We start from the raw sequence: 61,542 nt of genomic DNA, 5'->3' as shown, positions 1-61,542 counted from the left end.
CACGGATTTCTCGAGATTTAACTTCCCAGTGCTTTCGCCCTAAAAGTTATTCGGCCTTCTATGTTCTTGTAACACGCAAAAATAAGGGAAACAGAGGATAAGTTTTGGCCCATGTATTAACCAGGAGCCACAATCACGTGAAATTAAGTATGACGCGAATAGTGTTCGAAAAGCTGGGGATGAATAACACCGGGAAGGTTTAGCGGCCAAGAACAAGCTTGTATTTTAACGCGCTCCCCTCCCCCCCTCCCCCCTCACCCCCATGTTTCATGTATACCTAACCTACATTCATACTGTCCTACAGGACAGAGGGAAATATTCAGGTTGGACGCTGACGCTGAGCTATTCGCAAAACACATGGCATCGCAGAACAATTATATCCTGGATTGGTTCGACCTCTGGTACAACCACACGGAGAACCTAAAACACAGGACAAATAGAGGGTAAGGAAGTTCTGTTGCATGGCTCCTGTGCACGTTCAGGCTACTTTCTGCCGAGGGAAACACATGTGAGTGCATTTGAACAGGCAAGACGTATATTGAGCAATCCCTGCTAAGCGCGCAATGTCAACTGCGCCGACCGCTCCACCGTTCCGATCCGAGGTCCAACCGGGCCGCCGCCCAGGTCGCGGAGGACATCGCACTCTCCACCACCCCTCCCCCCTAGACCCAGTTTTAAATAAAGTGTAACTCTTCCTCCTCCTTCTCCGATCCGAGCCATTCTGACGCCATATAACTATGAGATATGGCCCATCAAGCATTAGGATCAAGTTTTTGACACTGAGACGTGCTTGTGAATGGAAGTGTTGCCATAAATCTCGTTTTTGTTAGGTCAAATCATGTTCCGGACCGATCACCTCACAGTGCGCACATCGCCACCACAGTGCTCTGGTCCCTGTTTGATAACAACTCTCGCGATTATACCAAGATGATGGTTAGCCTGAACGAAGTACGCCAGAATTTGCGAGAGCACGCATTAACGCTCTTGGACCCTATTTTAAGCGCCCTTTCCCCTCGGTCTCCGACGAGCTGACACGGCTCCCTTTTGTGGTCTCTGGCTACATCTACGAATGCTGAGTCCTGCTTGAACGACTACATCCGAGTGAAACAAATAGTTCTTCGAACCTCCGCGCACATTCTAACGCAACCAATGTAAGAAATGTTTAGTTGTATGAAGTTCTTGAGGAGAAACTTTAAGGTCTGAGAACTATACTTGTCACGACACGGATGTATATTTTTGGGATTTCTCCTGTCATTTTAGCGGGAAGCCTCGACTGCATCCCACAACTCAGTTAGGGATGGCGAGCTGCGTGATTCATGTTGGATCCAGCTTGCCGCTGAAATCATGTATACGTATACGCTTCTACTGATTAACACACTAAATTTGTGTCGCAGTCCTAACTTGCGCCAGACCAAATAACGTGTCGCTTGTACACCGATCAAAAGATTGTACGACGACTTGATTCGGGAAAAGCCCAGTCTTAATTTGGAAGCTGTTCAATGCCTCCCTCAATTTTCAGTGCTAGTGAGGGAGAAGCGAAGCTAGGCTTAACGCGGTCAGGTCATAAATACCGTTTCGGAGAATGCAACGATGCACGAGTAGTCGAGGTACCCACGTTTTTCCGAGGTATTAAAATGTAAAGAATTCGAGATGCGCTGCAAGAGAGTGGAAATAAATGGTATTAATTTCATTTAAATGTGCCGACATTTACATGTTCAAAAACATGTTCTTGCGCACTAGCTGGCTCTGGCTGAGCGCAGTTTCTCAGAGGCGAGCTATTTTTACAGCGTGAGCTGTTAACAGGAGGTAAATGCATGATGTGATTACCCGGCGCCAAATTGAAATCGGTGTCCGTATATCCACCAGTCGAGTGTACTGGACTCGCAAGACGCGTTTGACCCTAAGTGACTTTTTCCTTAGACATTAAACTATCTCACCTAGGGCTAGAGAGAAATAGCGTAGAAAGGCCAGAGATTATCTTTAATCTCAACGTTCTATTCGCCAATTAGTATTCGTTCTATTCGCAATTAGCCACCACCATGTTTCACTATAAGCAGGATTTCGATCTGAGGCTTAGAGAGGCCAACAAGACAAAATACAAGCATCTCGCATTAGAATACTTCCTATAACCAACAACAAAAATGCTAATTTTATCGCACACTTCAAAAAGGTAACCTAGAGAGAGTGAGAGTGAGAAACATTTTATTAAGCCGGTGAAGTGGGAGTGGTTCCTTATTCCAGGAAGCCATGCGATGAGCCGGCAGCCTTCGCTCTGGAGGCCAAAAGTGTCTGGACGTCCAGATCGCTGCTGGTCACCAGGTTCTCCCACAGCTCAGGGGTGGGAAGGGGGGATGGAAGAGGGGGGAGGTTGGGGTTGTGCTTGCACTCTAATATGATGTGGGGAAGAGTACCGGGTTGTAAGCAGAACTTGCATGCGGCTGGGAATTGCGTTGGAAGCATACGGTGGAGGCGGGCTGGGTGAGGGAAGGTATTGCTCTGCAGTCGGCGAAGTAGGGATTCTTCTTCTTTTGAGAGTTTAGGGTGCTGTCGTTTGAACCGGTAATATTGAGTGATATCTTGAAAAGTCAGTAGAGGGACGGATGGTGCGGTATCCTGAGTAGCCTGAAGGAACAGGGCGCAGGCTAGCTGGTGAGAAAAGTTATTGCCCGTCAGTGAGGAATGGCCAGGAGTCCAAACGAGGGTGACTTTCGGGCAGGGTTGTTGCTGAGACCGTAGTTTCAAAATTGAGCGGGCCACCCTTCCGGCTAGAAAGCTTCTGCAGGCTGCTTGAGAATCTGTGATTATTACGGGGTTCTTCGTGTGAATGAGGGCTAATGCGATGGCGAACTCTTCGGCAATCGATGTTGACGACGTCTCGATTGTTGCTGAAGCTACGAGGGCGGTCTTGGTGGTGACTACGGCTACTTGATGCTGTCCGTTGGGGTACGTGCTAGCGTCCGTGTAAGAGACATCTGCACGCTTTTCATAGATGGTCTCGTGCACTTGACTTCGCGCTTTTCGGCGGCCGGGTTGTAGGTCCGGGTGGACATTTTTTAGCAGGGGCGAACCCGGATAACACTTCTCCAGTTATGAGGGAGGGGCTGAGAGGCAGTGGATTGGCATGGGACGTGAAGACTTTTCAGGAGGGCTAAGCCCGCAGGTGTTTGGGTGAGACGGAGACGTTGACTAGATAAATGGCCTTCAATAAGTTCTGACACCGTGTTGTGGAGGCCCAGTTGTAAAAGACGGGCCGTGGAGGTGTTCATAGGAAGATTTAGCACATCGCGGATAACAGTTGAACCAGTGGCGACTCACAAGCCCTTCTGGCGAAATCTCTATGACGTCGCAGGATCTTGTTAGTGCAATTGGCGCCCGGGAACAAACGTAACTGTCATTGTACTAGTGCCTGTAGTTCCATTTGATAGCGTAACTCGAATGCCAACGAGAAGTTAACACACTGATAGCTACATTTTAGTGTTCCCTTTACTGCGTCACTTCTGAAGTCGTGTAGCAAAAAACTTTGGAAGTGTTTAATATATTTCTTGCGTTTTTTCGGTTCAAAAGTTTTTCGTGGCGGGACGTAGCTGACTCAGTCACCAAAGGTTACTTCTTTCAAATTAAACACCGTTGAATTTCGTCACCATGGCCGGCATCGATGCCACACCTGGTACTGAGCCGCATCACAGTGCCATGTGACAGAGATGCGGTGGTGTTCCTCTGTAACAACTGCTGCTAAAATAGTGGCCGCTGTAAAAGTGCACGCGTTCCGGAGAGGCACTCAGTAACGACTGCCGCAAAAAAAGTAAGCATTGAATGCGTTTAGCTACTCCCACGCATTTTAAAGGCATGAAGTAGGTCTATAGAGGTCGCGTTTTGCAAGGCTGTCGAACAAACTAGTTCATCTCGAGTTTGTCAGTGAACGAAGGTATTGTGTACACACGCGTGTACTAGAGCTTCGCTTAGATAAAAAACTGTGGTTGATACCCCAGTCATAGGGATCAGTCACACACGAAAGTGAAATGTGCAGCAAAATCTGCAGCTGAGCATGATTTGCGGGTCGGCGGTTGTCATGTGGTTGTGCTTGGCGAGCGACGTCCAGCTGGCGGGTCACTTCGGCAAATGCGTACTGGCATCATTTCCGTGAGGGATATGACGTCAGTGAAATCTTGGTGCATCCCGGCATAAAACACTTTCGTGTTAAAATATAAAACCCGAAGACGAACAACCCAAAGTATAACGTACTCTTGAGTACTAAAGCTTGCTTCCCCGCAAGAAGACCCTGTGTGCAGGGGTGCACCCTTCACAGGCCGCTTGCTCCGTTGTACAGGCGTCACTTCCGTGACGGATATGACGTCAGCGAAATCTTCGTGTATCCGAAAATAAAACGTGTTAAAAAATGGCCGCGTATCTGCTCACTTCGCTGCAAATGTCGTCGAAAGACGACAGTCTTACACCACCCCTGCCACGTAAATGCCTTTTTTACGCTTCTTATGGCCTCTCCTCTGGAAGCAGCTGCTTTGGGAAGCATTTGAGCGTTTGTGCACGACCGCAAGGGTCGACTACAGGAAATTTTTGTCCCAGTAGTTTTAACCGATGTGCAGAAACCAATCGAGACCCCACGGTGAGTGCTCGCAATAATGAACTGCGAGTGCCGCGTCAAGGTAGACGTCACCCAAATTCAGCTAAGCACCCCCGTAATTCATTTTTTTTCGCCGTGGGCCCTGGGGTGTCCGCGGATAACGAAACAACCGGTCCTCTGACGTCGCTCTTATGACTCCAGGTTCAGATACTGTTTTTTTATTGTTCGGGTTGGACCCGGACACAACATGGTCGCCTACTGCCTGGAACGAGCACTGCCGAGCCGTCGCTGCCTTATTCGTAATAACTTTTATCAGCAACTCAGATGCCTGCAGCCACCCCCCCCCCCCCCCGCACCAAGTCAATATGCTAACGATACGCGCTTTTATGCGGCCAGCAGTGTGGCAGAAGGGAGGCAATCGCCGAAGCCTTTGCACAAAAGCCGGCCCTCGCAATCAAAATCTCGGTTTCTAAAACGGCCGTTTGAAAGTTCACCGCCGGCATTATATCGCGTCAGGCACTCAAAATTCTCAATCAAAATTAGCCCGCTTCTTCGGCAGAACAACTCTAGCCCACACGGGCTTAGAAGTAGCGAGGCAGAAAATGGGTTAAAACTTAACAGGAGAGCTCACCGCCCGACGTGGACTATAGACCAGACTCCTCCCACGCAACCCTAGCAACTCGAGACAGTCTCCTGACATACCAGGAGACCACAGCGCGTTACTGCCTTTCCCGCCACCAGCTACCACCAGCCGACCCACGCGCTATCCAATACCGCGGAAAGGCTATGGCGAGTGGTACAAACCAACCCTCCCCTTTCCCCCCTCCCCCTGAAGATGTGGAATGCACTTAATCTACCCCACAGTATATTCATCCCCGAATTTCCGCACGACCGAGGGGGAAGAATCCCGAATGCCCAGTGCCACAAATACCAGACGGCGAGCACTGGGTCAAGGCGCTGGGCAGCTCAGATACGACGAGCCACCGCAGCGCCACGGCGAGAGCAGCCAAGGTCACCGGTCACATCATGCCACCGGTCAAGAAGACACGCAAAAGACCTATTTGTTGTACCATTAAAGTTCATTTCTTTCTGTCTTTCATTGTGCTGCGAACGCGCTTGATTGGTTGAAAAGCCCCGTAAACACTTACGCGGTAACGCTTCCATCTGGTATTCTCTCCAAAAAAATTAATCGGTATTTTTTGTATTTTGACAGATCCTAACAAGCCGCGATATCGAGAAACTGTGTTAGCAGTTAACCCAGAAAAAAATAAAGGCAGGAGGCACCTTTGATAACTTTCGCGTTCTTGGTGTTGTGTGACACTCTGCTCCCGCCCATCGCCTTTCCCCTTTCCCTGAATCCCATCCCTCTACTAACCGGTTGAATTTCCTCTCCCCCTCCCGTCCGTCTCTTTCGAGAAGAAAAAGAAAGAAACTTCAATGAAAGGACTTTAAGGCAGAGAGGTCGTCCCGAGGAAGTGCTCTTAGCCAGCTACTCTGCGTTGGGAGGGGGAGAGAGGCCGAGATATGTGAGGTGACTATACATCGAGCGTTGCAGTGCAACATTGTAAATCGGCATTCATGGTGTGCACTGGACCATTACGTAATAATTAGACGTTCCGATGGGTCGACAACAGGATCATTGCTGAGTATGCACAATCGTCATCCGGACGTCATTGCATTTACCTACAATTGCTCCATGTGAACTAGGCAGCCACGTTTGAAATTGAAATCCTACGCTATACAACCTCGCACCGGAACAAACCGACCCCCTCACCCTAATGGGGTTAACCACGAAAGCTTCGCCTCTGTGCGGGACCAAACATTTCGCTAGCGCACCCTCCCACCCCCGGTTCACATAACTTCCTAATTCGGAACCCCTCAAAGACATACCCTGCCCGTAACAGAACAGTGCATAGAACTCAATCAGCCTAGTGTATTCTGTTTGTTTGCGTGTATGTCTGAGTAATTGTTCATTGCTTGTTTGCTCGCGTGTTTAATCAGTCCCCTTGTTCATTGTTTGTTTGCTTCAATGCTTGATTAGTGTACCTGTTCATTTTTGCTTTTCCTTCTTCTTCTCATTTGGCTCCTCGCATTTCGCCACTATGACCTATCCCTTTCACTCTCCATCACTTTCTCTATATCCCCCCTACTCGCTCCCCCTACTCTCCTCTTCCTTACTCGGCCGGTTGAGGTGTCGGCGTAACGCCAGACAGTTACCAGCCACTGTCTTCCCATCCCCCCACCCCCAACAATCAGTCTTCTTCTTCTTCGCTTTACCGTTCCCGATAACGTGAGCGAACGGCTTAGCCCTCTGTGTAAAGGATGCGACATTCATCAACCGGATTACTAAACCTGCAGGTACCAACTATCGGTCGTGCTGGACAACATGGAGTTGGGCGAGCCTGTTGTAAAAATGGACACAATGAAGGTCGCGACACTGTACGAGAACTCGTTCGAAAATAATCACAGACAGCCGTCGACGATGGAGATTTCGGAAACGAAGCAGGTCACCAAAAGCAGCGTCCTGGAGACTTTCCACGGGTTCGAGAGCAATTCGACCACTACCATCGAGGGCGGCATCCCAGGATTTCTCAAGGTGACGGACCGTTCGGAAATTTCATTCAGTCGGGTATACCCAGCCGAAAAGAGAATCCCCCACAGCTGATATTTATTTAGAGTGAAGTTTTTTTTAGCTTACACGGGGCGATTTAAATGCGATTTCGGAGCAGCCGTTAAAATTCCAACTTCCAGTTAAAGACCGGTGCAACCTGCCGTCATGCGCATGTTCTGTGCATCAAATGTGTTCATGGTTTTCTTCGAATACCAACATGTATTCACTTTGCCACCAGCGGTAGTCGTTGGCAAAGTATATTTATGTCCTGTTTCTATAGACACTGTTATTACGGGTGAAGTGCTTTCTGCTGTAATGTGCTGACGTTGTGATTACCATGAACCTACTAGCCCAGCAGCAAGTTTTCTTAAACTTATCGCAACCTGCAACGACACATGTCTGTTTGTGAATAGGAACAAGACCTTGGGCCCATTTATAAGACCGTACCGAAGTGTTTCTTAAGGTCAATTTTAAAACATTTTCCCAAAACTCTCTATGAACTTAAACTTTGTGTTTAGGTTCGTAGAGAGTTTTAGTTAGTTTTGATTTGAATAGCGCCGGGTGGTTTAGTAACCAATCGGATTGATTGATTGACTGATTGATTGATTGATTGATTGATTGATTGATTGATTGATTGATTGATTGATTGATTGATTGATTGATTGATTGATTGATTGATTGATTGATTGATTGATTGATTGATCGTAGGGTTTTAACGCGCCGACGCAATGCAGGCGATGAGGCGCGCCGTAGTGGAGGGCTCCGGATTAATTTTGACCACCTGGAGATCTTTAACGTGCGCCGAAATCGTGTACACACGGGCGTTTTTGCTTTTCGCCTCCATAAGAAAAGCGGTCGCCGCAATCGGGAGTCGAACCAGCGACCTCGTGCTCAGCAGAGTAACGCCTTAGCCACTGAGCCACCGCGGCGGGTAGGAACCAATCGGATACTTTACTGTTATTAGCTAGTTATTTGTTACTAGTTATTAGCTGTTATTATTAGTTGCTGCGTCCTGATACATGTCTTAATTATTTCTCTTTTCTGTCCCTCGAACATGGCAATTTGATTTGCCCTTTTCTCATTGCAACGCACATGTAACTACCATCTGTGTTAAATATTTTCAGGTAAGCGCCGGTTGGGGCATTGAAGTCATCATCCATAGGGTCAAAACCGAAGTCAGCAGCACAACACAGCAGGTTTCGCTTTCTCTGAACGTCACCATACCGGAAAAAAGTAGAGTCAAGGTTCGGTGGATCGTCACGACTGTGGAAACGGTACGTCACGGCGAACTGCGGGGAAACCCATTCAAGTGCCGCCGCACTACAGTGCCTTAAGCTGCGTGCACACTAGCGTCGAACTTTGCGTGCCGCCCTGCCGACGGCCGCCAGCTGCGTCGGGCCGCAGCCTTCCCCCGCAGCGCAGCGCGACGCCGCTGGCGGCCATCGGCAGGGCGGCACGCAAAGTTCGACGCTAGTGTGCACGTATCTTTATGCATGCGCGCGTAAACGATCGATACATAGGGCAGCTAATACCTGGATGGATGAATCTTGAATGAATTAATTAACAAGATGAACAATTTTCACGATTAATACACCACTCAGACCTCCAGCTTGTACGCCTCATTATTTGGGTGTGCATTTCCAGTAGATTAGTTCTTTTTTTTAAGATCAGTAGAGTCCAAATTAAAAATAAAAGGTTCAGGTTTCATGTTTCCCAACCTAGTAATCACGAGCAAAAGCAAAGATTATGCGCACAGTGTTTCGCGAAGGTTTGCCTCTGCTTGTGATTTCGCAGCCTGGCGTCTAGCTGTATCTCCTGGATGATTAAATTCATCGTTTCGCTTGAGGCGTACGGAATGAACAGACGGCCCAGCCTGCGCACCATCGATGGCGAGACTGAAGAACCAAGCGCCAGACAAGTTGCGCTTTCGTATGCGTGCATCCTGTGTTTCTGTAGTAATCGTTTCTGGAAATTCAGTCGGCGCAGTATCAGACGCAAACACTCGCCTAGTCACGTGGTTCTGCTGCGCTAAACCACACCCGCAGACGGCCCAGCGGCTGCTGGGCGACAAGACCCAGGAGTAACCGTTTCACCCTCCGCTAGTCACGTGGGATGCAGCGGGGAAGCTCCGAGAAAGCGAAAGGATAGGAAAGGCGCAGCTTGCATGCCGGCGGCTGAGGGTCGATGCGACACGATGAATGACCTTGAAAGATGTAGTCTAGTGGAGCTTTCTTTCTAAAAATGTTTGCGTGTCTTTCTTTGGGATGACCCCCGTCAACATTCAAGAGAAATAAAATAAACTCTGAACTACCTCTTTCACGGGCGCTAAAAGAGCGTCGCTGTTCATTCCCCTTTACAACCTGCAACAGCTCATGATATTTTTGTATAAGCAAAGTATTATTACTCTGAGCATTAAAAGATGCCTCTCAAGCCGGTAATGCGCGCCATCTAGTGTTTCATACAATGTCGCTTCTCCATTGAAACGCTGCAATGATTTCCAAAATCAAATGACCTGGAAATTCAATATGATATGTCGCAAAGATTAGGGTTCCGTTCATTTTTGAGAGAAAAAGAACAGTGCTACTACCAGTTATGTATTTATGTGTAGCTTCAAATATCCGTCGTGTTTTCTTTTTGCTAAAAAACGTCCGTTAAAGATCTCCGGGTGGTCAAAAATAATCCGGAGCCCTCCACTACGGCGCGCCTCATCGCCTGCGTTGTGTCGGCGCGTTAAACCCTACAATCAATCAAATCAATCTGAAAAAATGTCGACAGAATGAAGTGTGCTACCTGATTTACTAGTTTGGAAATTATTTTGCCTATACAATCGTCTCGTTTATGGGTCCTTTTTAAGTTTTGGTCGGGCGGCTGGAACGAGGGACGTACATAAGTACATACATACATCCATACACACACACACATACATATATACATACATACATACATACATACATACATACATACATACATACATACATACACATACATATATACATACATACATACATACATACATACATACATACATACATACATACATACATACATACATACATACATACATACATACATACATACATACATACATACATACTGTGGGAACGCGACCTTAGCGCGTTCCCTTTGGTTCGGCTTCGCCACACCGCTTGCTCCTCGCGGGAACTTGCTCGGCAAGACGTCGGCGAGGGGGATCTACCTCCTCGCCGTAGGAGTGTCTGTAAGCCGGCGAGCGCGTGCGGGATGCGAGCTGTGGGAGAGTTGGAGCTCGGGAAGCGAGGCGTCAGGACGCGCCTGGTGATCTCCTTCCTTCGAGGATCGGGCAAAAAGGAGGGCGACAATGGCTGCCATCGGCGTCCCAGCGAGGCAAACGCGAGCGCGCTGAGGCGGCGCCCCGGCGATGACTGTTGTCGCGGTGAGTCGAACCTCTCGATTCCCTTAAATTGCCCGGGCGAGGAACTAGATCCTCGCCGTCAACCAGCTAGCCTGCATGCTCTTTGAATGTTTATTATTCGGTAATAAATGTCAATGAGCGAAAACACTTGTCGTTTCCTTTGTTCCGTCGAGCCACGGCCCGCCGCGGCTGGCGCGGCACAGCGCGCAGCCGCGGGGTGGGGGCAGATAGCTTGCTAGCTGGGCGAAACGAGAAGACGAAGACGGATTAGTCTCTCTCGTCGCCGGTTTTGCTATTGCAGGGAAAAGTAAACCAATTTACTTTAACCCCATTCAACCCCACAATACATACATACATACATACATACATACATACATACATACATACATACATACATACATACATACATACATACATACATACATACATACATACATACCTAAATTTTCGCGTTTAAGTAGCCCAAGTAGCGTTTAAAAAAGAACACTGTCAGGCCACGCTCTCCTCAATAACTTGAGGAGCTCTTTGAGGAAGCTTGTGCGTAGCTTTGAGCGTTTAAGATGAATAGCGTACCATCACAGCCTGTGTTCTTGCCAATTCTTTAGAAGAACTATTAAGCACGATTTTTTATCACAACGCAGCACATTCCCTGGACCGTCAAGGCGACTGTGCGTGGGAAGTTCGTCGTTCAATTTAAGGGGACTCACAACGGCCGCCATCAGCGCATCTATTCAGTCACGGACTTGGCGAAGTACTTGGACGAGTTGAAAGTAACCGGCGAAGATGAGGTTCAGTATACCGCCTCTGGAGTCTTGAAAGACTTGAAGGCGGAAAAACTCGACGTGAGGGTGCAAGAAGAAAGCATCGGCCGAAAAAAACCTACAAAACCGAAACGTCGTCCATAAGCGCGGGCTTCTCGCATGAATGTTAATAAAGAGTGAAGATCAACCCTGTGTCTTCTCCTGATTCCCAGCAAACAAGACTGGCATCAGTTCCTAGCGTCTTTTGGGACCCAAGTTTTGCAGCCGACAGTGAGTTCACTGATGTGTCATTCCTTTCTTCCAATTAGTGCCAAATTAAACTGCCTGGAATTGTTCATAGTGTTAAAACTTCCCGAACACTAAAACTTCGAGTTAAGGAATGTCAGAAGACCCTAACGCAACATTTTTTTCATTCGAAGCTCCACTGAATTACAAAGAAGCCCAACTAACTTGTTATCTAAAAACAAGACGAAACGCATGTCTTGAATTGCGGTACATAGCGGACATGTTTACACCTTTTAAATCTAAAGCCTTAGATCTGTGAATTTCATGGAACGCGTGAACTTTTCCTATCCTGTGAGAGCTACCTCACGGCCTCACAGAATAAAAAATCTGTCGCCTGGTCCAAGCTCTCCTTATCACCAAAATCACCAACGCCACACGATACCTAAACGCCGGACCACAAGAACGCGCAAAAATAGAAGCCCGTATTCGTGGAGTCTACAAAACGGCTCTTGGCCTTCCAATTTACACCTCCACGGACAACAAACTGCTCAACTTGGGGCTACACAACGTTCTCGGAGAGCTCATGGAGGCTCACAGAATCTTCTAACTTCAAAGCCTCACTTTCACGGCAACCATGCCGTTCTCCCCCCGTTCGGCTACCCTACGCCTCCAACTCAAGAGCGTCCACAACGTCTCCCAACTACCCTCCGCACCGCCTCCATGTTTCCCCCATACCCCGCCATATGAATCCCACCTTCAACCAAGGCCGTCGGGAATCATGCAACCGCTGTCTCGTGAAGAAGCTAGCGTGATTTTGGGATCACGCGCAAAGAACGAGCACGAGCGGGCACTCCGAGTACGCTACCAAGAACCTCAAGTTCCTCCAGGTGATCTGCCAGTGCGTGTCAAAGCAGCACTGTAGCTCGTCCCAGAAATATAACGCCGTGTTGCACTAAAAAAAATGCTCGGGCGTCTCTCGCCTTCCACACAGCAGGCAGTTGGCCCCTCCCGGCAGAACGAAACTCCGCTCCACCTGCCTTGCCTTAGTAGGAAGCAACCCTGTGTGCTCCCTACTAAGAAAAAAAATACTTCGAGCCAGTCGGGATAGGGAGCTTCCGTACACGTTACAGGGCGTCACTGTTACAGGGCGTCACGTCACAGGGCGCCAAGACAAGGCAGGCGGTCCGTCGGTGCTGAAGATCTGTTCCACCAGGTACCAGTACAGCTTCCTTGGTTTCACTGTGCACAGGTACTCGCAGGAGAAAAGTCCCTGCAAGAAGGCCACCACCCCCGCCACTTCTCTGTATAAGCGCGTAACACGGGCACCATGCGCAAGCTCTGCTGTTGTTGCGAGTCAAGGGGCGAGGTGTGGGCCTATATTTTAGACTGTCGCTTCCAGGAAACCATCACGATGATCACGGATGATCACGCTGCACAATCAGTTTACACTGCACGTTAACAATACCATAGGTCTGCGGCTTCCCCGCTCCATAGAATGTTGGTGCGGCGCATGGGCTCATACAAGGATCTCCAGAGGAATACAGCGAACAACCGGTGAAGCTTGGCCACTGAGTTTGCGTCAATGGTAGAGACTCGGGGCGCGTACAAGATGGCTGGATATACCACGGCGTTGCAGACATGTGCCCTCGAGAAGAGGGCAATGTGTCGAGCTCTCCAGGGTCCCAATTTCCTTCCGGCAGCTGCCAGGTTTATCTGCCACCAGGCTGTGTCGTTGTCTAGTTTACCTCAGAAGCGGGTGATGGCTTCCCTCCATCGATTTTCGCAGAGTTGTAGTTTGGTGAGCCATTCGCCTAGCCATGCTCCCTCTGACTTCGAAAGATTGAGCTGGGCCCCCGAGAACCGACAAAATGATTCAGCTATAGTGCAACGACATCTTTTGCCTTCTTTTTTTTTTTTCGAGGTTCAGTTTTCAGTTTTATTCAGTTTTCCCAGAAGCATCTGGACGACTTCCTGGCTAAAAGCTGCTCGAGCAGCTTGACAAAGGCGCAGGAAGCCGTTACAAGGCATGGAGGACGGACCACGTAACACAGATGTAATCATAAGTAACAAAAAAAACAAAACAAAAATAAAACACGATTTCAATATAACAAATCAGTTCTACAAATTTCATCAAAGATAATCAAAATTTGATGAAGGAAGCACAGATTAGAGAAACAGGCCACAACCAGAATGAATAGTTTACATTATCAATAGGAGATTCAAGCACACTGTAAATAAAAATTAAAAATAATACGCTAGAAATATGTAGGAAAAAACATGATTCAGAAAACAGTGCATAATCGATTCCAAACACACAGTAAACATACAATAGGGCAGAAATACAGAAGTAAAAACCAGTTAGGTTCAGTTACAATAGGCCAGGAATACAGAAGTAAAAACAAGCTAGGTTCAGTTACGATTGCAGGATGTATGTTCGAAGTTGTTTTCTACTGTACCCAGAAGTATGTACCCAGAAGTATGCTCGATAAGCGCACAAACGCAACATCCTCCGCATAAACCCAAGGCCTTTAGCTCTTCGTCGCCGAGAACTAAGCCTTTGATTGGCTCTGACGCCATTGACGCCCTGCAAAGAGGTTCTTATACAATGCGAAGAGAATCAGGGACATGGGGCAGCCCTGCCTGACCGACCTTCCAACGCCGATGGGGTCCCCCCCTCCCTGTTCATGATGATGCTGTTAGTGATTTCGGTGTGGCAGATCATTATCCACTCCACCATTTCGTCACCTATCCTACATTGACGGAGGAGAATGAACAAAAAAGCGTGGTCTGGTTGGTCGAAGGATTCCGGGCGCACAGCATTTCCTTGGTGCTCGTAGCGCGGCCGTCGGCTTTCGACTTGGCCGCAGATTGTAGTGCGTGCTAACGCGGTCCACTTTGTGAGAGATGTGAAAGCTTGAGAACGAAACGATCCGGGCCTGCCAGTAATGGAGAACTTTCAGCGGCAAGTTAGGAAATAAATGTGAGGTGCAGCATCCGGGTCTCCGACGAGGGGGAGATGCAGCCAGCTCTGCTCTTTCTCCAGCCTTGCACCACTAGTGCAAGCTGCTCCATTTTTTTTTTATTATTTAGCTAACTGCTTGAACTTTGCGAGAGAAAAAACCTGACTTTTGTTTTAACAGGGTGACCTTCTCGTACGTCGCCTTAAAACTCGTTTCAATCCGCTCAGCTTGCTCACTTGCGGCCATAGCGGCGGTGTCATTGCTGCCATCGACTTATTGCAAATAAAACATGCCCGGCCTAAAGAAATATTTGAGAAGAGCAAGATAGTATGGCTGACCCTGCTTCTAAAAGGATGAAGCTCGCTTAAGTTTCGACAACAGCATCTGCTCGACAGTGAAACAATACCCAATATAGTCGATCGTTGACACTCGTCATAGCGATGTGCGCTATTTGTCGACACGTGGAAAGAAAGGCTCATTTGTGAGGTCAATCGGGACACTGTTTCTTCATGCGACCGTACACGTGGCGCTCCAATCGCAGATGGTGCTTTAAGTTTACCCTATTTCGCCAGCGTAGTTTTGTAGACTTGCATTACTTTTAATCACATAGATGAAAACACTCGTGTGTCCTCGAACCGCTCGGATTCTATGTCGCAAGATCGGTCTTTTTGTCTTATGTCTTTGTCTTACAGGATTGAAGTTCCTTTGCCTTCTCAATGTATAATGTTTCAACCTAACAGCAGACATGATTTATATCAGTACCTTTATTTTATACAACTCTAATTAGCAAGCGAACTATCTATCTGTACACTAACTGAAGTGGCGCTGCGCCTGATACAACTTTTCAGTCCCCTAGCCCACATAACGATATGAATATCTGAGTAATCGGCGTTAACATGGGGTCCGATGCCAGAACAGGTTAAGTTCATTCGTTTATCATCCGTCTACAAATATCGCCTTCACACTCGGCCACTCTGGAAGTGTCTCCCCGTAGCAGCCAGCCATAGAAGACAATCAGTGGTGTTCTGTTTATTCCTTATATGAAAAAACGACACCAACTCAGAGTATTTAAAGTCACTAACACGACTACAAAAGGATGAATCACAATACGACTCAAAAATGCTCAGGAGGCGAAAGGTGCGTATGAAAACACCTGAAGTTTGTTTCCTCTGGCGGAACATTCATTATTCAGCTACCCTTTCTTTTCTTTTTTCACGCACGTGAAAGCAAGGAAAAATAAAAAAAGAATGAAATCCGCGAGGGCCAAATAACCTCGCTTTCCTGTTCGGCGAAGCGCTGGGGCAACGCAAGTTATCGCAATGGAAGCAAAAAGCGCGAAAAGGCGTTACGCAGGCATCGCGGCCAAGGTGTGTGCGCAACCTACTGAGGCTTGCACGTGAAAATAAGAAAGGCACTGCTTGAAATGTAAATGTACGAAGCATCAGAGCATCTATGAGCGATTTGACTCGTGGCTAAAGTGCTAGGTTTCCCTTATAGGCGTTACATTTTTATGTTAACTATTGTAAAAAGCTAGGATAATAATGAAAGCTGTTCGAGGGAAACGATTCCGAACAGCACCGATAACAAGTGTCGGACACAGGATGCCTTCTCACGATGTGCTGGATATGATCGCCGAAGTGGCGGCTGGCGTGACAACATCGGTTAGTGGCGACAATGGTATAATGTCGACTCGACAAGTGGCCAGGCTTGTGGTTCTGTTCCTCCTGGGAGCCATGTCAACAGCACCGGTAAGTCCTCATTCGCATTTTTTTTCTTTACAAGGAGCAGTGGAAGGTGGGGCTAGAGCGTGTAACATGGGCCACGGGAAAAAATGTCACACACGGTACCGACTCTCGCGAAGTATATTGTGAGTAATCTGCTACTGATTTGAGCTCGTCAGTTGTACAGGCCACATCGTTAATAATTCTTTTTCTTTCTCCTGCTATCCTAGTGTTCACGCTGGAGTTAGTATTTTCAATGTATAGTTCCCCTGGTGCTATGTATAAGGGCCGCGAGGCTGTTTGTCAAGCTGCATGTCTTTCATGCAGCCTTTGCCCACGGTCTCCTCCATCAGTTAATGTAAATTGTTTATTATTATTATTATTATTATTATTATTATTATTATTATTATTATTACTTTTAAGGGCAAATGAGAACTAAAAAAATATCAAGGAAGGTTGCACTCTCGCACAAGACTTTAATGGTAAAGCTGTTGTTGGTGAGCATTGCCGGACACACAGTTAAGGTTCGGTATCATTGTTTGTTTGCATAGTTGCGGTGCTAGTAATCGTTGTAATATGCATCGAAGAGGTTTTCGTCTTCTTCACGGCACCGAGTGGAGGATGCTAAGTCATCCTAAGCATTGTTGACTTCTACCAGCTCAACTGGCGAAGCTAGCTTTGTCGCGCAAGGCTTGAAGCCTAGCGAAGGTGCAGGATTTCTTTCTATGTAAGCACTGAAGGACACATCACCAAGCATTTGTACAAGTTTGAAATTGTTTTTCGACATGCTCCGTTGTTGCTTTGCACTGTGCTAGTAGTAGTCATTGTCAGATGCATCATGTCGTCGAGTTCCGCATGCCAAGCATTACATCGGCGGTAGCGCTTGACGACAGCGCTGGAGTATTTTTTTTTTGTTTTGTTTGTTAAAGCCACTGCGCGTGCCGGGAACGCTCGGCGTTCACCGCGAGACACGCGCTCTCAAGTGCTCCGCATTATTTCCCAGGTATTTTTTTTCTGCAACACCGAACTTACGCGGCTTGTACAACTGCTCCGCTGTTAGAAAATGTTGCTCTCCGCGCTGATGCGGAATCGCTTTCACGCAAAAGGCTGACATAATTTTTACGGAGGAATCTAATTACTGACATCCCATGAATTTTATTTTTACGCCTGCACTGCGTGTGGGCGCACATGTGCGAACGCGCAAGCATGCACGCAGATAATGTTTGGAGCTGTGGCGGTCTCTATTAAAGTATAGTTCATGCCTGAAGCACCCTGTGTAGTGCACGCACACGCACAAGAAATCGCGCGCGCACACACCCACACACACACACACAAGCAAACGCACAAAGAAAGCATGTACTACATAGAACCTCTGGTTTTTGTTCCAGGTGGACGCAACACAAGGTAAGTATGCTCGGCGGCCTGGAACGAATCGGAAGGCAGCGAAGGGCAAGTCGAAGTGTTCGCTAATACCTAAAGAGGCCATGAAGACAAAATACAGTTTCGTTCAGCTTGAAAGGACTACCCCTAAGTAACTTACTCAGCTCTATTCAAGCCACGAAAGACAATTTTTTAGATGCGACGCTGAGAGCACATCTCTTGTCGGCGGCCCTGTCCTTCCTGCGTGCGTCCGTCGTCGTCGTCGGCGTCCGCACTCTCCTCCGCTCACCCCCTCTCCTCTCCGATAGCGAACACTCTCTCGCGAGGGGCATTCGATTGGATTGGATTGGCTTGGCTTGGCTTGGATTAAAGTGGATTGTGTTGGATTGTGTTGCGTCATAGCCGCGGCAGACGCACTGGCGCCGGCGCGTGCCCAGGTGAGAGCGAACACTCTCTCTCAACATCTGCGAATGTGCGGCCTGCAGCGCGCTTTCACTCCGCCGGTGGGCGGCGCTGCGCGCGGTGCTGCGCATGTGCAGTACTCTCTCTCTCCGCGGTCTCCTCTCCTTCGGGCGCGCTGCGCATATAACCGGTGTGCCGCTCTCCGGCGGCCTTTCGGTCGATGGTTGCTCTCCGCTTGCGCTTGAACCCCCCTCAGCGTCGCATCACACCAGGGTTCCCGCGAGGGGAGGTGGGCGTAATTTTTTTATACCGAGAAACGTAAGACATAAATAAGAACTTCCAAGTTTTTGCGCAGCCCGACATCAGCTAAGAGTGACGAAATTGGAAAACACTGAAAATGCGGTTATCAGTGTATCAGCTGCACGTTAGCATTCAGGTGATAAATTTTGTCGGCGGCTGCCAATAGCGCGAAAAAAAAAAACTGTGGCTGATTCCTCGGTCATAGGCATCGGTAAAGCACGAAAGTGAAATGTGCAGCGAAATCTGCAGCTGAGCATGATTTGCGGCTTGGCGACGGTCTTGTGGGTATGCTTGGCGAGTGACGTCCTGCTGGCGGGTCGCTTCGGCAAAGGTGTCTGGCGTCATTTCCGTGACGGATATGACGTCACTAAAATCTTGGGGTATCCCGGCAGAAAACACTTTCGTGTTAAAATGTAAAACCCGAAAACGAACAACCCAAGTATAACGTCTCTTTAGTATTAAAGGTTGCTTCCTCTCAAGAAGACCCTTTACAGGCATCTTGCTTCGTTGTTCTGGCGTCATTTCCGTGACGGATACGACATCCCTGAAATCTTGGTGTATCCAGGAATAAAACACTTTCGTGCTAAAAAATCTTGTGATGTCACGTGGATCAGGAAAGAAAGTGTCTGGCGAGTCGCCACTGCTTCAGCTGTTTTCTTAATATAGAGATGTTTTTCTAAAGTTTTCGATAACATTCGCATCGTCGTTATCGGGAGAAAGCAGTCTTGTTCAATGAACCCAACCTGTATTTTGTGTTTACGCCGCTTTAAAGGGGCCCTAAATAGGTCGTGATTTCAAGCGCGCTATCGCTAGATGAGCGTTCTTTTCTTTCCTTGTTTACATGTGAAGTCTTGCCACCATTCAACGGAGCTTTGACATAGCTTTTTTGCCTCTGACGTAGCCTCGATGACGCAGCTGGCGCTGCAGACTACAGCGCTGCTATTGGCGGGTTCCGTCAAATGCTGCAGCCAATCAGCGTTTTCGGCTCTTGGGGGAAGTCTCAGGTTTACGGCGGCTCGGGGAGCATTTACGAAAGTAACACTCCGGCGCGGCGTATCTATGTAGGGAGGAATGTCGATTAAATGGGAATGTCAAACGAATGTCAAATGAGAAACAGCACCGCATTTGTCCAATACCATCACTACCAAGTTTGTAACGAAGTACCAGTTTAAAAGGACAAAGAAATCCCTAGTCACTCCAGGAAAAAAATCTGCAGAAAAGGTACGCCGCGGACATACATGTGCAATGGAAGAAAAATGAAAGCCCCGACGGCGCACCTAAACGAAAAACATAAAGCGATAAAGCGAGGAACTCAGACATGATGAACGCCGAAGGCACGGCTCCGGTTTTTCAGGTAACTCGTTTCGTACAGGGCGTTGAGTCAGTAGGGACTATTCGGCACACTGTTCTTTCTGGACAGAGACGCCCGTTTCGGTATTAGAAAATAATAATGCGCAGATTAGTTCATTTGCTTATTGATAATTGCTAATGGCTGAGCTCACAAGAAAGCTGTGCCCTATTGCAGGCAGGCATGAAATGTTCAGACTGGACAAAGAAGCGGAATTATTTGCCAGGGAAATGGCGGCAAAAGCTGGCTACGTACTCAACTGGGTCGACCTCTGGTTCAACAAGACTGAGAACCGAAAGCGAAGGACTAACAGGGAGTACGAAATATTCTTTTTTTCCCTCCGTGTCGCTGTCCCAGCCGTCAGCACATAGAAAAGAAGCCGTAGGAGGATCATTCATTTTGCCTGTATCGTGTAAATGTTAGCCATACAGGAAACTGGTGTCTTGCAATATTGTCATGGGTCAATATTGTCAAAATTCGAAATCTTGTTCAAGATTGAACAAGAACTTGTTCAAAAGTTCAAAAATTAGTAAAAACGTAAACGTTTCATGACTTGTGGATGACGAATACCACGAAACACTCTAACAGTAACTAACAACATGACCGCACTCTAACAGTAACTGTCAAGATGACCGCACTCTACAGGGTACAGCTTAGTTGATCGTGGTCAAAAATTCAAAATCTTGTTCAATCTTGTACAAAAGTTCAAAAATTTGTAAGAACGTCAACGTTTCATGACTTGTGGGATGACGAAAAGCAAGAATACACTAACAGTAACTTTCAAGATGGCTGCACTCTACAGCACCACGAAGCAAGTCCTGCCATTCTCACATAACGAAGCGAAAACACCGCATTTTGGTGCGTTTCTTTGTTTTGTAGCTTCCGGTTGCAGTTGTTGCACGCTGTACATTAACGGACCCACATACTGCAACGACGAAGCCGCGGCTTCACAACATTTGCACGATTCTATTACACGCACCCTTTTTTGCTAAAATCAGCCTTCAAATTTATGTGCGCGTTACAATCGAAGCCTAAATCAGCTTGAAAGCGGCCACCAGCATTGCAATGGACACGAATTCCTCCCAAAATCCAATTCTAAATCTGTCCAGTATAATCAGCGTGAAGTAATTTTTTCGAAATTTCCTTCGTAAGTTTACCTGAGCGTTACAATCGGGGGCGCGTTAGAATCGTGAAAACACGGATTATGTATAGACGGTATTCGTTGAAAAGTTTAGCGGTCAATTTCTCCGCTTGGCAACACTGAACACGGCCACAGACATGGCCGATGCGCCACGGACATGGACAAGTGCCGCCATCCCGCGGAGCCCGACGTAACGAGTGACGGCGCACTCACACGGTTGCACGGAGGAGAAGAGGGGTGCCTGATCTGCGGGCCGTGCGCACAACGTCGCCTAGCGACAGACGCTTGGCCACAGATATGGCGGCGCACTCGCATGATTGCCTGCATGCATTCCACGCCATTGAATACCGGCCATACATATTCCTTGTCTTGAGTCTTCCTCCTGTCGTGTCGTGTCTTCTGTCGTATCGTGTCGTGTCTTCCTTCTAAGTCTTGAGATGTGCCATAATAACGAGAACGGAAGCGTTCATCGTCACTGTTGTCCTTGTTTAAATGAGTTTCAAGGTTGCTGAGCCAGTTGAGGCATAGCTTGAAAGTTAACAGCGTGAACAAGGCCCCTGAATGTGCCTTGATTTTTTTTTGTTCCTCAGTTCACCTCGTTGTGCACTCCTTTTAAAGCAAAGCTCTTTCGTGGCGTGTGAGACAACGAAATCCCAACGCGGCGGAGGCAGCGGGGGGGAGGGATGGGGGGGACGGAGGGTTTTAATCACGGAGGACACTGTAGATGGCGCGGCGAATTTACCCAGCATTCCCCGCGCAGAAGTGCCCGGTAACAAGGTGAAGTGAGACCATCTCCGAAGCCTGGATTTCGCAGTGACCATGTTCGCAGATTTATTTGCAGTTCACGTCGACGATGGCGCAATCTGAAAAACCGAGAAAAAGCGCTGCGGCACTTGGGTCTCTAAGAAATGCCTGAAAATTGTTCAAAAAGTTGAACACGGGGGTGTACATGTTACGCGTAACATAAATAATGACAGACGCACGGCGCATGAATAATTACCCCGCGTGAAAAATTGGCATTTCCATTTGGAATGTGGTCGTTTTATGGATTGATGCTAGAAAAGAGCGCGAACACATAGCTTAAAGGGGACATGCAGACAAAATATGTCCGTTTTATTCGAAATATTTCGTGTTTTATAGTGCCCCCAGCGCTTGCCCGGATGCAAACGATGTTTTATTCACTGTGAAATTAATCAATTTGATTTAATTTTTTCATTTTTACGCTAAATCGTGTGTTTTCATGGTCTGCAATGACATCACAGGAACTGACAGCCGAATGCGAAGCGTTGTTTACCTTTAGTGAACCTAGATGGCGCCACCCCGCCGCGGCAAGCCGTTTTATGCCTTTGGTTTGTTTTTGACCGTGTTTAAACCTGGCTTGTTCTTGTTCAGGGAGAAAATAATCGTTTCGTGAAACATTGCGCTCGCTCGACAAATATGGTCACGTAAGACACCGTTGCCTGCGTCAATCGGCCAGTGTCGCCTGAGACAACCCCAAAGCACCGCAGTGATGTGCAGCTAAACCAAGCATAGTGCGCTCAATACCAACAGCAGTACGCATCGGTACTTCTGTGTTTACGTGCGATTTCATAACTTCCACTGCTTGTCCCACCATACTTGCGGCTTTAAAAAGAATGTGGCCTAAATTTAAGCGCAAATAGCTCGTTCTGCAAGCGTGTAAGCTCTGCGTAATTTGCGTTTGTTTTTGCCGCCCTCCGTCAATCGCAGAGCTGGCTGGTATGACATCATAAGTTCTGTTGCGGGAAGTGGGTCGCATGGCCATTCCCATTTTTCCTAATTATGTAGCTTATTTGAGCGAAGTGTACGTTAAAAGTGGGTTGAGTATCATTCTAACGAGGCAATCTTTCTAATGAACCTAACTTGTGGTTTGTCTGCATGGCTCCTTTAAGAGGCGCAAATATTCACGAGTATAGTGTGTCACACACAGCCAAGTAACAAGCAACCAAGTTCAAATGTTTCGATCAACTAAACACGCAGGTACCAGCTCATAGTCGAGATCGGTAATATGGAGTTCGGCCAACTGATAACCAAGCCCGGAAGTACGAAAGTCCAGAGACTGTACGAGACAACACTGGAGGGTAAGACGAAACACAACACGACGCTGGAGGTGAGCGAGTACAAGCAGGTGGTTAAGAGCAGCTCCCTCGAGACCTTCAAAGGGTTCGAGAGCAACTCGACGTGCACCATCGAGGGCGGCATACCTGGCTTTGTCAAGGTAAGCTCGTGTCTGTGCTTCCGGCCCGAAGGTACTATATTCTGGGTACCAAGGCGTTGGACTGGGCTAGTTGGTACATGTTTGAATGGAATAAAAACCAGCGGTAAACAGACGTCACTGCTAATCACTCAGCGATCTAACTTCGCAGGTACGAATGGTTCTCAGAACCGTGTGGTGGGCTTCATCTACAGCTCACAGAAACCTTATACAGTAAAAGCTCGTTAACTGCTTCCGACAACGCAGTGTTCAGTTGATTAATCCTACCGCCACTAATATGTCTACTTTTATAGCACCCTGAACTAACAACGAAACAAACAAATATTCGCTCCAGTTGAAAAATGAACCCGAGAACCTACAATAGCACACTAGCAATAGGTCGGTCAATCGGCCCGGCACTTAGATTGCAGATGGAGATTACACAGATGGAGATTACAGATGGAGATTACACGGGCATTGCCCGTGTGTGGTGCACTGCTCGTGTGTATGTAGAGAGGCATTCAAAAACTTCACCCTCGCGCAAATGGAATACTAGAGTTTACTGTGTCGTCTCGTCAAACCTGCGCAGATCAGCGCCGGCTGGGGACTAGAAGTCATCCTGCACAAGGTGAAAACAGAAGTGGACGTCACCAAAGAAGATGTTTCACTCGCCGTGAACATCACAGTGCCGCCGAAAAGAAGGGTCACCGTCACGTGGTTGGCCACCACTGTAGAAACGGTAAGCTGCGACGCGCATCAACACTCCCCACATTTCCAGTGTAGTAGACCCTGACTAGCAGACGTTGAATTTTAGCGGGCAGCCCGCATGAGACAAAAGGTCCCCTTCTCAGAGGCGGCTGGGTGTGTGACATATCGAAATCTTCACTATGCCACGCCAGTGAGGCGAGCAAATTTCACAGCCGCGGCAACATGGCTGCGCTTCACAGCTGCGCATTGCGGCGAGCTATAGGTACAAGGGTGCACGTCGAAGCACTGTTCGCGCAGTGACTTTACTGTGGCTTCCCAGCATGGAGGAGAGAAAGCGTAGCAGAGGGCAGCCACCTGGGCATTGGGAGGAGTGTGGAGGTAGTAACGTGGCTGCTTCACGCTCTCCCGAACGTCGCTGGCAGCCGCGTCGTAGCAACAGCGGCAAAAGCGGGCCCACCGAGGCTCTACGTTACGGCGGAGCCCAATGGTCGCCGGGCGTAGATCGGAGTAGACGACAGTGGAGCGAGCACAGACAGCGGAGGAGGCAAGTGTGCGCAAAATAGAAGCAAAACACAGAAGCCGCCTAACCTGGCGTTACCGGCTTCTCTCCAAAGCTTTTCTTTCATCCGTGCTTCTGAGCGAATCCTGCCTTTTCATGACGTCGACGCCGCAAGCGCTTGTGTTGTAACCATGTAACCGCGGCTTGGGCCGTTATGAAGGCGTCGGTGGCGGTGATGCCATCCCACAAGAAAACGGTTTGGAAATTGCTGCAATGCCGAGTTTATGCAAAAGCCGTCAATTGCCGCCGACGAATACGATTCAAAAGTGCCCACCCCGCATATTGGTAGTGATCTGGCCCATTATTTCCTTCAGGACTCGAGGCGGTTCGACCCGACGGTTTTAGCAGTACACTACACATACACTTCGCTTCCATCAAAAAAGAGAGGGGGGGGGGGGGGTAAAGGGGGAATGTGCGCGCGTTTACCATTATGGGTCCTGCCGGTGATCAGTGATGACATAAGGAGGGAAAATTTGGCGCCTTACTAAAGAACTTGAAAGCAAACTTGGGTCGGCTAAAAGGTCCGTTGAACGAAGAACGGTAACAGTAACTTTAAGGGAGAGGAAACGAGCTGCCCGGATGAGACACTGCAGGTATACAAGCCCGGTCAGAAAAAGAGTGCGAACAGCGCTCCTTGAGCGGTAACGCTGCGCTATCTAGGCAGGCTGACGGTAAGAAAAGGGGCGTTTTGCGGAGTGCGGCAGCCTTAGTCGACATACTAACTTTCGTTTGAGGTAGCTGCCCAGATAACGTCACGAAACATTCAATGCAGCGGGAGGATTGAAATTTTAGCTTAAATTATTTTATTTCTCCGTGAATGAAGCATCGTTCGCTGCCGGATAAGTGCTGAGGGTAGTATAAACCACCAACTCCTTTGAATAAAACAAACTTTTTTAGTGTCTTCATGTCTTCCGCTTCAAGACTCTACACAACGGGGGAGACTCGAATTTGAGAAGAAACAAGAAATGGAAGGCTGCAGCTTTAAGCATACCGATGGCTCAAAGAATTGCTTGCCGTATTAGGTTAACAATTAGTACAAATAACCATTTCAGCGATAAGTACCCTGACGGCGTACGCCCGCGCATGGTATGCTCATATGTACAGCCCGTGCACGCTGCGGGTATACATAAGTTAAACCAGCTTCTCAGTTCGATGATCCGGATTGTCCTACGCTATCGTTATCTAGGTCGATTGTTTTTATTACCCATGTTTAAGTGACGGCATAATTAACAACTTTACGTGTACGCGGGGACCGAAAGAGCACGTGATCGATGCAGGTTGGAATCGCGTGCTCTGATACAACGATGTAAAACACGCGGCAGCGTAATTATGTTGGAATAAGCGCCTTGCACAAACGTGCACCGCGGTCGCTCAAGCGATAGTCGCGTGCTTGGTGTGTATTAGTGTTTATAGGCCCATAGCAGTGCCACGCAACCTTTCGGCTTATACGATTGATCAATGCACGCTCCGCTCACTTGCTTCCCGTCATCTCGAAGCTGTCCAGCCTTGTGCTTGTTAACCCTCACTTCGTCCAAACGGTACTTTAAAGACGGTAGTCTTTCTTGGGCTACTTAAACACAGAAATTTTGGTCTGTCTGTCAAGCCACCTGACCTAAGTGAAGTATATTCTCCGCAATAGTCTTATACACTCACAGCCAAATCTAAACGTGTAAGTCAGGTGTCACTGTTCATACTTGTCAACATTGTTGAGCAAGAACAGGACATTACGCAAATATAAGACAGAAAATAAATACCGGTGATATTTTCAGTGTTCCTTCACTTACAAATTCATGGATGATAGGTTCTTGCGATAGCAAATGAAATAGTGCATCAACGGTAGAAAACCGTCGCCTGCTGTTGCCAGCGCTTCCTCCTGGCGGCATTTCAGAAATGAGTCGGCAACAGCAACGAAGGGTTCCACTAGATCGGTTACACGTTCCGCTTGGAAGGCACGTGGAGCAGGGCATCGTGGATGTATAAACGTTGTAGTAGGGTGTCTCAATTTACGCGCATCTCCTCCGTACGGCAACGCTGGCATCGAGACACCCTACTTGGAGCAGTGGAACGCGGTAAATTTAAATTAACTTGAGCAAACCTCTAGCGTGCTATCTTGGGTGGAACGAGACGGCAAAGGAACAACATGAGAGGTGAGCGGGAAAGAGAAGGGAGTCCTTTACTTGGCAGGGGCGCCAGTCGACTATCGTCTTTGGGCGTCATTTGCAACGAGAGGAACAGATACGCGGCCTTTTTTTTTTTTTTTTTTTCAAAACGTTGTTTGCTGCTAGATATAAATTACACCGCGTGTACATCTTGAGGCCACTGATTTGTTACTTTTTTGTTACTTTGTCACGTGATGCAGCAATTACCCTGGACGGTGAAGGTGAAGATTCGGGGCCACTTCGTCGCCGACTTTAAAGGAGTATACAACGGCGGCCATCAGCGCGTCTATTCCGTCGCCGATATGGCCCCGCATTTCGAAGAGCTGACTCAGACGGGTGAACACGAAGTCACGTACACGGCCAGGGGAATACTGAGGGATGTCAAAGCAACAAAACTGGAAGTGAGAGTGAAAGAGGAAAGAATTAAAGGAGGTAGAGGGGGCAAGAACTAGCAGGGGCCCTTTAATAAAAGCGAGCTTGAATGACGTCATTAAAGTGCTTGTTTCACCTCAACTTCTGTACCTTGGTATTCATTTTGGTACCCTGGAGTGATTGCGAAGCGAGATCTGGTTGTTGTCGCATTTGATGACCTCTCTTCTTGATAAGGACGAGGGAAAAGCAACGCAGGTACAGTTGTAAGCACATTCGGGTGTCATGTATAAGCAGGTAACAGGAGGCGACTTTAATGATAATAACCTTCAGATATCAACGCCCGGTGGTCGATAAATGACAAAAGTTATTTTACCGAATACTAAATTATAATCCTCGCTGCTTTCCTCAACCCTCAATGAATGAAGTGAGTAATTCACGAGGCGCTGAACCGGATGTATGTGTTCTTCCGGAACCTATCCAGTGCTTCGCATCTAAAGCCGACAGTTCCTCATTTGAGCTCTTAACACAGGCTGGGAGTGGATAGCGTTATTGCACGTAGCTTTGCCGCATGAAGACACAGCAGCTGCAAAAGTGAGGAATTCGCTTTGAAATTTTGTACTTATTACATTTTTTTTTTCGAAATCAGTCAGATTGCGCGGGTGTCGGCAGATGAAGCTCATCAAAATCTCCTGAAGAAAACAGACTCTGGCCACGTGGTTAAGATCACTTGCAAACAGGAGAACTCGCAGGTAATCAGTCTTCATGTGCGCCGAGTGTGCAGGTACTGAGGGCCCGCTGGGCGACCATGGACAAAGCGGAAGCCAAGAGGCCAGGTGGCGGCATGCAGGACACGCCAACTAACAACCGCCGGAAGCAGCCGACAAAAGACGGCCGACTTGACAACTAATTTACTACTTACATAAGAGTTTCGTACTAACATATGCTGGAAGAAAATCCGGCGCTACAATCGCGTGCCTGTTGCCACCACAGCCACATAGGGCCTGTTCGATTTTCCACTTCTGGCTGTCCGGGGCTGCCCGCGGGCTGCCAGAGGCGAGAGCCGGTCATTCGTTTTTCTCGGGCAGCCCAAAACGTCACTTACGGCGGCGCCAGAACGTCTTCGATTTTTCTGGGTCGGCAACTTCTGGCTCCCCGCAAGCTGCCAGAGCCGCACGGGCGTTCGTGGTCTGGCGGCGAGCGGGCACCGATCTGGCAGATAGCAGACGACGCTGCTAGCAGAGGACAAAAGGAGAGCGGCTCGGCGAGTTTCAAAATAATATTGCGAATATTTTTCCTTCTTTCGGATTTGGTGGTTTGGAGTTTATTTATTTAATCTGAAAAATCACTTTTACGCACATTTCAGTCCATTTTTCTCATTGCAACACCCGTTTTTGTGAACGAGAAGTGAAATGACATATGCATGATTCGCGCCTAAACGGTCAAAGTCAAAGTCAACGTCAAAAAGCCAACTTGGGCTTGACGGGGCCTGTGTCCCTTATACAGTTCAAACATCCGTTGCAATGAACATTCATGTATAGCAGACATACAATTTGGCAGATTAATGCAAAGAAGATAAAAGGGAACTTTTTTTTACAACAGCAGTTTTATGGTACAATTTGCCATAATTGTACCAAACGGAAAGGCACAAGTACGTTCGGAGAAAAAACAATTTTCTGGCACACTTAGTCATAATACATACATTGAACTAAAAATCATATTGAGTTCGAGATAAAAAACAATTAAAAGCAATTCAAAAGCAATTTCCTGGCATGCTTAGACCTATCGAATCTATTAAACCAAACCAAACAGGCATAGGTACATTCCAATAAAACAGCCAGTGACAGGGTAACGCTAAGTCGAACAAAATTTCTCAATGTCTCTAGCAATAACACTAATCATCATCACAATGGACAGGACTATATAATAAATATGAGGTTTTCAAGCTCAAAAGGAATTTAATGTGGTCGGTAGGGTGTATTTCAGCATTTGTCGACCGTAGTTAGTGCGTGTGTAGGGAATACTCCATGTGTGCGTGCAGCGAGTATCGTAGGCACGAGGACGGTTTGTTAATCCAGCGAGCTGCGTTAAGTATAGGTCGTTGTTTTTGATATATAGTTTGTGTCGCGCGAGCAATACCAAATGGTACAAGTCATGTACATGAATCATCTTTAATTTTTGAAAAATGGGGCCTGTGTGCTCGTCATATGCTACATTTTCAATTGCCCTAGCGGCCTTTTTATGAAGTCTATGGACCTTATCCAGATTTGTACCGGTTGTGGTACCCCATACAAGAAAACAATACCGTAATGTTGAGCAGAAAAGATAATTATATAGTAGTAATTTTATATTTTGGGGTATTAAGAAACGTAAGCGGCACAACACGCCAACACTACGAGAGAGTTTTGAATAGATGGCGTCAACATGAGCATTCCAGAACATACGTTCGTGAAAGACAACCCCAAGATTTTTTACCGTTTTAACCAGCTCCACATTACATGCCCCAATTGTTAAACGAATTGTTTTGTTTCAGGGTCGAAATAAAACTGCTTTCGTTTTAGAAATGTTTATGCTTAAGGAATTACTTATACGGTCATTTGCGGTTCGTCTTCTGGCAGACATGGAAGGCCTATTTGAGCTCGTGGGCGAGGACGGCGTCGCAATTCTAGATGAAGGCATGTCTGTGTTTATTACTTCATGTAAGGGGTTCTAAGTGAGTACATTGGCTATCCGGGTGTTATGAATGAAAGTTTTCGTTTATTCCTCCGGAAAGCAAAAAAAAAAAAAAGAAAAGCTCTCCCGCAGCACTCTGGCGTCGTGGGCGCTGCCAGGAAAGCCAGCGAACACGGCGATGAGCACCATGTCCGCATTGTAGACCCCCTGGTGTACGATGGAGTGAAATTTCTTGCGATTGTAGTAGCTTCCTTCGGACTCCGAGAGTCTAGAAATGCAGCACCCATAAATCGCGCCGATCATGTCCGGCAGTCCTGCGCTTCCTCGACGAACGAGAGTGTGGCACGCCTGGTTGTTTAGCTCCAATACTGTTCAGTCGGGCCAGAATATTTCCCGTCCGCTGATAGAAATGTACAAATTCAATGACTCGGTAGACTGCTGCGTGAACAGATGACTCACTCACGCCTAATTCGCGATCATGTACATGGTACACTGTGTACCTATTTACGACAGGGCAATCACAACTGTCTTCTGGGCAGACATTTCGGGGCGTCCTCGCAGGCCTTCGGGGTAGTATTCGGAGTGTTGAAATTCGGCGGACAGGGCTGCCACTGTACGCCGCGACAGGCGAAACTGTCTCCTGAACTCGAACTCCAGGTAGGTCGGGTAGGCGGTGCCGTTCTTCCCGCTAGACCATCGCGAGGACGACGCACACATTGAAAACATCGGCTTCGAAATCGTACTCTTCATCTTCAAGATGACCGGGGTCCGCAAACAACGCGTCGGGGAGAGAAGCGAGCGCACTTCTTGCGTCGTCCGACATTTTGCCGCTGAAACTGTAGCAGACGACCGAAAAAAAAGTTGCTCCGCAGCAGCGCTTGTCGCAGATGAGATTTCTCGGTCCCGGCTTCCGGTGTATCCCGAGGCGCTTGAACAACGTAATCACGACGGAACTTCGTGCCCAAGAGCAAGCTTCTGGCAGCCCGCGGGCTGCCAGAACGCTCGTAAATCTAACAGGCCCGCTAATATATACTAGAGCGAAAACTGGCGCCACTGTCTAGGGTAGCCGCGGTTTAGTGAGCGTCCCGTCATGTAACGGGCAGGCACGTTCCCCTTGTCCTTGACATGGTTCAAGAACAGGCTGAAAAGTTGGTTCTGGCTTCAAAAAAGCAACAATATTACTGTAAAAGATAATTCAAATTTGTCTTGTTATTGTAAATTTGAAGCTCCAAAAATTTATTTATCACGGATTATTGAGAATCTTCATGCACGATGAACAAGAAAAAAATGTTTCCCCCTTTTTTTTTTTTTGTTGATTTTGGCTTCGAGACAAAAAAGAAGCCATATGGCTAGCTAAGCCAAGCAGGCGAGGAACGTCGCAGCTGCAATGGCACCGCCCACGGCAGCCCGCGATTGCAGCGCCAGATTATTCTCCAGTATTTACTAGTATGAAACTTTATGACCACAGCAGCTGGAAGCGTTCTTCGTCTCCTACTTGGCCTGGCTGCCAATCTGCCTTCTGGTGGCCACTGACGACAAGGGCGACAAAAGGGGAAAGAATTTTTCTCCTTCTTCGGGTTGCACGGAGCTATTTGAAAGATGCTGGCGGAGTAGTAAGAAATTTCACAAAGTCGTTTATTAACAATAATAAGATTTTCGCTGCCACTGGCAGCTATTAACCCCGTTGACGTGCCATGCCAAGGGCGCGTGGAACGCGGCACGCTCGCTGAAACGCGGCTCGCCAAGACACCGGCTGCAGATTCCCCTTTAGGATACGCATTACAGATGACCCAAGTTCGAATACCACCCCCGGGGAACATTCGACAAATTTTCTTTCAAACTCAATTAGTTTCAGATTTTATAGGAGCTTCCCTGACAAATGTGGCGACATTTCCAACATTCCTTCAGCTGTTTTTCATATTTTCAGTAGTCGGACAGACAGCTTTGTGTACCATGGAAGCTAGATTTCCAACCGACATATTTATAGTTAACTAGTGCTCTCCCATTCCTACAGCCAAACTGTATATAGCTACGCTCGCAAATTTTTTCGCGTCCGTGCGCGTACACCGTCGCATCGACAAACAAGAATTAAAAGCTCTATTCGTACGTTCGTTCCGAGAGGGGGGGGGGGGGGGGGGGTCAGAAAGAGTACGGGCGGGTGCCATCTCATAATTTGCGCCTTCACTGTGCTCTATTTGCGGGAAAAAACGAGCTCTCGCTCGACAAACTTCGCATTTACACCGCAACCTGCGCGTTCGAGCAGCGTCTGTATGTAGCACCTGGCGCAATTGTAGATGCGGTCTACGGGCCAGGCTTATCGACCGACGCGATCGGTCCTAGCGGCTTCCTGCCGCCGCACGCACATTCTCGCCATAGTCATGCAAATATTGATGGACTCAGGTGAGAAGGCTTAGTTGAAGGCGAGAAGGCCCTTTATTCGGGGAGCAGCGTCCCAAACCCGAGAAGAGCGCCTCTGAACTATGAAGCGCCGCGCGTAAACGATGACGCGACGGCTATGAACGGGTGAGGTAGGAAAACGAAGGACATGAACTGATGGTAAATAAATACAGGGAAAACCATATGCATAACGCCTAAAGTTATTCGCTGGCACATACAATATATCACTTCGTCATTTTAGAACAATTTCATCACAGCCTCGCTGGTCGGCCTTTTCACATAGTGGAAAAGCCTATGAATTAAAAAAAAAATTCAGCTGATCTCTCGCACGTATACCTTCAGCGATCGACAATTATCTGTCTTCTCCTGCACCTTAATTCCTTGCGTTTACGCCCTTAGGCTCCCTTACCGCTCGTCTTAAGCTACTGTTGCAACCTCGCGAACCAAGTAAGCCGTTCCAGCGTTGTTTTCATGCCTAACGATGATAACGTACAATTTAGCAGAGAACCTCTCCATTATTTTTATTATCTCACAGATAATGCTTGTCAGTTTTGCCTCTAAGAGCATACATTCTGGCTTTCTTTTTTTTTAAGTCGTTCGCTTTAACCGAAAGTTGTAGGAAAGAATGTTAGTAATCGTTCTTTTGCTGCCCAATAAGGACAACTCCGGCAGTTCAATTTTCTCCTCATTTCTTGACACTCTCACATTCATGGGTTCCTCAATCTTCAATTTTTGAGATAGCATATCAATTTATTTTTTAGTTCTTCTCTCTCCTGCAACTACTGGTACTTCTGTTATTGTCATAGCTAGGGTGTCATTCTTACTGTTTATTCCCAGGAAGAGGAGGGGAAACGCCTTCCTTAGAAGGGAAGGTTGAAGACACATTTAGAGAGAGGGGTGGCGGGGCGGGAATGGGGTTGTTTGAAGACAAAAAACGTGATATCTGTCCCCATGAAGTATGCCTGCGCATCCCCTCACTACAGGCTCAAGCACCAGTGGTTGTCAACTCGCACCGTACACTCATCTCACCGCGCTACACACCTCTACCACCAAATCGGAAGAAACTGCCGTAAACCACTCTGCTGCCACCAGCTCCGAATGCAGTACCATCTTTAAAACTCACAGAAAGCCTGCCGCAACCCTCAGCGTGGGCGCACCTCACTTCCCGCCTTACGGATACTTATACCGCTCAAACTTCTCCTCCACATTTTGCGTCGGGCTCCAGGCCAGTCATTCCCCGAGGGGAACGAGGCCTGCCTGTGCCGGCCCACGCAAGGCATTCCCCTCGAGGTCAGCACGAACGCACAGTATCTCCCACCTCCCGCGGCCCCACCACACTATCATGACATCCTAAGCGACTACAACAGCCTTTACCTCACCCTGCCTCCACCTCACCTCCGACTCCTTCATCTGGCGTCGCTTACAAACAAAAAGCTACTGCTACGCACTCATCCGCCACTCACTCCCTACCCTACACTCCCAAAACCGGCACCTCTTCCCTTCTTCTAAATTCGCCTCTTACATGGTGTCCACCTGCAACCTATCTTGTCTACCTCCCCTATCCTCAACTTCCCTTCTAAGCCGTTAGAGGGCCTGCTGACCAGGTCTGACCTATGGTGCCTCGATACCAGCGCCGCCGGACAGGGTGGGGACACCCTTTGGACGGTCCCGTGCCGCCGCTATTGGGTCAAAGTGCTCAACGCGCTGTTGTTTTTGTTTCCCACAAGACCCAGCAACGCGAAACAGATAAGATGTTTGAAACTTCGCGAGTGACAAGAGTTGCGGCGATAAGTTTAGCGCGGTTTTGATACAATGACCTGCTGCGGCGGCGAGCGAGTGACCCAAAATGGCGGCGCCAGCGCACACGTGTCTCCACCCTGTACGGCGTACGCGTGAATCAAGGCACCCTACACTGACCACGCTGCCAGGACTGCGCCAAAGCCCCAAGCTACCTGCTGTACTGAAGCAACCAATCGCACCGAGTGGCGGCCTAACCACCCCCACTTCCTCTACTAAACACCTTTTCTCCCTTCCGTTCTGTCTCTGCCTGTCTGTATACTCTCTTGTCTAAGCTAAGCCCTTGCAACAAGAAGCGACGGCGGTTCAGTGCACCGAACAGATGACACAGACATGACAAGACGCAAAATGACGCAGCACAATGCAACGAAGGTGACACAAGTGGTAGAAGATGTGAGCCAAAATACATGCATTCTGGGGCCTCCAGAAGAATATTTTCGTTATTTACCCTCTTTTTTGACATCTTCGAAAGCAAGGAATGACGAGAAAATGTTTAAAGGCGCGAAGAAACAATGACTTCTATTTCGCGCCCCGGCAGACGGCAGAGAAAACAAAACTTGTCAATATGCAAACAAAAGAGCGAGAACGCTGAACAGTGCAATACCGACAGAGATGTACGCGGAATTTACAGAAATTCCTTTTCTAAGAACGAAAAGACGAATCGTAATGCTCATAAAGAACTATCTGAGTGGCTAAGACAAGGTTTAACTGGTCGCTTAAGAGCCAGATTTGCCTACGTAACTATACGTACTTTTACTTGTTGTCGAAGTACAAGACTACAATGCCGAGCGTCTGAGCGAAGGAACAAAAAAACAGGACAGCGAACAAGTGTCCAACTTGTGGTGCATGTCCGGGCGCAGCTGAATATGGATTCCGATGAGGCCGGCAGTGGTAATAAATGCATACTGTCAACGTGGTGTGCACCAAGGTTAGGGCTCCTGTTTTTTATTGGACTGACGACGACTTCACCGGTAAGTGCATCCCCTTCATTTCCTGGCGTTTTGAGTATGATTCGGAGGCCTGCAACAGGCGCCGGTGCAGTGGATTTTACTATGAAACTAATGATGACTAATAATTACACAACATTTCGCAAGAAAACGAACAAAAGAAGCAACTATTCCAAGCGAATGTACCAGCTTCGCTGTAGCAGATTATGTGCTTACCTCCTTCATAGATAGCCTCAAAGGTGGACAAGGTTCCCTCTGTGTTGTTTAAAGATATTGGCGAGTTGGACCCTCCTTACCACGCTGGTAGAGCAACAATGCGCTGAGCATGGGTGCACTTCTGGTATAGAGGATTGTTTTTGTTGGGTGCTTTCAGCAACTATGCACTCTCCACAAGCTTAAACAGTCTAAAAAAGAGACTTCGAAAATCTAACAAAACAGGTGCTTCGCATATAACGTCTATTAATGTTTTTGATAAGAAATTGTCTTCTACCTACATTAAATGCAAAAGTGCACCGTTCGACCGATCACGCCTCTACGCCAAACTCCAACCCTGCTAAAAGCCGGCGGTGCACAAAGCGAACTGATTATGATGCCGATGGTGATATGGCGATGAAATACGCCCTTGCGTAAGGACATTGATTGATTGATGATTGATTGATTGATTGTGGGGGTTCAACGCGCCGACGCAACGCAGGCGATGAGGCGCGCCGTAGTGGAGGGCTCCGGATTAATTTTGACCACCTGGGGATCTTTAACGTGCGCCGAAATCTCGCACACACGGGCGTTTTTGCTTTTCGCCTCCATCAGAAAAGCGGCCGCCGCGGCCGGGAATCGAACCCGCGACCTCGTGCTCAGCAGCGCAACGCCTTAGCCACTGAGCCACCGCGGCATAATTACTGCTTGGAACAAAGAAACCATCATATTCTACGATTACAACTAATGCATGTTAAGTGCACCCCTTCGGTGCCATCCGATACTTTTAAAGATGGAATGCACCTCCCTCCCCCCATACACGCAGATAGAATAAGTCCTGCTTTACACAAGCGTACAACGCAAAAAGGCAACACGTGATGGCAGCTAGCGCACCCGACGTCACATTTCCAGCAAGATATTAATTTTTCCCTGGTTTTCATCGCATGAAAAATTTTCTAAAGGCATGGCTACAAACTCATTAAACGCGAGGCCTTACAGTGATCAACACGTTGCAAGGGACGGATGGCAGTTACATTGTCTGTTTTGCTCTCTTGCAGGCGGATGCAGTAGCACGTAAGTAAATTCTGATGCATGCAACATGTATTCAGTGTAACACCCGAATAGACAGGTAAAAGAAGCGTGAAGGCCAATATATATCTACGGAAAACAATGAACAAGCAGAAATGTTACCTCGAAGCCACTTCCTAGTTTTTGTAGGCGTTTGACGTCTCATACCCCTGTCACACGGGCATTTTCAATCCGGATTGAAGCGAAGCGCGATTGACCTTTCGAGCGCGCTCGACGCACCGCCGCTGCTACACGGCACGTTTCGATCCCGATCGAGAAGTTGCACCGTTGGCACTCACGCACGCCAGGTGGCGCCAAAAATGTACTTCCCGGCGGCCGGCGTCCGGTAACTTAAACTTCGCGCTGTAGTAGGTATACGTAACTATATGAATGTTACCGCACGCTTATTTGGGTCAAGTTATTTGATACAATTTGAGGCGTTAGTTGAAGTTGTCAACTTCTGCGCATTACTAAGCGGGGATGAGAGTATCGCGCTTGGTAAACCAGGGTTGAGTTCGAGCGGGATCGTGCTCGATCGCGATTGAAACTGCCGTGTAGCAGCGCCCGATCCGGATTGAGCTCGATCCGGATCGACTCAATCGCGATTGAAAGCGCCCGTATGACAGGGGTATTATACGTTGTTAGCCCTTCATAGCACTTCGCTGCGCTAGCCGATTTACTTTGTCTGGCCTTAGATGAACAAAACGACTTGACAGAATTATGCGACAGATAGAATTCGGTGAACTCATGAGTAACAAACAAGCTTTTATACTTGACCATACTATCGAACTCGCTTGAATAACGCGAAAGAAATGGAATCAAATCAGCGAAATTTACAAAAAGTCGGGGAAAAATTCCTCGGGGCAATTAAGTCTGCTTAGGTGCTTTGAAAGCGATTGCCTCGAGATACTTAGGTATCAACGATTTTCTTACTGCTACATCGTATTTGCTTTGCTTTTAGATGCGACGCTGAGAGCATCTCCTGTCGGCGGCCCTGTCCGTCCTGCGTGCGTCCGTCGTCGTCGGCGGCGTCCGCACTCTCCTCCGCTCACCCCCCCCCCCCCCCTCCTCTCGATAGCGAACACTCTCTCGCGAGGGGCATGGGATTGGATTCAATTGGCTTGGCTCGGATTGGATTGGATTAAAGTGGATTGTGTTGGATTGTGTTGCGTCATAGCCGCGGCAGACGCAATGGCGCCGGCGCGTGCCCAGGTGAGAGCGAACACTCTCTCTCAACATCTGCGGGTGTGCGGCCCAGCGCGCTCTCACTCCGCCGGTGGGCGGCGCTGCGCGCGGTGCTGCGCATTTGCAGTACTCTCTCTCTCTCCGCGGTCTCCTCTCCTTCGGGCGCGCTGCGCATACAACCGGTGTGCCGCTCTCCGGCGGCCTTTCGGTCGACGGTTGCTCTCCGCTTGCGCTTGAACCCCCTTCAGCGTCGCATCACACCAGGGTTCCCGCGAGGGGAGGTGGCGTAATTTTTTCGTGTTCGTTTCTCAATGTTAAAGCGCGAGTCACTTAGACCGTTTTTTTTATGGCCGCACCGAGTTCGCGTCTGCTTCTCCGCTTTTACTTTGTATTACTGCCTGAATTACGTCAGAAAGCGGACTGGTGCACACATACCGCAGACTCCCTAGAATCAAGGCTGGTGTGAACCTTTTCTGCGCACGTGCCATCAAGTATAGATGTGAAGCCACACGTACTATTGTCCAACTTTTACGTTTCCCATTCGTAGTTTTGGGAACTTTGTGAAGCGGGCACATTACCCCCCTAAAACTGCCGATTCCGGGCCAGTCCTTTACATTGGCATGCGCTACAAAGAAAGCAACAACAATGACAAGAACGTTTGCACTACCGGGTGATCGCAACGTGCTGGGATAGCACAGTCGGAAAAGCATGTAGCTACTGCTCTCGAGACCCGGGTTGAAATCTCACTGGATGACGAATGCGTTTTTATTTACTTAATCTTTACAGCGGAGGCCATTTTCTTGACTTGACGACGCTTTTACGCAGGATAGGGCACTTAAGGCTCTCGTACTGTAACGTGGCGACAGATGACACGAACCTTGTGGTGAGGAAGCGATGTATTTACATGATGCGCAGAACTATTTACATGCAGCCATAACTGAGCCCGGGCGGGCTGCGCCCCGCACCGAGCTTCTTGCTTGTCGTTTCTTGTTGGTGGGCCATGGCGGCGCGGGGATTGTTCTGTCCCGTGACAATACTGTCAGCATCAGGAGAAGATGTGGAAGCATACTTCCTTTCGTGTAGTCCTGACACCACGAATCACTAACCACAGTATTACCTCGTATTGAAAATCAACTCGGGCACAACTCACAAAGTTTATGACGAGAAGTTGACATAAACGTCACCAAACAGGAAAAAATATCACCGGAGCATAGCTATATCTAAACTTCAGATGCGGAAATCGTGCTCCAATGAGCATAGAGATTAAGAGGACCTGGAGCACGAAAGTTCGAGAACTGCTTTCAATTTCCCTTGTATTTATGAGCGCTGAAACTCGAAACCTCAGCAGTCATTCAGGCATTACGGAACCATGGTGCAGACGAGCATTATGTAAGAATACTAGAGAATATTTACAATGGGTCCACAGCTACCATCATCCTCCATAAGGAGAGCAGCAAAATACCTATAAGGAAGGGCGTCAGACAAGTAGACACAATCTCTCCAATGTTATTCCTAGCATGTGTACAAGGAGTATGTATTCAGAACATTGGATAAGGAACAGGTGGGAGTAAGGGTTAATGCAGAATACCTCAGTAACCTCAGATTTGCTGATGACGTTGCCTTGCTAAGTAACTCGGGGGACGAATTGCAAAGTATAAGTATGCTTACGCACTGGACAGAGTAGAACCATGCATGGGCCTGAAAATTAATATGCAGAAAACTAAAGTAATGATTAATAACCTCGAGAGAGCACAGCGGTTTGAGATAGGTGGCGAGGCAGTGGAAGTGGTAAGCGAATATATCTACTTAGGCCAAGTTGTGACCCCGCATCCCAACCATGAGGCAGATATAATTAGAAGGATAAGAATGGGATGAAGTGCATACGGCAGACATTCCCAGATAATGAATAGCAGCCTACCATTGCCCCTGAAGAAGAAAGTGTATGACAGCTACATCTTACCGGTACTCACATACGGGGCAGAGACTTGGAAGCTCACTAAAAGGGCTTAACTTAAATTAACGACGACTCAGCGAGCAATAGAACAGAATATGATAGGTGTAGCATTAAGGGACAAGAAGAGAGCGGAGTGGGTCAGGGAACAAACGCGTGTCAAGGACATACTAGTAGAAATCAAGTAGAAGAAGAAATGGACGTGGTAAGGGAATGTAATGCGAAGGCAGGATAGGCGCTGGTCATTAAGGGTAACAGAGGAGATCCCTAGAGAAGCCAAGTGTGGCAGGGGGCGGCAGAAAGTTAGATGGGCAGATGAGATCAAGAAGTTTGCGAAGATAAATTGGTAGCAGTTGGCACAGGACCGGAATAATTGGAGATTAATGGGAGACACCTTTTTCCTGCAGTGGGCGTAGATAGGCTGGTGGTGGTGGTGATGATGATGATGATGATGATGATGAAATTCAAAGATGTGACCCGAAGATATCAGCCGATCGATTATCGAAAATATGAAAGGACAAGACTACAGCAGGCAAGACGTACAATATGTACAATTTATTTAGACGAAGTATTAGCAACTCATGGCCAATACCAGGTGAGATTGGACTCCCCTCCCTCCTCAAGAAACCCCTTGAGTTTTATTCCGAAATTCCCGCCTCCCACAGGCACGTCACAGCAAAGAGTAAAGTGGATCTATTGATTAACCTACACTAGGCCACTGATAGGACAAAATAACAACCAAGCTTAGGTGTGTACACAAACAATCATGTAACTCACTCCCTCACTATGACGCGGAAACTGCAATGTATTCGTCAAAACGCAAGTGCAACAATAACAAAATCCGACCAACTGAAAGGCGAACTCTGATCCATTACCATCGACTCTCGGGCTGCGCGTCTAAAGTAGTGTCCATAATGTCATGGCCCTGTGGGGCAGAGGTTTTACGCGACGGCAGGATACCAGTCACAGGAACCATGGTTAGGCATGATGAGCGATCTGTTTATATTATCTAGAAGGCGGTAATGAGAGGAACGTGCTGTTTTTGTTGTTGCGTCTTTAGGTATGGCACATACCTAATCAGGTAAACATCAAGGCGAGAGAAACCAATCGATATCTTAAATTGAATCTATTAGAATTTTCAGTGAAGCGCAGGAGGGCAGAGTATACATCGCGGAGACGTCAGTTCCTGGAGGTGCCGCTTTGCAGTCTAGGGATATCCCTATCAGTGCCGGCTCTACTAACCTTCGGGGCTTTTTTTATTACGATAGTATGCCCGTTGGCATAAATACTATGTCACAAGTACAGATTAACTCCCGTTTCGCGAAGAAACACAAGGAGGGAGCGATGGTGGGGTCCCCATATCCACCGATGAAGGTCAGGTGGTCTACCAGGCTGGAGGCCTGTGCCTCGAAGGTGTCGTGTTATGACGCGCAAGGTGCCCGCCAACCACTTCGTCGTCGTCGTCGTGTCTCTTGGGTCATAGCACTGTGGGGCACTGTACCCCTACGAGTCCTGCGACAATACCATGTGCGCTTACAATTGCGCTACGCGCCGACAAAAATTTATTTGTGGAAACGCTCCCGCATGTCTGGAACAACGCGGGGAAGCAACAACACAACAACCCCTTGCTTCCCGGCGTGTCTTTGTCTTTCAAACGGCAGAGTTAGACATGAAACGAATTGAACTTCCCTCTGTAATTTTGACCAGTGCAACCGCAGTAGACACAACGTCTCGTGTCCCCATTCGTACTTCTGGCCCCTTACTGACCTCACGGTTCCCGCCTCTACAGAGGGACACGAATATCTCCATCGGCTACAAGCGCCTCCCTTTTGTTGCGGGCAACGACGGCATTCACCGTAGTTAAATCGACAGGGGACACACTACGCTGGCTTCACTAAAAGAAACGAGAGGAAACATCCGTCAAAAGCGAGGGATGCTTTTGACCACTATTCTGGCGACTGTCACGTTTGTATATCGGTCCTTTCCTTGCCGGCTCGTAGGGGAAAACAAATACAAGAGAAAAACGCCCCTGCAGAATTTATTGTCACTCCTCGTACACTGAGACACTAAGAGCGCCCCGCTGGCATGAAAACAACGACGAATAACAAAGCTATAGCAAGCTAAACACGACATCAAGCAACCAGAAAATTTTCATTAAGTGAGGTGCCCAAACGTTAGACTGAGGAAAAAAGAGACATTAAACTCGGTGGTTAAAAAAATTGGCTGGCGATTACGATACTCCCTAATGCGATATTTGGGGGCAGCAGCAGTGCACTGAGGCAGCACTAACTCGTGGGTTCTCTCAACGGCAGCGATGATGAGCGTCTGCGTCGGCGGCGCGAAGTGCGTCTCAGGAAGGGACCGCGACCTGCGTCTTAAGCGAACGCACATCATAGTCACGCGCACGCGCCCCTAACGCTTTCGCCCCAGCGTCGCGCCGTTGAGCACCTCGTGCGGGCACAGCATACTGCCCCCTGCCCTCCCCCGCCGCACACTTTCGGAGAGCGCTGGCTGGCGCCGCCACGGCGAACCGCCCTCCCCTCCCAATTTCGCGACACTCCCTCCTTTGCTTTCTTTCATCGTTCGCTTTTTCTTTCACTCGTCGGTCTTGCTATCGTTCACTCGGTTACGCCGACAACGCGGCTCAGCCCAGAGACGGCCGCCAAAGGGCTGCGCCCTAAAAGAGAGCCAAGTGGACGGTGTCCCTATAGCAGGATACCATTGGATCTCGCCGACTTGCCCACGCGGTTGACCAGACGAAGCTGGTGTCCGCACACGGGTGGTCCGTATTCTATTTTATTGCTCGTAAAAAAAAGTTTGGAATCGCTGCGATATTTGGGTTAGCTTGCCGCTTCCACTATACGTGGTAGAGGGTATTTGCGGCGTCACAGAAGATACAGAAGGGCAACTAGCGCGTATAAGCGGATGACGTGCATTTTAGTCAGGTGAGTGTAGGAGCTTGCTGAATGTTGCTGCGCTTGGGCTTGGGAGTGGAAAACAGGGGGAGGGGAATGTCCACCAGCCTAGCCCGTAGTACTGGGTTATGTCGTGATGGGTGTCCAGTTGGAGGGCTGTCTCCATCCACTCGCTCCCGGGTGTCCGGGCTTGCAGCTTTCTGACGGCTTCGTGTGCGGCGAAATTTCCTCGAAGCAGTGTGATGTTAATAGGCATCCGCGCAACGCCGATATTGCGGTCGGGAGGACGACTGAGGGGAAGACTAAGCGCCGTCTTAGATGTCGTGGATATCCTTCCTCTCAGAAACCGTCGGCACGCCTCCTAGAGTCCGTGACGATTTTGTTCTGGGTAGTCTGCACGATAGCGAAGTCTATGCTGACTTCTTCCGTATGCAGTGTAGTCGTGGCAGCAATGGTTACAATCATGACGATTTTGGTGGCTGAGTTGACTGCCGTCATGGCTCTCTTCTTCGCGTAGTTAGCAGCGTCCGTGTAGAGTATTTACGTGTCCGCGATGCTCTTCGAATTCGGCAACCAACAACAGACAATAGATACTGGTGTATACCGCAAATGGTAGGTTTTTTTTAAACACGAAAGTGTTTTATTCCCAGATACACAAAGGTTTCGATGACGTCATATCCGTCACGTAAATGACGCTACTACAACGGAGCAAGTGCCCTGTAAAGGGTGCACCCCTGCACCCAGGGTCTTCTAGCGGAGAAGCAACCTTTAGTACTAAGGAGAATGTTATACTTAGGGTTGTTCGTTTTCGGGTTTTATATTTTAACACAAAAGAGTTTTATGCCGGTATACACCAAGATTTCAGTGACGTCATATCCGTCACAGAAATGACGCCAGTACACCTTTGTAGAAGAGACCCACCAGCAGGGCGTTGCTCCCCAAGCACACCCACAAGACCGCCGCCGACCCTCAAATCATGCTCAGATGAAGATTTCCTGCACATTTCACTTTCGTGTTTTACTGATTCCTATGACAGAGAAATCAACCACAGTTTTTTTTTTATCTGACTAGGGCTACGTACCCCGGAAGCCTTCGAGGATGATGCGGTTGACGTAGCTTCTAACATCCGAAAGCGTTTCAACGTGGCCCCGTTACCCCGAAACATGAACCGCGGTTTTATTAAGGCCGATGTAAAGAATGGAAACAGCTCATGCTAGTATGTAGGCGCACCGCATATAAAAACCGTTTGATTATGCGGGGCTTTCATGGCAGGTACCGGTATCGGGTAGCGAGATCACTCAGACCAAGAACTACCGGTATCAGCCTTAGGTCAGAGTAGTTACGAAAGGACAACTAACACGCCTCAATTATTGTTCTTAGTTAACCCAACGTGTAAAGTGAAATAAAATATGCGCAATTTCCCGTGTTCCACAGGAAGACAGCACTTGCTCAAGTTTGACCACGACGTCGGACTGGTCGCGCAAGAGAAGGCCCGAGAAAAACAAGGTATCGTGGATTGGTGCGACCTCTGGTTCAACCACACCGAAAACAGGAAACGGAGGCTGAACAGAGCGTAAGGCGGCATTTTTACTTGGCTTATTGCCGAATTTCCGGCCACGCGGGCCAACTTTGACTGGGAATGTGAGCGGCGCCACAATTTGTGGAGAATTCACTTCACGCCTAAGTTATTTTGAACACTGGCACAGCGGACGTTCTTAGCTAAAGAGAAGGAACACCCAATGTGTTCCGAGGGATCAGCGTGACTTTTCGTAATGCGGGGAGTAAGTCTCGACTTCCTATGACCGACCACTATTTTGTCTGACGGAGACTGAACTAACAGCTATCCTGATATCAGTGGCGAAGCCTACCGGCAAAATATGCCATACCCAGGTTGGTATAGCACATCCGACCGATCCGTCCGTCCGTCCACCCATCAACCCGTTCACCCACCCACCCACCCACCCACCCACCCACCCATCAACCTGTTCACTCACTCACTCACTCACTCACTCACTCACTCACTCACTCACTCACTCACTCACTCACTCACTCACTCACTCACTCACTCACTCACTCCCTCCCTTCCTCCTTCCCTTACTCGCCCGCTAACTCACAGACTCACTCACTCACTCACTCACTCGCTCGCTCGCTCACTCACTCACTCACTCACTCACTCACTCACTCACTCACTCACTCACTCACTCACTCACTCACTCACTCACTCACTCACTCACTCACTCACTCACTCACTCACTCACTCACTCACTCACTCACTCACTCACTCACAACACTCACTCAACAATCAGTGCCATATCTTCGTAGTGATTGTTTCTCGTGCTTCGTGCCACCTTTCAATAGCTGCTAAAAATTCAGCCCAGAAAAATGGCAACGTTTAACGTGCAATTACGATGAAATTAGCAAGATGACAAACAATTAAAAAGTACAGCGGATTAGCATATATTGGTCTATTTATTTTCTCCTCATTTCGCTCTGAAAACAGCGCTATTGTAAGTGGCGTACTATCACGAGCAATATGTAGTTACCGAGCTGCGAAATTCGAAGTATTAGCCGCTTCTAGCCTTACGCATTAGCTGCATGTCACCTAAAATAGCAATCGCTTCCAAAGCACAAGCTGGTATGAAAACTTGCTTTCACTGACATGAAAACAGTAAACCAAAATGCGCTGCCAGCACGCATGAGGAAGACTGGCTTCAGAAATACAGGATGAGGAATAGGTACAACTTAAACATCCAGCATTTCGAGATACGTGGAGATCGTACGCTTTCAGCAATTCATAGTATATAGCACGATTTTCCTTTCGAGCGCATACATTTCCGGAAGCAGCACGAAAACGATTTCCGGTAACAAAAGCCATGAGATGGATCACTGTAGAAGGTGTTCTGCCTTGGAAACCCAAAATCTCGATTACCGCACCATCCCGGTGAACGCATTTGAGATAACAGCCAAAAACAATCGTCCGGGTGGTCAGCATGTTTAATTCCATTCAAAGTACGTTACTGTTCGTAATAAGCATTTGCGCAGTGTTATATGCATATTGAATAACTGCAGGTGGCCTCCTTCAAATACTAATGCTAAGAAATGCGCGATTATGCAAGCACTGATTACAATTTTATACAGAAAATAAAACAGAAGCATAGGAGCGAATACAGGGCAGTGGCTATTGGATTACCGGACGGTAATATAATGAGACTAAAAAGCAAACCAAAATGAGAAATTAGTTAAACTGCGCACATATATCTGCTTGAGTTGTTCTTGAATGAATAAAAAGTTGGCGAATACGGTAAGGAGTGCCAATGATTATCAGCATAAAAATGCGAAGCTTCTTCTCTGTACTTAATTTTAGTTTTGGGGAGCAGGAAATACTATGCACGACAAAAGGTCTGAAACCTTGAAAAAGAAGTCGGCTATATTAGTGATAATCACCATAGGAAGCCACCCACTGATATATTTGAATGCGAGCAATCACGAACTGATAAAGTGCTATATACGCAAACTAGCGGCAAGGGACCACAATTAGAATGACTAGGAATGATCATTCGTACGCTTTGATTCTGGACATCGAGTGTGGAGGATAGAGGTGCGTTGGGCATGCATTGCCCCACGATAACAAATGCATAACACGGTGAAATTAGACACTGCGGTTAACGATATCGAGAAACTTAAGTTAATGCCCGTATTACGTAAGGTGCCATTTTTGTTATAAAAAATATGGCTAAAATTTGTACTTTTGTACTTTTAGGTACACATCCCTACTGTCTTCCAGCTGTTCTTGCTTAACTGCCGAAAAGTCACGACACACATTTTGGATGTTTCACGCCTACCGCTCACATCTGTCATAAGTTTTATCAAAAGCCGCATTTCGGTGTGGGAAGCATTGCAGTCCGTGGCAACGAACTGGATGTCAGCCCTTACGCTAGTAGTGAACCGTTCGAGGCGAGAGGCCAGACCCACTAAGGCTTCAGCTAGTTATTTTACACACCCAGGTGGCTTTTCCGCCAACGGCTGGCTGAGCCCTGCGAGTGGAGTTGCATTACCGGCCATGACGAGTCAAGTGTAGACTAATCCAACCGAAGACCACTTGGCAAGAAAACGCAGAGCGATCTAGGAGGCCCTAGGCAACTTTGCGCGCAATCAAATTACAATTGTGTGGACGTACCTGGAATTACAAAAAAAGACCGAACGTCGTTGCATCAATTTGCATCTATTTTTTCAACAAAATATCACAGTTGGTCGAGTAAAAAATGGCCTTGTAAATAAACAGTGCGGCAAATTACCAGCTTTCATGGCTTTCGCAATTCAAAGTTCACTCCAGCAGGGCACCCAGTGCCGCCATGAAACGGATATAGACGATGTTATATAAAATTTTTCTAAATAGGTTGTGAGCGGCAATGCACATAATGTTTCGGTAACTTTGTCAAAGGAAAACAAAATTGGCTGTTGACGTCGGCGCCTCTCTTTAAAGTAGGTGCTAACTTTACGTTTTGAAGTACATCATGACATTATTTATTTATTTATTTATTTATTTATTTATTTATTTATTTATTTATTTGTTTGTTTATTTATTTATTTATTTATTTATTTATTTATTTATTTATTTATTTATACCGCGATCTTCTACAACATCATAGCAGGCGTGGTACAAAATATGAAAATCAGTGGTAAGTGGTGAACAACAATCAAAAGCAAACAAAGTACAGACGCATATAAAAGTGATAGCGGCAGTGATTCTTAAAAGCAGGCAATCAACAAGAACAAACAAAGTACGAACATATCGAACAATCATTACTGCAGTGAATCTTCAAAAGCAGAAATGTACTTAGCGCAACTACGTCGTTATGTAGGTTATTCCATTCAGCTATCGTCCAAGGAAAAAAAAAAGGAATATTTGGAACAATTGGTTCGCTGCATCAGTGGTGCTACAGCCACATAGTTTCTCTGTGTTGTTGCGTAACCAGATCAAAAGTGAAAGATATGTGATGTGTCAACCACATAGTGACTTTTTTATCAACTAGAAGAGAAATGTTAAGCGCAATACTCGATTTCGGTCCGGATTGTTGGCAATTTGCTTTTCAAAAGAAGAAGGTTTGTACTCGAAGTAGAACCGCACAAGTTATAAATGAGCGTAACAACCTTTTTTTTTTGCAGCCTTTCAAGTTTTTGAATATCAGTTTGAGTAACCGGGTGCCACATGAACACAGCATACTGCAGTATAGGACGGATAATGGCATTGTAAGCGAAGAAAGGAACAATTGGTGTAGTCAATCTTAAAGAACGTATTAGGAAGAAAAGTTTGCCGAGGAATTTAGCTACTACAAAATCTACGTGTTTTGACCAGGATAGATTTTTTTTTGTAAACCAGAGACCGAAGTACTTGTATTGCGTTACTTCTGACAGCATTGTGTCGTTGGTGGAGTACTGGAACAAAAGAGGGCCTTTTTTAAGGGTAATTCTCACAAGGATTGTTTTAGAAAAATTAATAGGCATGTGCCATTCATCACACCAAGAAATTACTTTTAGAAGATCCTGATTTAGTCTAATTTGAACATCAACTGAGGTGATCGTTTCATATAAGACGCTGTAGTCGGCATACAATTTAATGTGAACAGAAAGGTCAGTGACAACATCATTTGTATACAACACACACAAAAAAGAGGCCCAAGGAACGCAAAACGATGTGGAAAACGGTTGAGAAACGAGATTCGTTATCAGCTGCATATGAGAAGGCTTGAAGTTTTCTAGCACTGGATCAGTGGGTTTTGAATAGTACACACGTATTCCTTGTAAAGAGACTGCAGAAAGAAGGTGAAGCTGTAAAAAAAGAACCTATATGCGGTAAACACTGGTGTATCGTATAAAGCGATGCACACGGCTCTCGTTGATTTAGTGCGAAATAATTCACAAATACATTGGCGATGTCAGATGAGTTGTCAAGTGACAGTTGCAACTGTTCTCGACATAGCCTAGAATATTTTGCATGCATGCATGCCCCTTATATTCCAGCTTTTGCTAAATACGAGGCTACTAAAAAAAAATATTTTTGCTGGCCAGCAGGCTTGTCTTAATAAAACCGTCGAACATGCAGGTTTCAAGTTCAGATCGAAATTGGCGACATGGAGTTCGGCACTCCTCAAATAAAACCGGAGTCCATAACAGTCGAGCACTTGTACGAGGCCACCTTCGAAGGCAGCACGAGATCGTCGTCACTGATGGAAATCATCCAAACTAAGAAGATCACCAAAAGCAACACCCTGGAGACCTTCTGGGGATTTGAGAGCAATTCTACGAGCACCATCGAGGCCGGGATTCCACTGATCTTAAAGGTGACGAAACCAGTGATATATACACACACCCCTAACACCCCTAACACCCCCACAGAAGGACTTCGACACCCCCCCATAAAGATTCCACAACCACAAGCACCCTGCCTAGGGATTTATACAGCACCCCCCCCCCCCCCCCCAAACATCCCACCGACACCGCCCCAAAATCGAAATTCTGCATAAACCCCTGGACGAAACGCCAGTGCCAATCAATTGTACACAGCGCAAACGCTAATTAAATGCTACACTGAGTTCAATGTGCTTTACCCGCTGACATTGCAAACTTTTCAAAGCGGATTATTAGTGCTCACACGAACGTCGCCGATGTTACAAGACGCCGAAGTTAGTGCTGGTGAAGTTCAGTGGCGTGTATGAGGGCGCAGGGGAAGTGTTGCGACTCGCTTTTGTGCGAAAATAAGACTTTCCCTGTGCCAAGAGCGAAAGTGCAGCCGACATGCACTCCGGGAGTAGGAAAAATGCAGGAAATAGTATACAAATGCGACAACCTCCGAAAATGGATACAAGCATGCAATCCTGCGGATACGGCATCTAATATTGCTTTATTGACTGAGCTATAGCGGAGCGGCCGCATTTCCCCGCGCTTTCTGGAGTATGTGTATGTATGTAAGTGTATTCTAACCTTAGGTGCGGCAGCCTTATGAGGGGTCACGTAAAAGCAGCACATTGTGGAGGAACTTACAGCCGACCCGGTCCTGCCTTTCCTGTGTGAATACACCCTTAACCTGTTATCATACTTTCTAATACAACAAATTACGTCCAAACAGAAATCAACTCTGAATTTCCCGTCGCTTTGATTTCTGCGCCATGTCAGTTTGTTACACCTTTCATCAGACACTTCCGTGAAAATGTCCCGCACGCTCGATTTAATCAGTAAAAATCTTACACGCGCAGATCACATTCGGATACGGTCTCGAAGTGATCATCCACAAGGTCAAAACTGAAGTGAGCCGCACCACGGAGGAGGTTTCCCTCGCCATGAACGTCACCATACCACCAAGAAAGAGAGTCAAGGTTACGTGGTTGGCCACTAAAGTGACAACGGTGAGTAGTTTTTTTTTTCTTTCCTTGCTGAAGTTTGCTATCGAGCGTAAAAAAACCTACATATACAGATACACTATGGATTCCCGAAGAAATCGGGGTAGGGGGCCATGATTAGTAGCCTGTACCCACGCGACGAAATCTGGCGGATGGCCTTGGCGTGGGAGAAGAAGGCGAGGTGCACGAGGCGTATACACTTCGCGAGGCGGAACATCTCCACATCAAGAGCTCACCTACGTAGGCTGTTCAACAGGAGCAGGGCAGCAGCAACACGTCCACCTAAATGTGGCGTGATACTGAGGTGGCCACGTCCTCGTAACCCCGGGCGTGAGGGCCCCCACCAGGAGTTGTCAGAGCAGGAACTCGTCTAGGCGGGACAACCCACCAGGAAGGCTTGTACCACACGGAGTATGAGTTGCGCGCACGGTGCGCCGGAGACATTCTTGTGCACTGGCTGGCGAATAGCCGCTGAGGAAGGTGCCCGAGGAGCGGGACACTGCACCCGCATGGTGTGCGGACTACCATCTGCAGCCTGCATGTGTGTGGGTGTCTGTTGCATTGCCGCTATGACACGCGAACACAGCAGGGGTTAGTGTCCACTATGTCCTGAATTTCTAGCACAAGTTCGTTGGAGGCAAGAGTTCTACAAAACCCTCGGGCAGCAGCCGATAAATCAGTGTAGAGATGGTACACTGTGTTGAAGCTGCGGTGAGAAGTACACTAATATGTAGCAGTCTGCATCCTGCACTGCGAGGAGCCCTGCCTGGGCGAATGGCTACTTCAACGTCGTAATGTAGGTGGGCGTGATTGGTTCTGGAGCCATGTACGGGAAAAGTAGAGCGCTGTGAAGCAGAGTACCTGATGCGCCGGCGCCGTCAAACAGCTCAGAGGAAGTGATGTACATAGAACGCGCAATGGGAAACGAATGTCAGAGGTACTGATCTTGCAGACAGTAACCTACAGTACTCTTCAGTCGCCTCGTTCCGTGAAATGTCGTCGCGCAACAATAGCGCTCGGAATGGGTATAGCTGCTGAACATTGTTGCGCATTCCCTTAACGACGTGCCGGATTAGCGATAGAGGCTTGCAAACGTCCAGTTGTCAGCAGAAGTCCCGTCATCTCGGGCTGCTGAACTTTTCTAAGCGGCGCCACACCTGTCTGTGTTCTGCGAGACTCGCATACGTCTTCTCATTTCTCAGTGCGTCACGCCTTTCGTTCTGCATGCCTGCGAAGAGCTCGTAATCTTTCGTAGTCTTGGTCTGTCTTCGCGATGAGACCTTTGATCGTGGATCGAGAGAACTCCAGAAGGCAACTGGCCATGGTTGAAATGAGGTCGTCGTCTGGAGTTCCCGCCGTACTTCTCAGATTTACACAGGCTTTGTAGGCTTCCTAGTCCGTGCGTGTGATCATTTTTCCACCTCGACGCATAGCCGCATTGGGAGAGGATATGATAACGGGATAGAGACGGCTCCATTTCGTTTCTAGATCTGTTCTTCAAGCAAATTTTCGCACAAAATGGCTGGACACAAACGAAACATCAATGCAGCTGCTGACTACTGTGTTTTTCCGGAACGTAACAGTGCCGTCATTAAGTGGCTCTGTGCAATATTTCCTCTTTAGTTCGGCGGGTCTTGCTCCGCGAGAATTTGTTTGTGCGCTCCCCCAAATTTTGCTGCGTGCGTTCACATCGCCGCTGATTAGGTGTGTCGGAGGAGTTCCGGTGATGATACTTTCGAGCCTGGAAGCATCAAAGGCAGTCCCTGGCTCTAGGTAAGCAGAAATTGTGTACGTACGCCTGCAATTTCCCGCGAAGTATGTTTGTGCTTTCGAGATCCATCACGATGGGCCTTGACAGCACAAGCATACTTCGCGGTAACGCTGGTGGCCCCGCGATACACAAGCGGTTTAGATCAACGGCGTCAGCAACAGACTGGAAAAGCTCCTCAGCGCTGAGCGCCTTGCAAGGTTCAACCTACCAAGGGAAACGCATCCTCCGCAATCTTGGCTATTCTGCGGGCAACCATCACCCGCGGGTGATAGTCGCCTTTTTTTTCGAACACAGCACGCATCACAATCGCCCCTGTTAAGGAACAAGGACGGCTGCATGCAGGCACGCTTAAAGGTGCCATGGGTAGACCTGCGCACGCCGATGTTCATTAATGCCTTGCCATGATGACGTCCCGCAGTGCAACGTGTCACAATCATGTCGTTACCTCGCTAGCATCCCCGCACTGCAAGTGTCATGCCCCACGGAACGTTTACGACACTCCTTGGCGCCCACCCCGTCTAATTTGAGGCCATATATGCGGTTTCTGCCAAAGCCTGCTGTAGAACGATAGGCAATCCTACAATGCTTCTCCACGAAGGGACATGCTCTCATTACGATTACACAAGAACGTACCGATCATGCGTTCATGCATGTCCCCCCCCCCCCCAACTTGAGATTGGCTCGTCCACATTTCCGCCACACTTCGTGACAAAAAGCGTGGTCTCAATAATTTCCTAAAGAATTATGAACATTGGCTCAATTCTAATCCCTCCGATTTGTGCACTGGCTATAATAATCTTCCTCCCCCTTCCAATCCCTGCCAACCTTCACCGGTTTCCAGTAACTCTCTCTCTCTCTCTCTCTCTCTCTCTCTCTCTCTCTCTCTCTCTCTCTCTCTCTCTCTCTCTCTCTCTCTCTCTCTCTCTCTCTCTCTCTCTCTCTCTCTCTCTCTCTCTCTCTCTCTCTCTCTCTCTCTTTTCGTTCTCCATTAACGAACGTCATGATGATTGCGATTTATTCGATTTCGGCCTCGCTGCAGCTCATTATAGACACCATCTGCAAAATCTTCCTGCCTGGCCTCGTAAAAGCCCAAACTTTTTGCAGTTGCACTAACCCTTCCAGTTGAAGGACACTAATTCTTCTTCTACGTATAATTATTGGTGCAGTAACATAGCGCGAATCTTAAGTTCGCATTGCCTAATATTCTTCATCATAGTAATTATCGCAGGCTCCCGCTCAGTCGGCATAGAAGCAATCATAGATGCATATAAAGGAGGACCAGCGGAAAAAGGGCGTTAACGCCAGGTGGTGGTATTCTGTTACCTCATAAGGTTGCTCAGATGCGGTACGTTGCATTTTATAGTTATTTTATTAAGTTTTAAGCAAACGATCACGTACTCAGCTAACACTGTTTTTGTACACCACCGTTTAGTGAGCTAAAAATTTGGAGCGGTAGCCCTATTATACTGGCATACTTCCCACTTGTCATGCAGGATGTACCCTGGACCGTCAAAGTCAAGATCAGCGGCTACTTCGTCGTCGAGTTCAAGGACAGTAATATAGGCCGGCACCAGCAAGTCTTCTCCGTTGGGGATTTGCCTCAGTATTTCCCGGAGTTGAAGAAAATCGGAGAAGACACAGTTGAATACATTTCAAAGGGGGTACTCAGCATCGAGCAAGCCGATAAGCTCACAGTCAAGGTTCGGGAAGAGTCAGTCAGCCAAGGAAAATAGGCGTGTGGCTAACGCGAAGTAGTGCGCGAGAAGTGTTCGAGTTTCGTAGCTACCATTAAAACCCCACGAGTAACAATTTCTGTAGTGACGTTTTCGCTTTTTACGTGTAAGCGCAAGAGGCTCAAAGTCGCCGGATATGTTTTCGTGATGGGCGTCCCGGTGATGCCTCCGAGGGGTCCCGTTATTCACTGCCAGCCTGTTTCCGGCATTTGCTGTTTACAGTTAAACATGAATATAATATATAAAGAAGTTGGTAAAAGTTCGCAATTTTTCTTTACATGCAGGTTTTCGTTACATCCAGGTTTAGAGTATGCTCGCGTGAATAGAGCGGAAACGGAACCAGAATGCAAGACATCAGTGAAAGTGAACTCGCCTGAAAGGATTCCTTTCACAGTAACAAACTGCCTGATTTGCGCCCGCACGATCTTAGGCACTACACCGCGCTTAAAAGAAGCAAGGCAACTTACTAATGTAACCATTCACTAACTTAGTCATCACTTTTGCATTTTGACACTTTTTAGGGAAGACGCACCTGTTGATGACCGCGTACTTTGTTGATTATTGCCATCTGTTAACTCACTTGTTGTGTTTCCTTTTTTTGTGTGCTCGAATTCTAACTGCGCCGGACCAGCCCCAGGGATACTTTTTCTGCCCATCGCAGTTAATTTTGTCCCTCACTGCCGCTACAGTACTTCATAATTGTTGCGGATCAGGAATACTGACAGCCCACTACAAGGCAGTAACCGCTATTAGAGGTTTAGGTAAGATATGAAAAGAGCTTTCGACCACAGCCCTTCTCACCACTCCTAACGTCTGTTGAAGACATTTTGTTTTGCCCTTTCGCAGATAGCTGAGTACAAGCGCAAACATAGCTTTACACACCTTAACAAAAAAACAGTGGTTGATTCGTCTGTCATAGGAATCGGTAAAAATATGAAAGTGAAATTGGCAGCGAAATCTGCAGCTGCGCATGATTTGCGGGTCGGCGGCTGTCTTGTTGGTGTGCTTTGGCGAGCGACGTCCTGCTGGCGGATCGCTTCGGCAAAAATGTACTGACGTCATTTCCCTGACGGATATGACGTCAGTAAAATCTTGGGGTATCCCGGCATCAAAACTCTTTCGCGTTAAAATATAAAACCCGAAAACGAAAAACTCTAAATATAACGTAATCTTTAGCTCTAAAGGTTGCTTCCCCGCAAGAAGACCCTTTGTGGAGGAGGGCACCCTTACAGGCCGCTTGCTTCGTTGTACTGGCCTCATTCTCGTAACGGATATGACGTCAGTAAAATCTTCGTGTATCCCGGAATAAAACACTTTCGTGTTAAAATCGGAGAGGCCATCAAAAGCGGCAAAGATTTTTTAGCTAATTGTGTATGCACCGATTACTGTACCACGAAAAACTTAGTAGCCGCCTCGTTCAAGGTTGCGTCCGGGCGCAGTACGCCCCTCTGTCCCCCAGCACCTCGTTCCAGTGAAACTCTCAAGTGGCGAAGCCAGTTTTAACAAAACATAAGCACGTTCCTTCTTTATCAAGTAAGCACGCATTGGTTCGTATGCAGGGGAACGCAAAAACGAACCAGCCAGCGCTTCCATTTGGGCCAGTTTTCAAGGCCACACGGGCTCTTGCTTCATGCAGTCGCACTAGCATTTACCAGTAGACGGCGCTACACTTAAACAAGGATTGTTACAAACTTGAATGGTTACGGCGTACGACCCGCTGGCTTGACGGATGCACCGACGATTCGCAGCAGTATTCTGTGCACCTTAGCACCTCACACACACCAAAAACTTGCTTCCTTAGGGCAGTTTAACACCTGTTTTTTTCTTTGTTGAGCCTCAAGAAAAATCTCGACGACCACGCAGGTATTAATTACTTGACTGAAAAAAACGTGGCTTGAGAACATCACACGTAGACATACTTTAAATGTCCACGCGAATAAATCAAAATAGTAAAAATCGCTAAAGTATAATGACGATGAGAACTAGCCCAGCTTTCCACCTTAAAAAAAGATAACACGTCCGGGAACAGCTTCAAAGCACAATACCAGCGAGTAAGAAATGATATGCAGGTATGTTCTGAAGCAAAATAGCGGGGGAAAACTAACGAAAGAACCTCAGCGAGGGATCTTAGGAAATGTTGCTGTAGTAATTACGTCTTATTATTGCCAACAAGTCCTTTAAAGTACGCATCACATGCTTTAACATTAATAACTTGTTGTTGTTGTTCAACTCACTAACGGGCCACCGACAGCATTTTCGGCAGGTGAGTAAGATTTTGCGTATAGCCTTAGAATTAATATTTTCAATGGCTCTACGAGAAAAAAGTACCAGTAACATCACTCCAAATTCGAACTGTTATGACGAGAACAATAAACATTCTTAACTCGCACTGGCGTGAAATTGGTAAATACTCCTAATTCTCCTAAATATTCCTAAATACTCCTTATAATACTCCTTATAAATATTCCTCCTAATACTCCTAAATACTCCTTATAATAATATAAAGGTCGATCAAAAAGGTCTGGGAATACCGCCTTTAGTTATTCATGTATTAGAGACAGCTGGGTGATCAGTACGGAGTATCGTGAAAGCGACCGTCTCCGAATGCCCACTTACAGCCTGTTGACAGTTGACGGTACCAAACTCAGACTTGGAATGCAGGGTGGCGGGGAGATCATTGCAATACTGTTCACCAAGTTGTGTATAAAGACTAAGCCTGACTTCAGAGCATGCCCGTGAGACGCAACGGATTCTTTGCCGCACCATGCAGTCAACTCATCTGGCCATACGTTGTGTGCAAGGTGTGTGTGAGAGGTCAAGAAACCAGATGAAGCCGACTTTGCTAATTGTAGGGCTTGTTCCTTCGAGTCGCAAAATAGCACAGCAAGACAAACAAAAGACGTAGCTTAGAGAACAATAAAAGAACAGGGCTGAGCTCGCAGCAGCTGGCGTGTGCGGCAGGTAATCAGGAAAGGGACGGGATGACGGCGACCCTGATAAAGCTAATGGGCCGAGGCTGCGAGTGCTCACCACTAATTGCGGTATGCATCACACGACAAGAATTTTCTAACGTAGATGTACAAGTGTTCACTCGGTCGTTGGCTTAGTAGAGGATTGTGCTGAGCGCCCCACATTGGCAAAAGCTTCATCTGTGTTGACTCCGGCGATTGCGAGAGTCCATAGACTAGGCTGTACTTTCGACACACAGATTCCGAGACATATGGTGTCCTAAGTTCACTCACGGGATCCGGACAATATTGTCCCGGAAAAAAGAGTCTAGGGAAATTTGGTCCCCGACAATATGGTCCCAAGTGGAAACCCCGACAAAATGGTCCAAAGTCAGCTTAAAAAGCATGCGAGGCGTTTTGGTGCAAATTATTGCGGGTAATCAGTTCGCTCACACTATTTTGTTACTGATGACATGTTTCCTTGTATTTATCATTCTTTTTATTATTACTATTGTATTTTTTCATGCTAGCCACCCCGGCCGAGACACGGCCCGTGCGTCACATGGCGTTTTGCCATTGGCCTGTTGTGGTGAAAGGGTGAGGTGTTGAAGGAATATCCAGTAAGGGAAGGAAGCGGGAAGCGAGGCAGGTAAGGTTGGAGAAGAGGGGGCTGATATCACAGAGTAAACGTCTCGGGAAGAGGAAAGACGATTAATCTCCCTGCTCCCCTGTCTGGGCCGCCTCATTTGTCTCTATTGCTCATATGAAGAAAATCTTTCTTTACTTTAGCGTGGCAAAGGTCGGCGTTGTATAAGAAAGTAAGAAGGGGGTCATGTTTGTGTAAGGTTTTACTCTTGATTTTGACTTCGATTTAATAACCAACAACAGGGCTGGTGCGATGTTAACGGTTACTGCTACAGTCGGACAACGGTTACTTTACACTATGCACAACGGTTACTCCTACACTCCCATCGAGGTTGACGAATTGACGCTGCACTGAGCCTGCAGGCAAAAGGAAAGTCGCAAGACGAAAGTGGCAATTTTGACTAATAAAGCTTTTCTTGAAGTGCAGTCATAAGCCATTCCGCGTTCATTTACGAGAGGTATTCACATTAATAAACGAGACTGCGGTAGCATGCAGTTATTAATACAAAACTATTTCCCACAGCAATTAAACGCGTATACGTGCCACCACAGTGCACCCGAATATGAGCGACGTCGCATCGCGGCTCACTGTCCTCACTAAAGACAACATTCTGTGTTCTGAAAAATAAAATAATAAACAGTAAATAAAAAAGCGAAACATGATTTCTCGCCCGTATGACGAAGGTTCCCTTAAGAATGATCGTATGTGATGAAATGACGCTCCATAAAGCCCGTTCTTATTTTTATTTTTTATTTTTTTTATTTTTTAAAGTTATTTTTTAACGTGCACAACAAGCTTTGCTCGTGGCAGACCTAATTCGGTCTGCAAACAATGTGTTTCTGAAGTGCGAAAATCGCGACGTTCGCATGCCATGTAGACGACATTTCCAGGCATTGCGAACTTCGCAAGTGCGAATGTTCGTTCCACTGAGTTCGCAGGCGAAAAACGCACCACGTAGAACGGGCTTAAGTCAACAGAACGGGCCAGCGCAACGCAACGCAAACACAGCCCGCATATCTCCACGGTAACGATAAGGTTCGATTAGGTGGCCAATGGGCGTTTTAACAAGGTGGTGCACGAAAACCCACGGCATAAAAAAACCCGCCTGAGTTGCCTCGCGCAGGTAGCCCCACTCTTTATGCCCAGGTTTCGATTGCCCCCAACCCGCCGCGGTGGCTCAGTGGCTAAGGCGTTGTGCTGCTGAGCACGGGGACGCGGGTTTGATTCCCGGCCGCGGCGAGCGCTTTTCTGATGGAGGCGAAAAGCAAAAACGCCCGTGTGTTGAGATATCGGAGCACGTTAGAGATACCCTGCAGGTGGTCAAAATTAACCCGGAGGCATCCACTACGGCGCACCTCATCGCCTGTGAAGCGTCGGCGCGTATAAACCCCACAATCAATCAAATCAACCCATTCGGTAACCCCCAACTGATAGTCCCCTGACACATTTGCCCCCTGTCGATTGCCCCGCAGCTAAAGACCCGCTTTTTAAGCGCCGTACTCATATTCTAAATCTACAGCATTCCGCGTTTGCTTCCTTTTTTGCTTTGTAATTTTTCGGTGCGGCAAAGACGGGAGAGGAAAGCTATAAGGAAACTCGGACTTTGACCGACGTTGCTGCCTTGTCTAATGGTAATTTTTTTCGTCCTGTATGAGTTCGTATCTCGCAATTATCCATTCAATTAACAGTGCTGTCGTACATCTTGGCATGACATACTTGTAGCCATGTATGAAAAGCGCATCTTGCCCTTTTTGGTTCTGAGTAACCTACATGGCAACGTAGTTAATTTGGTGCTGAAGGCCACGCTCCCTCGACGAGGCTGTGGCCCGGCTGAGGTGACAATCCAAGAGACCTGGGAGTGTCACTGGGCTTCGCCATGGAGGGACGCGGGCATGACGACATTCATCATCATCACCAGCCTATCTACGCCCACTGCAGGGCAAAGGCCTCTCCCATTAATCTCCAATTATCCCGGTCCTGCGCCAACTGCGACCAATTTATCCCCGCAACCTTGATCTCATCTGCCCATCCAACCTTCTGCCGCCCCCTGCCACGCTTGCCTTCTCTAGGGATCCGCTCTGTTACCCTTAATGACCAACGGTTGTCTTGCCTTCGCATTACAAGGCCTGCCCACGCCCGTTTCTTCTTCTTAATTTCTACCAGTATGTCCTTAACACGCGTTTGTTCCCTGACCCACTCCAATCTCTTATTGTCCCTCAATGACGATGTTCACTCCGTGGTTATCACTTCCGCAGCGGTGGGCTTCAAGTCCACCCTACTCAGACCACGCATCCAAATAAGAGCTTCTAATGGTGGAAGGTATGCTACCCCAGCGCAACAGCTTCCTTTCTTCCTCTTCTATTCTAAGCTCAGCTTGTATACCTCTTTCTGGAGATGGTCGTCGAACATTATCTTACTATATCTAAACCATTTCGCCACACACACGCACACAAAAATGACGTTTCCTCGTATTGCCACGGGAGAATGGTTCGGGAGAACTGGCATCAGGGCTTTTGGCACGCGATGATTTTGGCGCGGGGTCACGCTCACGGGGCATTTGAGACACGGTGCTAACGTCGCGGGGCTTTTGCGGCGGGGCCTCTGCGCGCGGGCACATTTATTTATTATTATTTATTTATTTATTTAGTAATACTGCTAACCCCAATGAAAGGGGTTGTAGCAGAGTGGTTAATACAAAGATACATTTGTACACATTTGGATGACAAAACATCCAAACAAAATCACAGTACTTCCGTGCAAACAATACAGCGATTTCTCGAGCTCAGCCTCGAGATTGAACTAAAGTGCATTTATCACACAACGTGAGAAACATGGATCAGAAGCAAGATATCAGTTTTTTTTTTTTTTTGTGATGCACCCGTTTTAAAGGCTGTCGCTGTGCTTGTATTACCAAAATAGCCTGTATCTGTACTCTGTGCAGGTTCTTGCTCCAGGCGTCCTTGCAATTTAAACGTCACGTGGGAGCACCGCCTAAGTACGAAGACGCCGCTATCGCCTAGAAACATTGTGGGAAGCTGCCACCAAGAAAAAAGGATGGGGGGGTTAAACATGGGGGTGGTAGCAACGACTGCTGTAGATCAGTGCGCATGAATTCCCGTTGGGACTTTTTTTGAAGCCGACAGCCCTCCCTGGGTTACCTAAAGGCGAAAATTAGCGTCTGCCTTCGTTTGTCTGCATGTTTGTCGGTCCGTCCGCATGTCTGTGTCTGCGTCTGTCTCGGTACGTATGCATGTATGTATGCGTGTATGCGTGTGTGTCTGTATGTATGTCGCTCTCCCGACCGTGCATCCGACGCGATATTCATCCGACACAGGCTGGAAATTTCCAATATATCCTTTGATTTTACTTACCGTTTGTATTTCTACTTTGACTGAAATATATAATGTTTTGCTCGCAATATAATCTATATTATTGTTCTGCGGGCATTCACCATGATGGCCAGCGAGACGCCATAAACTCTGAATTCCTAGCCATCCGGTGTCCCTCGATAGGAAAAATAAGTTTGTTTTGTGTTTGTGCTTTTGCTTGTGTGTGCGGTTCTTCCTCCCTCTCCGAGCCAAGAACGAGCGGAAAAGGATTCGGCCCGTTTTCCCTGCTGACCTGCAGCCCCGGCGAGGTGTTGAGTAACTTGAGTTACGTTTCAGAGAGCCGTGCCGCGTCTGCGGGAAGCGGAGACGCCACGACCGGTCAGTTTGCCGTTGCCAGCCCTTGAGACAGCACCATTTTTTTTTAAGACGATAATCTTTCTTGGGCTACTTAAACCAAGAAATATTGGCCTGTCTGTCTGTCTGTCTGTATGTCCCTCCGTCTGTCTGTCTGTCTGCCTGTCTGCCTGTCTGTCTGTCTGTCTGTCTGTCTGTCTGTCTGTCTGTCTGTCTGTCTGTCTGTCTGTCTGTCTGTCTGTCTGTCTATGACTCGATTCAGCCAGCCGACAAAAGTGAAACGAAGTCAGCGAAATAGTCTTATATACTCACAGCCAAATCTAAACGTGTAAGCCCGGTCTTTATGTTCATACTTGTCAACAGTGTTGAAGAACAGAACATCACGCAAATATCAGACAGAAAATTAATACACAAGGGATATTCACAGTATAAAGGCTTGATTTTTTCGAAATAAAATACTACATCGACTGCAAAAAAAAAAATTCACACTGTTGCCTCCTGTCGCCCGCGCCACTATAGCTTCTGGCGGAATTTTAAGAAATCAAGCGTCACCAGTTATGAAAGGTTCCACTAGATAGGTTCCACGTTCTGCTTGGAACGCACGTGGACTAGGGCAACGCGGTTCTATAAGCATTGAAGTAGGGCGCCTCGATCCACGCGCGTCCCCGCCGTACGGTAGCGCTGGCACCGAAGCACCCCGCCTGGAGCAGAGGAACGCGGTGAATTTAAACTGACTTGATCAAACCTTTAGCGTGTTTACCTTGGGAAGAGCGCGACGCAAGAGGAACAACACGAGAGGTGAGCGGGAAAGCGAAAGAAGGCATTTACTTGGCAAATGTCGACAAAGACTATCGTCTTTTGTCGACATTTGCAACGAAAGGAGCAGATAAGCGGCCACTTTTTTACAGAGCCAAGCAGAGAAAGGAACTTTTAAAGACGATTGTCTTTCTTGGGCTCCTTAAACCCAGAAATTTTGGTCTGTCTGTATGTCTGTCCGTCTGTCTGTCTGTGACTCGATTCAGCCACCCGGCCAAAACAAAACAATGCCTGCGCAATAGTCTTATATAGTCACAGCTACATCTACCCGTCTATGTCCGGTGTAATGTTCATACTTGTCAACATTGTTGAAGAAGAACAAGACATTACACAAATATGAGACGACAAATCAATACAGAAGTGATATTTGCAGTGTTCCTTTATAAAAAAATCAAACATGCTTGATTTTGCGAAATTAAATACTTCATCAACTGCAGAAAAAGAATTCACTCCGCCGTCGCCTGCTGTCACCCGCGCCACTATAGCTTCTGGCGCCATTTTAAGAAATCAACCGGCAGCAGTTACGCAAGGTTCCACTAGATAGGTTCCACGTTCTGCTTGCAACGCACGTGGAGTCGGGAAACGCGGTTCTATAAA

At 47.6% G+C, this 61,542-nt stretch overlaps 2 protein-coding genes across 2 annotated transcripts; both read left to right on the top strand.

Moving 5' to 3' along the window:
• Window positions 1-15,976: 15,976 nt before the first annotated feature.
• LOC144177762 (uncharacterized) lies at window positions 15,977-26,928 on the top strand. Its single transcript, XM_077705333.1, has 6 exons — window positions 15,977-16,275; window positions 17,637-17,652; window positions 19,856-19,994; window positions 22,818-23,055; window positions 23,621-23,770; window positions 26,658-26,928. The coding sequence occupies exons 1-6, from the start codon at window positions 16,069-16,071 to the stop codon at window positions 26,907-26,909; spliced, it is 1,002 nt and encodes a 333-aa protein (XP_077561459.1). The 5' UTR covers window positions 15,977-16,068; the 3' UTR covers window positions 26,910-26,928.
• Window positions 26,929-34,342: 7,414 nt separating this feature from the next.
• On the top strand, window positions 34,343-52,930 carry LOC144177761 (uncharacterized). The gene is made up of 6 exons (XM_077705332.1): window positions 34,343-34,664; window positions 35,891-35,906; window positions 43,386-43,524; window positions 48,055-48,292; window positions 49,205-49,354; window positions 52,613-52,930. The coding sequence occupies exons 1-6, from the start codon at window positions 34,560-34,562 to the stop codon at window positions 52,850-52,852; spliced, it is 888 nt and encodes a 295-aa protein (XP_077561458.1). The 5' UTR covers window positions 34,343-34,559; the 3' UTR covers window positions 52,853-52,930.
• Window positions 52,931-61,542: the final 8,612 nt, after the last annotated feature.

This window comes from Haemaphysalis longicornis, unplaced genomic scaffold, assembly GCF_048455015.1.
Source record: "Haemaphysalis longicornis isolate Haplotype H1 unplaced genomic scaffold, Haemaphysalis longicornis Haplotype H1 scaffold_303, whole genome shotgun sequence".
Taxonomy (NCBI): domain Eukaryota; kingdom Metazoa; phylum Arthropoda; class Arachnida; order Ixodida; family Ixodidae; genus Haemaphysalis; species Haemaphysalis longicornis.
Note: the sequence above shows the minus strand (reverse complement) of the source record. Positions and strands in the feature narration are given on the sequence as shown.

What these genes read in the sequence shown, in the direction of transcription:
- LOC144177761 (XM_077705332.1), top strand. Translation starts at nt 34,560, where the DNA reads ATGGATTCCGATGAGGCCGGCAGTGGTAATAAATGCATACTGTCAACG. An exon ending in AAACGGAGGCTGAACAGAGC is followed by an intron (nt 43,525 to 48,054) that starts GTAAGGCGGCAT and finishes TCGAACATGCAG; the next exon opens with GTTTCAAGTTCAGATCGAAA. An exon ending in GGATTCCACTGATCTTAAAG is followed by an intron (nt 48,293 to 49,204) that starts GTGACGAAACCA and finishes TTACACGCGCAG; the next exon opens with ATCACATTCGGATACGGTCT.
- LOC144177762 (XM_077705333.1), top strand. Translation starts at nt 16,069, where the DNA reads ATGAAAGCTGTTCGAGGGAAACGATTCCGAACAGCACCGATAACAAGT. An exon ending in AAGCGAAGGACTAACAGGGA is followed by an intron (nt 19,995 to 22,817) that starts GTACGAAATATT and finishes CTAAACACGCAG; the next exon opens with GTACCAGCTCATAGTCGAGA. An exon ending in TGGCCACCACTGTAGAAACG is followed by an intron (nt 23,771 to 26,657) that starts GTAAGCTGCGAC and finishes CACGTGATGCAG; the next exon opens with CAATTACCCTGGACGGTGAA.